Source organism: Theobroma cacao, chromosome 3 (assembly GCF_053813885.1).
Source record: "Theobroma cacao isolate CCN51 chromosome 3, ASM5381388v1, whole genome shotgun sequence".
Lineage (NCBI taxonomy): Eukaryota > Viridiplantae > Streptophyta > Magnoliopsida > Malvales > Malvaceae > Theobroma > Theobroma cacao.
The window spans coordinates 41,749,350-41,803,488 of record NC_142641.1 but is presented as its reverse complement, the minus strand read 5'-3'; the positions used below and the strand labels follow the sequence as shown (position 1 = coordinate 41,803,488).

The window sequence follows — 54,139 nt, the reverse complement described above, 5'->3', positions numbered from 1 at the left end:
TTAAGACCAGAAGTTAATTCAGCGTTCCTTTGAAGCACGCATCCCTTTTTGACAAATTGGAATGGAAAGTGCAAAAGAAAAAAATGCAAATCTCATATCATATCATATCAGAAGCAGGGATACTTAAAGAATCCATATGCATGTAATATTTTGGTGTGGTTGGTTTGGAATCTCATTCCTATTGTCTCAAACAAAGCATGTGGCTTTACCATTCCTTCATTCGGTCCAAATTCAATTCTTTTCTAAATATATTCCCAACAAGGTGTTGTGTGTTTTCAAGCTCCGGAATACTTTCTACGACTCCTATGATTCATCAAATCTGGAAAGCCAGTTAGTGGTGGCTTTTCTCGCCTTCAATTCCGGGAGGATTTTCCTTTCCTTTCCTTTCCTTTCAAGGATCAATGATTGTGCTCTGCTGGAAATTCTAGAATTGCCGCCACCCTTTCTTTTTTTTCTTTTTTGACTCCATTCATTAAACAGCTAACCTCTTTAGGTATTTGTGCATGAATTGAAAGCCCATTTCATGGTTCCATTCATTTAATCTTTTCCTTCTCTCCATTTATCATGCAATTAATTAATAGACAAATCAGAAATTATTACTTGGCACAATCAAATTGGATTCCTAATCAATCTAACCTCATCACTTGGGTAAATTCGCATCATGTTGCTCGAAATCAAGATAATAACCTAATAGGTTATACTTACTTGTCAAACTCAGCTAATTCTTCGAATTAAAAAAGAAAAGAAGAAAAGAAGAGAGTTATTTAATTTACTTGTTCTGAAATTTAAGTTTATTCCTAGGGTTGTGTTGAAGCAACGTTTAAATTAAACTTGGTTTCTTGTTCTTGGTTTTCCTTCCATCAGATGTTTCAGTGACAGATGTTCCTAACAAAAGGACAAAAAATTAACCCTAGTATTATAAATTCAACTAGGTACGGGATGTCTGCTAGAACTGCAAGTTGATCCTTACCTTAGGGAACTAAATCAGGGGATCGCTTAGCTTTGAAAAAGCTTGTAATTGAATGGTCTGCCTACTTTGGTTTGGACCCTTCTTCTACTTTCAGATTGAACAATATCTTTTAGCCTTTACAGTCAAGCTTATGTTTTCTGTTGAGTTCAGGATTTCCATTAGAAATATGCACATCGCATCCCCACTCTCAAAAGTGACCACAAATCACTAGTATTTGTTTTGATTTCCTTCTATTCTTTTTCAAGAATGGTGATATAAAAATATCACATTTATTATTAAGTACACACTGATATAGTAGAAGTCTCTCCATTTATTTTTAATTAGTTATAAATTGAAGTTTCATCTTAAAAATTCAATATGATAATATAATAGGCTTTATCTTTCCTGTTATTGTCCCTTTCTAAATTACCACATGATAAATTCATTTATTTTTATCCATAAAGTGGAGAATTAGAATGAGGTTAAAAATTTCTTAAATTGAAAATATCCTATAAAGATACTAAATATCTCTTTCACCTATTATGATTGATTTTAGATTAATTTTAAAAATTCAACACAGGGTTTGTTAGCATTAAAATAATATACCAAACTTAATAACCAAAGTAATCAACACCCAGTTGCATCCTGACGACAAATTCATTCAACAATAATGCTGGCTACCAAAATCTGCAATATGTAACATCTACCTCTGTCAAGCATGATGATGCTGGATCGAGGGAAATGATGAAAAATGGCTCATAATACCAGAAAATATATGACAGCAGAACCCAACATTCCTTCCAGGTTCCGACTTCATTGTCCAATACTCACCACCTCAATCGGCTGTTTGGTTCAAGGGAATCAGAATGTACCTTGTAATCGTGTTTGAGTACTTTAATTTTTGGATTCGGGTGTGAAAATCCAACACGGATTATTGCATCTCTGTTGCCAAATGCCATCCTTGTTTGGGGCAAAGTGCCAGATTCCGAGTTCGTGGGGACATTGCACCAAATTCACTGCCAAAAAAAAAAAAAACCCTTATCTACAGTGGGTTTCGGACAATCTGAGCCTTATATTTTATTAAGAAATGACGAACCGACCAAACCAAATATAATGAAATGATTTGATTTGATAGCACATGGGTTAGGACTTAGGCGTAGTGAAAATAAGACACTTTAACTTTTTCATTTTTTGTCTTGTTGCTATCTATAATACAAGTAAAATGGCAAACTCACACTGTTAAAGTCAATGAAATACAAAAATAAATTAGAGAAAGTGATACGACATTTCGTACCCTCTATTCGAATAGATTATGTCTCACCTATATGTACCCATAATTTTTAACAAGTGATGACCAAAGTTAAACCTAATAGTATCTGCTACTAGTCTGATGTGAGTTAAACTACCGTCCATGGTGCCCATCTCAGTGTGGAATGCAATCATTCCACAAATTCCGTTTCAAAATTGTATTTGAAATCCACAGATTCTGGGAATCCCATTTTCTCATGTTTTCGCAGTTATTCAGCATCCCCTACCATGTCTCAAAACGTTCCTTGTTCAACAATGACATTAAACGTGTTTCGAAAGAAAAACATGAAAATCACCGAATCAAGAGAAATCCGTACAAATAATATTATACTGTTGGACAGAATTAATTAATTTTTATTGAAGAATTAAAAGATAAAAATAATAATAAAAAATATATATTTTTTAAAAATATATATGTAATATATACAAGATTTTAAAAATTTTGAAAACGCGGTAATTACACAATGCTCCGCCCAGTAAGTCGAAGAAAAGGACGCACCCACAGCCACACGGTCAGCAGCAGAAATTTTTTCAATATTTTCAACCATTGTTCACCAGATATGACACTCTAGGTCAGCAGGGAATGGCATTGTGCAAGGCTGGAGTTTTACGGTATAAGCTTCAACTAATTATTGCCATAGACTATATGATTCAACATAAATTTTATTAGAAAGTTTCATTTGATTTGGATATTCGTTATTTACTTTTAAACTTTTAAAAAATATATCATTATAGCAAATTTGACTTAAAGCTTGATATTTCTAAAATGTGTTATTAAAAATATATTTAATAAAATATTTTTTATGATTTTTTATAGTATTTTTATAAATTTGACTGCATTTTATAATTTTTTAACAGTGTTATAAATAAGATGTAATCTATTAAACACGTGAGTATTTGACTTATTGGATGATGTATAATCTCTTATTTAAAAAGTAAAGTTTCAATCTTTTCTTTTTCCAATTATAAACAAAAAATGTAATTTATTAAAAATTATCTATATTAGTGAAAATTACATTATATATTTTTATATTATTATTAAATATGAAAATAAGTGCAATTAAAAGTGAAACTAATTCACCGGCTCACTTTTTATTGTTTAATTGCTTGACTTTGGCTATTAGGTTCAATTTCAAAATATAAAGCAAACTTGTATCCATTCCCTTTCCTCTTTCTCTTTATATTGATTTGGTTCCCACCTAGCACACAGGCAAGCACAAGCTTTTAAAGTTATTGCCTGTAGAGAGAGCTTTCGAAAAATGTCTGCATTGTTGTTCAAAGAGTAAATGCAAAAATAAATGCATTCTTCTGAATTGAATTAAAGATTTGCAGTTCCTTCCTCCGAGGTACATTCAATTCCTCGCAATTGCATTTGATAAAAGGAAAAAAAAGCACTGAATATTGATTAACTTCCAACTCCCACAACTCCCTGCAAATGTTTCATTGCATTTTCTATTAACCCAGAAGGATAAATCAAGGATGCGAACACATTTTTGTGGCAGCAAGGGAGGTGCAGAAGATTATCCACATGCGTGACCTCGGAGGCAATGCTCTTTTCCTTATCACCAATGTCGGTGCATTTTGGGCATGAAAAATTGTAATGGTCAAAACCAAATTAGCAGAGGCCTCGAATGAAAAATAAAAATGTAAAAAGGTTGGACATCCGAAGGGCTCTTTTCACCAAAAATGGTAGCAAGCACGTCAACGCGCAAGGAAATGCAAGAAACATCACTTCCAAAAACGGCAAAAGCATGTGGAGGAAGGAACAAAGGACACCAAAGAATGAAGTAAATCTCTCAAACAAGAGTTCCGAATGTCCCCTCGTTTACACCAACCTCAAAAAACACTAATGTTGATGTCCGAAACGCCTCAATGAAAAGGTGTGCAGCATGCATGCTTTATGTCGCAGCAAAACTTGCTCACAAGTAAAAAAGAACAAACTTCACTACAACTCAACAGAGCTAGACATGTAAGTCTAGAGAAGGGACCCTGGGTCTTGGGAGACAACATAGTAAAAAACCCAGAACTTCATTCAGGTTCAAATTTATAACAAGCTATATACATTGAAGACATACTACAAGATTTTAACACAAAAAGGCTATTTTCAGTTGACAGGAGCTCAACAATGTTCATCAGTGGAAAAATCATGAAAAATCACCCGACCCGCTAACCCGTTAAGCTCCTCCTGCTTCATTTAGATCACCTCCCAAACTATTAACTATACTAAACACTACTGAGAGCAAAATAGAACAATATTTTTACAGAGCTTGGTGCTACCGGGAGCCTTAAAATGTCCCAGAGGCCTGCAGCCATTTTCAAACAATGAAACTCCGGTCCTATTTATCTCCGATCAAGCTCTATCCCAATTGCTTACACAGATCAAGCTCTGCTATATACTCTCTACCTTGCATCTCCAAATTTGGATGTTAGGGCTATCCTGAGCTGCTCCTGTGTGTAAAACCGGCTCCCCATCTTCACAGTGGCTTGCTGGATCATCAGGTCATTGACCACCGACACACTAGCGTGATGCACATCCAGGTCTAACTCCTTCAAGGCAGCCATTAACCTTGCTGCTGGATGGTTCTTTTTATTGCATTGGATTCGAATCATTGCGTCCCATCCAATGATCTTCACATCAATTTCCAATTCTACCAATTTATTGCCAAGGTGGTTCGACATCTTGAGATCTTGATCAGGTGCTGGTGGCGCAGAACGAGAATCTTTACTTGACAATTCTTTCTTCATCGCCTCTAGTTCTTTCTGCAACTCCTCTTTCTCCGAATCTGCATTCTGTAGCTTCGTCCTAAGCTCGTTAATATATGAAATTGCGTCACCGAGGAGTGACGCTTTATCCATCTTCGATACATTAGGAACCACAGCTCGCAGAGCATAAAACCTCTGGTTAAGCTTCTCTCTTCTTTGACGCTCTGCTTCAACATGATTCAAAGGCTCTTCTCTTCCATTAGCCGGTTTTCTTCCTCGTTTCCGCGGCCTCTTCTCAGGTTCCACAACTCTGCTACTATCAGCTTCCTTAACAACAGAAGCTTCAAGATCAGAGTGATCAGAATCCCCAGCACCACCACTTGATTTCACCACACCAGATGAAGGCAAAATTACACCAGAAGTAAACGAAAGCATCCCCTCTTCATTACTCCCTCTCGAAGTAGGCGACCTCTTCTTCTTATTCTCCTCCACCCCAATCTGAGAATTCCCAGAAAACAAATTCCCATTCCCACTCCTCTTACTCTCACCAAAATTCAATATCTCCCCGGATTCTGGCTTCAATAAATGAGAAGAAGAATTACCGTTCCTCACACTGCTACTCCCATCAAAACCATAATCGGAGAAATTCAAGCAGAAACTGTGCCCCTGCTGATGATTCTGCTGCTGCTGATGATTTCCAACATGAATCGAACTCGGATTCTCCGTTAAACTACTGGAACTCGGATTGTCACAGAACTGAATTGACTTCTGAATCTGCTGATTCTGATGGCTAGTATTATTGTTGTTGCTGTTGTTATTACTTTCCTTAAGTTCGATTCCGTTATTGGGATCGTTAATCCAAAGCGAAGACGGATCATTTTCGCCTTGATCAGCAGTATTATTACTCATAGACCAAGAACCAGCTTCAATTCCATTATTGAAATTAAACAAAACCCGAACCTTATTCATCAGATCCGAGCTTTGCGTGATAAGTTCCGTTGACCCCAATTCAACCACCCCATTTGCCGACGGTATACAAACCATGGTTTGCAAACCGAAAACCTGCCCTTGCCTTGCTCGCTCGCATATCGAAGTGGCTAACCGGTCCGATCCAGCAACCCAAACAGGACTCGAATTGAAAAAGGCCTGCCCCGGAAGGCCGCCGCCGTTAACGAAAGACTGCGTCATGGAAACTAAAAAGAACCACTCGGTGTCGGTAACTTCTTCGTCGACGGCATCGTCGGTGGGGGAAGTGGAGCCTGAAATCAAAGAGTTGAGCTCCCTAAGCACTTTTTTACGGTGCTCTTGCTCCGCAGCTGTAGATGAAGAAGCTTTCAACTTCCCTTTCCCTTTATCTTCTTCACCTTTGTAATACCCATCGCCCCAGCCGAGTACGGCAGTGCCCGAGTAATCGTACGAGGACTGCCAAAAAATGGCGTAAGTCCAGTTCTCGCGGGCGCCTTCGATGAGGGCTTGCAGACGTTGCTGGAGAGTTTCTTGATTGAGCAGAGAAACCGAGGGCTGAGATTGGGCGAGCGATGACTTGGACGGGTCGGGTCCAGCGGCAGCTGCAGGTGCGGAAGTGGACCCAGAGGATTGCGGCGGTGGCCATAAAGCGGAAAGATCAGAACTCATAAAAGCTTCCATAACCGATGCGTTATCATCCGTCCAAAGATTTATCGCCGTCGCTAACCGGTAGTCCGTCATTCCATATGATTTCGCCAGATTTTGCCTTTTTTTCTTTTCTTTTTAAGGAATTTGTTTCTGTGGTTTGGAAGCAAAATGTGGAGACGGTGGAAAGGTGGGAACAGGGGCGGGGGATTATTTGCAGCGCATTTGGGTTTGGTTTGGAATTTATTTGGAGTGAATTTGAGCTGATTTTTTTTTTTTTTTAAGGATGGGTGGGGAAATAGAGGATTTAGAGAGTGGACAAAAAAAACGAGGGCGGTTTCTACGAAGGGGAGGGAGGAGCCGATTAAATCGGTAAAAAGCCGGCGTATGGAGCCGCTACTAGGGTTAAGCTAGCTCTATCGGCAGCTTTTAGGGTTAAGTTAGAGCACGTGGCGGCTTTTTGTTTGCTGGGATAGTAACATGCTTGACAGGGGTTTGAGAAGCAGCAATTTTGTGGAGCTAGTGGACTCTGGCTACTGTGTGACTCAGATGAGAGAAATGAGATAAGGTCAAATTTGTCAAAATCTAAACTTTTTTTTTTTTTCCTTGTTGGGACTGCCATACACACACTCAGTGGCATATAATTAATTTTATTTATGCCACATAATTCTTAATTTTTTAATAAAAATAATATTTTAAATTCTTTTCTTTATTTTACATGTTTATATATTATTTATAATTAATTTTAAAATATTTCATCGTATCTTATTATATAATATAATATAATATTTGATAGTCGATACTTAAAAAAAATTTCGATATGTGATATTTATTCTGATTTAATAACTATGAGTTTAATGTTTTTTTATTTGACAAGTGAGTGCTTTTTATATTGTTCTAAATTTTGCTTCAAAATATTAATAATAAGTAATAAATTCTATTCTATTATATTCAAGTAAAAGTTAATAATTTTTTTGAAAAAAATTTATCTTTTGATGCATTTATATGTTATTTTTCAACTGATTGCAATATGCAAAAGAAGTAACCTAATAAAAGTGACAATTAAAAATAGTCTAAAATTATCGCACTCAATAATAGATGAATTTTTATTTATGAATTTTGGAGTATATCTAATTGTATAGTTTTTTTATTTATAAAATAATAATTAATCCATTTTTTTAGATGAAAATTCATCTCCTTTAAAAAACCTAATTGACTTTTAACGAAGGTGATCTTCCATTATTTTAATGAGACGAAAGCTTTAGTTATGTTAATGGAAAATAAAGATGCAAATCCTATCAATAAAATCTCGTAACAAAAATTAAGGAATTGTTTGTATTGTAGCTTGATTTATGTACCAGAACAGATATATAATTAATAATTAAAATTATATATATATATATGCATGAGCTAAGGAATTTACTTGTTTTTTGCGACTTTGTTGGCTATGATAATGGAAGTAAACAGTATATTCGCGATTTTTAATGGTTTTCCTGATTTGCTCATTCGCAAGTAGATTAATTTTGGGAAGAAATTGTCAACCTATAATATAAAAAAAAAGTATTATGTATTTTAAAAAAATCATTTTGAACCGTCTCAAAATAGAAAGATGGATAACAAGAAAAGTAATATTTTTTGGAAAAAAAAAAAAGGAGTGGCTTTCTGCATTATTATTTTTTCCTCATCAGTTTTGATTTCTTTCCCTTTGTAAACACTCTTGGTATGCTTTTCAATATGTCCTTCTTCTATGTTTAACAATTTGTGAAGGAAAAGAATTTGAAGGCACGGCACCATTGTTTTCTTTTATTTTTTTAATATATGTATATATATATATTAGAGTTTTTTCATTATATTTGATTCAAAAATATTTCCACCAGAAAAAATGACATCAAACAAAATTAATCTGTATTCTTTTTTTTTTCTTTTCAAATAAGATGTCAAAAGATTTGAGTCAAAAAACATTGAGAATTAACCCCTTCCGTTTGTCAAATATGGACCACCACCTGGTGTTCTCATTATGCTTGGAGAGATTTGTATTATAATTTTTTTAAAAAAATTAATATAAAATATATTAAAATCAATTTTTTTATTTTTGTTTTCAATTAAAAAAATGAAGAAAGTAATATTGAATGTACACTTGCCCTAAAAAGAATTCAAGTAATTGACTGATTACTGGTTTGAGTGGCGGCTTCTAATTGTCAAATATATGGTTCAATAGGTACAGAAATATTCTATCTGAGTGGGCTCTCAATTTGTACATTTTTATAACCAATAATTTATTCACAAGTTCCTTTTTTAAGGAAGTTTACGTGTATAATAAAAACATAAAATTACACCATTAAACAGGATAGTTTTACTATAATAATAATAATAATCATAATAATAATAATAATAATGTTAACCATATTTCTTTCATAGGGATTTATCCAAATAGCATCTTTTATTACAGCCTACAGGATAGGCCTTCCTATGAAGTAATGAGTTTTTTCGTTCCCATTGTAAGAAGAAAGGAAGTTTGGCTTATTAAATAAAAATATTTTAATTAAAAAAATTAAAATGTTTTATAATCAGTGGTCAAAGGATTCTTGTTGTTATTATTATTATTTACACATAAAGAAAGTTTAAATGAGGAAAAATGAATAAAATTTTAAAATTTTAACTGATATAAAAAAATGGATGATGAATTAATAATTGTTAGAGAAATCCCATAAAAATATGTAAATATATATTCTCAAAGACTAATATTGTCTATTCATAAAATAAGGCTTGCCTCTCTAGTCCTTTTCTTTTCTTAGTTCTTAATAACATGCAATTATATAAAATTATATTGATTATTAAAAAAAAGAAGAAGATATTTTAACATTAGTTTAAAACTAGTGGCCATAGTTTATTCTAGAAGACTAGAACATCAATCTCTTACTATACGCCCATTTTTTTTGTTTTTTACGAAAAAAAAATTTATATCTTATAATAATAGTTATATGTATTGTTATTGAATCATAAAATGTCACTTTATAAATATGAAAAGATAAAATAATTATAAATATATTTTTAAGAATTATTAATTTTTAAATTTATTTATTAACTGTGTAATATTTTATTTATTAATAATATACAAAATTCATATATCGACTATGGTCTATATATTAAATATATATACCCATATAAAAATTAGTAAATATAATTGTTTATTTGAAAAAAATTGTGGCGTGGTACGTTCTATTTGCCTAACATTTTAATTTTGGCTGACAAACAGTTATAAAATATGGACCAGAAAGAGCCGCCGATGTGGTCCAATCAAATTCCAAGGTCATCTTAAACATGCTAACAGTCCGTAATGAAATCAAATCCTCCTCCTACGCTTTGGCACCTGATAAAGTTCATCGCCTTTGGCTTCTTCCATGAAAGAGCAGCCGATGTCAAAAAACACGCCCAAAATATCGGCGGCACTTCCCCAATTAATCGCCACTAATCCACACCCATATTTTGACTTCAGTTAAAGAGTTTTTTTTGGTGATCTTTTTATTCTAAATTTGGATATTTACTACTTCGTGGCAAATTCATGATAAGGACAAACTTAAAGAAATAATGATAATAAAGCAAGGGACGCGTTGGGGTTTGGAGATGAAATCTTGGCCGTTGATTAACTCTCCCGTGTTCCTCCATTTAAAAAATAAATAAAATATTCTATTTCATTCCCCATCATCTCCATATTTTTTAATTAAAAAGCAAAAAAAAAGATTAATTATTGAGGCACGTTTTGCTTGTTGCTTTGTGGGTGAAATTAGCTTTTTGTAATTAATAATTTCTGTTGAGGGTCACGTTTGTAAACCACTGTCCCATGTGAAAATACCACCATCAATCTAATCATTGTTTTGTTGCAAACTTTCGAACTATTATTGGCAATTACATCCAAAACCTACAAAACACTTCAACTAGTTTTCAATTAAGTCCCTCAAGTCCAATATGCATTATAGCCAAAATATAGATCCCATCAAAGAACAACGCTCTTTTGCTTATTAGTTTTATGGAAGTGAACACTTATCATTAATAGGTTACTCCTGGAATGATGATTATTTTGAACCATTTATGAATCAAACAATAATTTGTATAATTTTGAGTAAAATGAAATATCATTTATAATTTCTATAATTTTTTTTCAAAAAACCAACACAATTAGGTTAGTCAAATTGTAAAATTAATCTTTTATAGAAGTTAAAAGTATGAAAATAATCGTTTTATCCATAGCTTGGAAATTAATAAAATATCAAAAAAATAGTATTTCTTCTTCTTTTTAAGTTTTAAAAGAGGAAAATGTATCTCAAATTCAGTCATTACCGCATTGGAATTAAGATTACAGGCAAATATAAGAAGATAACAGGCAAGTTTGTACAAATACAAAAAGAATGGGGGAAGAAACTAGAATAACATGTAAGCTAAGGGCCATTCGAAAATCAGTTCTGGTGAGTTCTGATGAAAAGTCAAAACCAATCATTCATGCCACTCTTAAGAATTCCAGAAATCATGAATTGACAAGACCATTGCATCTTCCCAGGGTTTAAGCACCTTTTTCATGCCTTCCATGGCTCCTCACTCTGCAGTATCTCAGACGCTCAAATTAGCACCATGACTTCCATCTCTTATTCCTTTTTTTACCATGCTAATCACCTTAATTTGACTGTTAACTGATCTAATGAGATTCTCTGTTACTTTATTTTTATTTTACATAAGTATTAGACTTGACGGTTTTAAAGAGTTGAATTTATTTTTTCTAATAAAACAATAAAAGTAAAATTAAAATCAAGATAAATATAGTTTTTCATTTTTCTTCATTGCGTATCATGTTTTCTTTGATTAAGGTTAAGATTATCAAAATATTCAGTTAAATAAGTTGATATATTTTTGTTTGTCTTTAGTTATAAATAAATCAATCGCTAATATACATATGCATAGAAAGAATGATCTCGTTGAAGCCTATTACAAGAATATTGTCTTGACATGGTAATAAAATTTGTGATGACATTGTTTCTTTGTTTGGATGATGAGTACAATGAATAAAGTTGGATAATTATCAAGTACTTGTCCCTAACGCTTTAGCTCAATTTAAAATACGAGAAACAAAAAAAGATAAATAATAATGCACTCAAGTGATGCCGATTTGCCAACTGATCCATCCCTTTCCGACCTCTCTCCATACCGCATTAGCCTTCTTCTTTCCCTTTCTTTTTTTTTTTTTAAATAAATACTAAACATAAAATAAGCCAAAGAAAATGCCAAAAGGAAGTATTCGGAGTGAAAAATCAACCGATGCTTTTTTTTTTATATATAAATTAAATTTTAGTGGAGTGCCTCAAAGATTTGGTTATTCATTTGATGCCCTTCTCATGGAATCTTGTATTGGAGTTTTTTGTTTCTTAACTTCCAAAGTAAGATGGAGCCTATAAGTTGGTAAAGGTTTCATACCATCCAGCCACTTGCACAAACACACCCCCTCACATCCAAAAGAAAATTAACAATTCTTTTTTTGAGCCAAGTGAGAAAAAAAAGAAAGAAAGGCATACACACATTAAGACGAGGGAGGCAAAGCAAAATTGTGGAAGTGGATCCAAATCGTAGAGAGAAGAAAAGTAGGGTGAAAAATTATGTAAGAGGTCGAACATACTCTCTCCATTAGAAGAAATACTAATGATTACAGTTATGAAACATCAACCACTAAGTCTCTTGTCCGGACAATTTACTCGTTTAGACCTCCAATTTTCCTACTTGTCTAATCATTCCCTTTTCTTTGCTTTTCTTCCCTAATGTTGTCTTTGGAAATGTGAGAAAAATGAGAAATTAGGATGCTCTAACTTTTAATTGTTTCTCACAAGGATCTTATTAATTGATATTTTTTATAATTATATTATATATTAATAAAATATCAAATATAATATTTTTTAAATTCTTGATCTCTAGAGGGTCAGGCAGCCTTCGAAAGAAGTGTGGGCACCTAGCTAGCTAGACGTCCATCAATTCCAAGGAAAATGCAAATTGCGACCACTTTCTTCCAAGAGTCAGTCTTCGCAAATTAATAATTCCCACAAGTTTCACATGCGAGATTACTGAATAATATAGTACTAAACAAAAACTGTTACTCTTAAAAAAAAACCATTCAGAATAGATTTAGTGGATTATAAGGTAATCAAATCATATAATATTTGCTTATCCTCGATTCATGACTCAACAAAACTTTTTTATTCAAAACTTCTTGTTATCTAACAAGCTTAAACACTTTGGTTTTATTTTTTTCTTTAAGTTTTCACCGAAATCAAAATTGTAGAAAAACAGTCAAGTTGCATTAAAGAAAATGGGGTCCCTTTTTTTGGTTCCACTTAAAAATGATAGCTTACTATTTTCATGCTTTTGTAAAAATTAAAGTGCTGTAAGTCAAAAATCACATAAAATGAATGGATCCAACTCCTCTTCGTTACTTTTCAATTTATTATGTTTTAATATTTTTTTAAATTATAATCACTACTCTTAGTTATATTTTAATATTTTTTAAAATTATAATCACAACTTGTAAATATAACTTTTACTATTCATGAATAGATTTTACATGTATAAATATTGATTAAAAATGTATTTTTTCGGACCAAAAAAAAAGTAACAGCGGAGATCTTGATCTAACTTTAGGATAAATTATGTAATTATAAGTAGGTCGTCCTTTAAGTAGGTGTGATTAAACAAGATAATGACATTTCAATTATATAATATCATGGAAACAAAAGAAAAAGAGGATATCCTCTAGCATGATTTGTAATTATATTTGTAGTAGTTGATTGAGACAGCTAGTGGGCCGATTCAGCTAATGGATGGAAACATGAGATAATACAAAACCATGGGACCCTTGCTCTACTTCCTGTTTTTGAACAGGTAAAGAGAGAGAGAAATCTATTACAAAAAGTTGCCATATTTGCTGTGCGAACCATTTCTATTTTTGCATGGAGGCACTCATATTTTGACAGCCAAATTTTCCTAAACCTCTTGCTTACCACACAAACTATTCTTCATTGAATTATATGTAGATTTTCAATCAAATCAAATTAAATTAAATTAAATGTTTTCAATGAGCAACCTTTGTAATATATGTACACAAAGTTGCTGGACAATAAGTTTTCTCTTGATTGATGTATAAGCTTATTAATTGTCATATTTTTCCTAAATAAGAAAAGCATGTCTCAAATTATTTAGTTAATTTTAATGCAATGATTTAAAATTATATTAGAATGACGAAAATAAAAATAATTTTTATTTATGAAAATCAATTATTGAACACTTTTGAGTTAGAAAAAGTATTACGTTTAATTATTTCCGATAAAGACAAATCACTTAAAAAGGTCACGGTGGATTTATAATTAAATAGAATGATTAGTACTATTCTTATATCGAATAATTTAATTTCTAATTTCTAATTGATCTTAAAATTGGGCATTTTTACAATAAAGGAAAAAATGAAGGACCTAGGAGAAAAAGGGCTAATTTTTTTTTTTTAAGCAAACACTAAGTATTACTAGATTATTTTATATAATAAAAAACGAAGATAATAGGGTGGACGGTAGCTGCACGTGATTCATACTGGGAAGAACCGTGTCCACGCGTCCCGTATGACGTGTCAACAATTAGCTTTTAAGCCGCCGTGTCTGTCATTTTGGTACTGTTACTGAGAGCTTCCCCCATCTTCTTCCACTTTGGCGGCACTCCCATGCGCCTACAAAAGTTTATTTTCAAAACGTGCTTTACTGTTTATTGTTTATTGGTTATTGGTTACTTTCCTACGTCCTTCCATTTGGACTACCCTTTTCCTTCCTTTATCCTCGGCCTTTTCTGGCCAAGAAAAAACAGCTTCATTTTTATTTTTCTTCTTTAATGAAATCCCCCAATTTTTTTAACCAGGAAAATATTAAAATAAGAAGCATTTATTGTTACACGCACAAAAAATATTAATTTTCTTAAAAATTAAGAAAAAAAACAAATATTCAAAAACGGAAAAAGTAATAACTTTTTACATTTGATTTATTTAAAAGTAAGTTAATATAGTATTTGCCTGATACAGTTGTCAGTGCCCTTTGATTACGTGTTTAATTTTTGTTAAAATTGATAAAATTTGACTTTATTTTAAAATAAAATTGTTCCAATGAAAATTTAAGTAAACAAGCACCAAAGATTACAATCAAACTTGAATCTACGTTGAATGGCAGGCGTTGGACGACGAAGTTGGTTGTCGCCATTACTAGATATCTTCCAGGGCGTTGGCGCTCCACAATAAAAAAATATCTGTTTTATTTCCGGCGCTGGGTTCAATTTCATGTGACTTGTTTCGAAAAGAAAATTTCCCACGTGCTTGTTGCGAAATTCTCATACAAAATTCCTAAATAGAATATAGTGCCCTCTCTTTTTTTTTTTTTTTTGTCTTTTTGGGGTCATGAGACAAGAAAGGTATCAATCCTTACTCTATCATCTCCTTCAAGCCACTTGCTGATTAATTTGTGTAATGTCACTATACAATAATGTAACGTAATTATATATGCACCCATATGGTGATGAATGTATGATACAATACTAGGGTGGCCCAATCTCCTGGAAGAGTATCGGAAGATAATTTTTTTCCGATGAAATATTCTATTGAAAAAAATTCAATATACGGTTCCATCTTCTATGAGAATTTGGATTTTGATTTTATTGTCAAAATGTGAAAGACAATTTTTACTAGTATTTTGTAAAAGAGAAGTTTATATCATGATGGAAATGATGACTCCCAACAGGTAATTAAATAAAACCCAAGGTTTCTGTTCAACCTTAGTCCATCTAACTATCACCAAAAGATAAATAAAATGAGGAAAAACAATGACATGATAACTTGTAGGAGCATGATTAAAGCACCTTTTTTTTCCTCTTCTTTTTCTTTTCTACAAATAACTAATGATTTGATGCGCCTTGCGGTACAATAAATTTAGACAAGCTTTTACCCATTGTTCAATGACTTTCTTTATTTCTTTTTCTTATTTTAGTTGTCCAATTTACATGTTAAGTTCGAATTTAAGAAGAAAAATATGATACGATTCCACAAAGATTATTGACGAAACTGATAACTTTTGCTATATATATATATATATATATTTGAAATTGTAAATGTTTCAACTTTGAAGAATAGTTGAATATATACGTTGGCAAGAACTTTTTGACCCCTGTTAGTTGTTGAAAAAGGCAGAACCGAATCTGTTGACGAAAATACAAAATCAAAGAGATAATTAGGGGTCAAGAAATGGTCATGGCGAAAAGATGATCGTAGTTCATGCCACAAGTAGCACATGAATGATTTTCTTTGATACACGCCAATACCCCAAACCAAAAACAAGGAGACCGCTTTGCACAAATAAAGTGAAGGGGCCAACGTGTGGGCAAACGGTATTCTAATGCAAAATCAATCATTCAATTCACAACAAAAAGATTAATTAAGCATTTATTTCATACCTTGTTGAAATATATATTTTTTTTAATTTGCCACCTTCTCAATCGAAGTTTTAAACCTAAATCGTTAACAACCCTAAACGCGTGAGCAATTGCCTAGACAGACACCTCGAAACAAAAAAAAAAAAAAAAACTATATAGGCTTCCAAACAAACAGTTTTTGACTTCGAGAAAGACTGGAAAATTTGGAAAAGCAGAAGTTATCGTGAAAGCGAAGTATGTGAAGCAGCAGTGTTCATGTAGTTTATTATCTGGGAAAGACAAAACCCACGTGATTCACGCTGACACGTACACTTCTCTCGCACTTATCTCATTATCTTCATCTCTTCAAGAGCCAATGGTCATTGCGCGCTCCTGCTCAGGCACACGCTTCAAGCTTTTTTACTCATCAAGCTCCATTTCCCTTTTCCCAGCCATTGATAATGTACAACAATGGCAGATATGAGATAAATTTCGATTGAAAATAATGCGTGCATACATGTTTCCTGCCATGAGATATAGTTAATGGATTTGTTTTTTTACACAAAAAACAAAGTATTAGGTTCGAACTTGAAATTTTTATTTTAACCCCATCTCATATCTTGAGTTAATCTTAAATGACAAAGTTAGTGAAAGGTTGTAATAAAGAGTTCCACTTCTATTTCTAACTCTTTTTGTTTTCTCCAATCTTTGTAGTTAACAATCTTGTTGTGGCTTCATACTTTAGAATCTGTTGAGACTTGATAGTATGGTTAGGACACCTGAATAGAGTTGTCGTTGTCTATTCAAAATGCTAACAGGTTGGTGGGCAAGGCGGGGAATATAACATACTGTATATCTCCCGCCATGCTTACATAGTTATTAATATATATACTGCCTGTTTTCGAAAACTAAAAGAATTAGATTTTGCTAAGCTTATAGCTTTTTATCTGCTTATGTGCTGAATTTGTGCACTTATAACCAGGGGCGGAGCTAGCTGTTGGGGAGGTCAAAAATAAAAAAAAAATAAAAAATTAAAATTTTTTAAAATTAATATATTGAATTTAATAAATGATCAAAAGATTCATAATAGACAATAATTTTATATAATATATAAATAAAAAATAAAAAAAAACTTATAATAGTTATCTAAAAAAGTTGTGCTCGATGATGTTTTCTAGATTCAAATTCATCAATTATTGACTCTATATTAAAAAGACTAACAATATATTTCTCAATATAAATAATTAAATTATCTGCAAGAAACTCATCATCTATTTTCTTTCGAAATCTTATTTTCACAATTTTCATTACTGAAAAAGTTCTTTTTGTAGTTGCTGTAAAAATCGAAAAAGTCAAAATAAGACGAATTAATATATCAATCAAGTGATAATTTTTTGACTTTTCTATTTTTGTTAATTTATGGTATAATTTAAAAAGTGTCTTAATTTTACTAAATAATGGTGGGTGATCTCTGTCTTTGCTTATCCAAACTCACAAGCTCATAAATCTCTTTTGAAGAATAATGTGTGTTTTAATGATGAGTTACAAGAAAAGAGAAATAAAAATAAAAAAACACAAAATATAAGAAAAAAAGAAAAAGAAGTGTAAAGAAACTTAAATTAGAGTTAAAGTTAAGTAGGTTTGTGAGGTTGTTTGATTTTTTTATTTATATTAATTATTAAATAAAAATTTTATTTTGAGTGGGTTATTAATTATATATAATAAATAAAAAATTTTAAAAATTTGAGGGAAGTCATTGATAAAGTATATATAAAAAATAAATATTTTTAAAAACTTGGGGGGGGGCGTACCATTGTTGGCTTACCCTCCGCCCTGCTTATAACTCTTGCTTAATCTCTCGTCGTACTTATTTTGTAAATGTAAAATCTTTCTTACATTTAGTTTTCCTTAATGCAAAACGATGGATTTGATTTTGTCTTCCATGGAAAAGGAAACAGTATTATGAAAAGAAAGAGAATTGAAGTGAGGTGAAGTACCACCTGACTACTACGTGAATAACTCACAACTAACGTAGATAAATTAGCAAAAAAAAGAATAAAAATATATCACCCAAACCTTTTTCCATTTTCTTAAAACTTGCGGAACAACAGCTTCCTCTAAGAACCTAGTCTTTTACATACATTCATTGCACCTTTTAGAGAAGGGTCAGCATCTTCCATCTGTTCATCAAAACGGAAAAGCCAAGGGGTGGATTTATAACATGTTGCTTCTTTTCCCCAACGCCCTCCTCTCAAACCTACCGACAGGTGACAGATGGTGTGCACCTCCTCTGTGGTTCATGAATGTTCTGGCATTTTAAAAACGTGCAGCGCCTGCATGTACAAGTTAGATTTGCAGCCTTACATTTTCTTGCTGGCCCATTCAATTTTGTAGCTATAAATGTTATTTATAAGGGGTCACTGCTGTGAGAAAACGAAATTTATGTCATTTTGCTCGGCCCTTTCTCAAGGGTACTTTCCTCACAAAAATGGAAATAAAAAATCTCATATTTTAAGGGCCGCACCTTTGGGTTTTAACTTCCAAAGCAAATGTTGTCCCTCATAATGGAAAAGATTTCCCTGGAAGAAGAATTTCCCATGAAGTATATATGAAGGAAATTGATTATCTAATCTAATTCTACTTGTAACCAAAGTGATTGGTTTAGGTGTGACTTTAACTTGAGGTTCAATTCCTATCCTACTCTATGGCGTACTTACCTAGCTATACCCTTTTTTTTTTTCCATTAATTTATTTTCAAGTGGTGTTAACCCAAATCCCCTGTTTGTGTTTATGGTCGAAAGCCATGAACAAAAATGATTAATACTAATTACAAAACGTTTTCTTCACGGGAAAAACCTGTACTTGTAAACTGTAATACTGTGCCTACGACAAAACATGAAACTTTCCGGGAGGAAGAGGTCCCGTGCAACAGTTTTAATTAGTGACTTTTTCCAGGGGGGATTCACAATTTAGATACTAGTCCCCACATTCTTTCTATAGATAAAAAAAATAATAATAATAATGATGTTCTTCAAATTTCTTTGGACGATCATTGTGTTGCACTTTAATGCATACTTTGTCTTCTCCTTTTCTTTTGGGTGGACATATGCTTGCCAGCTATATTTCATATTTAAGTTAAAACAGTGATAGGACTTGGGGAACGAAAAATCTATGAATAAAAACTTTCATAACTAATGAGATTGGGTCCATTAGTACCGGTATCATCGCACTCTAAAAAAATTTGTTAATTCTTGCTTTTTAATAATATTGAAGATGATTAATTGTTTAATTTCAAGTTATATGAGGCTAAGAGAAGAAAGGGTTCTCAATCCATCATTTACCTTTGAATCTGAAAGTTCTTTACTCACGAGAAATATGCTATAGAGATTGGTTAGGTAACGTTCTTCATTGTAAAAAATATAATAATTGAATGCATGCATATAAACCTAATTTCAGTATCAGTCACAGTTTTCTGTCAAAATGCATGAAATATAATCATTTCTTACTTTGAAACTTTTTTTGGACTAATCCCAACTCCTAAAAGATTTACATCGTTTGACTTTTATTCTTTATAATCCCACTAATCGTAATCATAATGTTAATTTAAATTTCCCTGTTTTTACCTTTCCCTAGATCTCTTAATTAACATCCTAGGTGCTTGCATTATTCTCTTTATTTTACACTTACTAATCATCAAATCCATTGTAGAAGTACTTTCCTTTTTGTAAAAGAGTTAAATTATGTTTTGAATTTCATGGGAAGAAGAAAAAGAAAAACAATTACTTGTTTTACAATTTCATCCGGCTTCATTGCTTATGCAGAAGATTTGTCTCTGACTTGGGCTGCAGTCCTTTTGAGTGTGGCTGAATCTTTGGGCTTTTCCTATTGTTCGGTAAAGAGGGAGAACTAAGTCCTCTTTTCATTGGGTTAGCCCATAACATATGAAAACACCCAAAAATTAAGAATCCAAGCCTGGAAAACAACTCAATTTGACTTAAATATTAAAAAAGTATTCATTTACTCAACCAAATTTTTATTTTTTTATTATACTCAAGTAAATACTTATCTTTTGATTTCTACTCCCACAAGTTTTTAAGGTGACGTTTGGTATTTTAGTAACTTTATAATATAATATGATTACAGGTAATATAATTGTAAATAATATGATTGCAAACAATGTGATTGTAGGGAAAATAACATTGTAATGTTTAGTATGTAAACAAAATAATGATTAAAATGTAGAAAAGATATCATTGTAGTGTTTAGTTTACAAGTACTTAATTTTGAATGTAATGTTAATTTTTAGAATTATCCCTATTTATTAAAACACAAGTTTAATATATTTGTATTTTTTTATTGTTAATTTTTATATAATATCATTTTTTAAATATACTTTTAATGTAATATGTTTTATTTTTATTTCTTATTATAATCTTATATATTTTATTTTTATTTTTAATATAATTTTTTATATTATATATTTTATTTTAATTTTTTTCTTCAAAAGATAATATAAATTTTATTAATAAACACCATAACAACTAAGAATCATAAAAAGACATATTCAAAATCTATATATATAATTATAATATTACAAAAATTTTTAACAAAGTAACAAAATTAAAGGGTAAAAATGTTTTTAATGACATTGCAGAGTATAATACAATCTGATTGTATTGGTTTTAAACTGCAATCACATTAATGGATGTAATGTAATTGCATTATAATCTTACATTGTAGTAATTTATTACAAAATAAATAGTAACAAAAAATTAAGAGTAAAATACTCCAATCTCCTAAGTTTTAGTATAAATTTCAAATTAGTTTATTAGTTTTCGAAATAGATACTCCACCTTAAAAATGCAAATACTGTTAACAGATATTAAAAAAAATGCTCTTTTTTTATTAATTTTAAAAATTATTACTATATTTAAAAAATTTAAAAAAGAAGAAGCACAAATTGGTACTCCTTTCTTACTCTTATAGCATGTTTGGTTGGGGGAATGGCTAAGCCATTCCCCTTTTATTCCTTTGTTTGGTTGAAAAATGATCAAAGGAATAGCCATTCCTATGGAATGGCTATTCTTTAAAATCCTTCAAAACCAAGGAATAGCTAATACCACCCTCCCCCATGGTATTAGCTATTCCATGGTTGAAGAATAAATTCAAAAATTAATAAAGACAAAAATATCACTTACAAGTTTAAAAATTTACAACTTTATTAGTATAAAATATTATTTTTCTCTCTCCCCTCTTTCTCTCACTTGATTCCAACTTTTAATAAAATATTAATATTAAATTATAAATAAAATATTAATATTTAAATTATAAATTATTAATAAAATAAATTATAAATTATTCCTATTTAAAAACAAAATAAATTAAAAATAAATAAACATAATATCATTTAAATTAGATAAACAATATTAATAATTAAATCATCAATTATTAATATTTAAATAAATTGCCAATTATTAATATTTAAAAAATAAAATAAAAATTTAATGATAATAAAATTTAAATTAAATAAAATATTAATATTTAAATTATCTATTATTAATATTTTAAATAAATAATCAATTATTAATTTTTAAAAATAAAATAAAATAAAATAATTGATCATCATAATATTTAAATTAAATAAAATATTAATATTTTAAAATATAAATAAATATTAATATTGAAATTATCAATTATTAATATTTTAAATAAATTATCAATTATTAATATTTTAAAACTAAAATAAAATAAAATTTAATCATAATAATATTTAAATTAAATAAATGTTAATATTTAAATGATTAATTATTAATATTTTAATTAAATTATAGATTATTAATATTTAAAAAATCTAATAAAAATAAAATGTCACATAAATAATAAAGGGTGTTTTTGTCTTTTTATTTTCTATTTATTTCTTATTCCAAAATTATTGTTACCAACCAAACACTACAATAAGTCATAATAATTATTCATGTTTTATTCCCTTTGTCATACCAAACTAAATAATAACTATTATATTCTATTCTCACCTCATTCTATTCCCACATAATAACTATTCTATTCCATTCCTATCTATTGCGCCAACCAAACGTACCATTACTCATATCTTATCTTAGATAAAGTTACATAATTCAGGGGGTGATACCATTTCCAGGGCAAAGAGCCTCCCAGCTTTCCTAACTAATCAATCTGTTTTGGGCTGATACAGTTGGTTCTGAAAGATGGATTTACACAATATTTTAACTGCACGTTTGATACAGGGAATAGCTTAGCTATTCCTTGTTTATTCCCATGGTTTTGCTCTACCTCTATTTGGTACAATAATGCCACAAGGAATAGCTATTATCTAATAATAGCTATTATTTAAAATGGGGTAAAACTCAGGCATAACTACACTCAAGCTTCCCCATGGGTTTTGCTATCTCATGATTGAGGGAATAGCTTTAAAATGTGATAAGACTAAAATACCCCTTATAACTTAAAAATATTACAATCCTATACCTATAAATGCTTTTTTTCTTATCATTTTCCCTTATTTTTTCTCTCTATCTTCACGTTATTTCCTCTCTCATTCTCTCTCTAACTTGCAATCAACACCAGAGACGACGTTGGTGGCGACGGCAGCAACGACGGTGGTTTCACTACCGAATATGGTCGAAAAGCATCGATTTAGTAATTTTCGACAAGATTCAACCGAGATCTAGTTAGATCTGGCATTCAACAGCCAAATCTGGTCGCGAGAAGCATCGAATCTGGTGCTTCCCGACCAGATCCCAAGGTTGGATCTGGCACTCCACGGCCAGATCCAGCTGAGGGGGAAGTGCCAATCTTGTGCCATAGTGGCCAGATCCTGCCACTTGGTGCGCCAGATCAACGTTTTATTATATCGGTCGCATTTCTGGCAATCAGCCAATGAAAAAAAAAGAAAAAAGAAAAAAATAGAATAATAAAAAAAATTATTTGTAAAATTTAAAATATTAATATTTTACATATAAATTAAACATTATTAATATTAATATGATTAAAATATTAAAATATTAATATTTTAAAACTATTAATGTTTTATTTATTAAATTATTAATATATTAAATTTTAATGAATATAAATTAAAAATTATTAATAATTTAATCATAATAATATTAAATTATAAATAAATATTAATAATTAAATTATACTAAAATATTGATATTTAAATGATTAATTATTAATATTTTAATTAATTATAATTTATTAATATTTTAATTAATTATAAATTATTAAAATTTAAAATATAAAATAAAAATAAATAATTATATAAAATAAAGAGTATTTTTATATTTTTATATTTTTATATTTTCTTATTTCAAAGTTATTATTATCAATCAAATACTGTAATAAGTCATAATAATTATTCTTACTTTATTCTATTCATCATATCAAACTACGTAATATTTATTCTGTTATATCCTCGTCTCATTCTATTCTCACATAATAACTATTTTATTATATTTTTATCCATTTCGCGAACCAAATGTGTCCTAAATAATTTAGATGAGTTAGATCAAGCTTTTTAAAGTCCAAAATTCCTCCAAAATATTGCCACAAGCCCACTTGACTCTAAACTATGTTTTATTTTACTAATTGGGCCTTTACAAACTAAAACCCTTTAAGAGCACTAATATAAAGTCTGAATCATATCAATAAAGTTTCAACAAGGAAACGTTTATTTTGATGGTGTTGTTTTATTCTCCATATTTCTTCTTCTTTTTTCCATTTTGGGAATGGGTTTGGTTGGTGATTTTTTTTTGTACCATCATCGTATTGATATCATGATGATCTTCAATGAAAAAAAACCAAGAGTTAGAGTTTTCCTTTTAATCAAATGAAAAGTTTTCAACTCGATAACTTTAAAAAATTATTTAATATCGATCATGTTTTATCCACATATACAAATAGATACGAGCTAGGTGTAAAGGAAAAGAAAAAAATATTAACTGAAAATCTCAAAAAATTTAAAATGCCAAAAGTCGTTAGGTAATAGCTTGAAAAAGATGCAAAATCAAATTGTAAACAAAAAAAAAAAAACTCTTAATGAAAAATAGAAATTGGTTGAGCCATCCCCAAAAAATTGAGGTTGACGAAATGTGTACTTAGTTAGTTAAGCTTTTAACATCCAAATCCAATTGATGGTTGGTAATAACCGCCACTTGGCCGCCACCACCAAACTACATGGAGGAGGGCTCTCCGCTGCCCCCTTCCCGCCGCCTCACCACCGCATCACCCTACCGTCCTTCCTTCATCCAAGGCATTTATGCACAAAAATAAAATACCAAGGGTACAATCGTCATTTCACAAATCATTCCATCATAAAAGGATGCCCCTCTTCGCCTTGAGTTTTTTCAAATTTTTTCTTTAATTTCTTAAGGAAAAAAAAGGGGAAAAAAACAAATCTCGTTTCATTTGCTTATATTCCTGCCTCCCGTTCTAGGCTGAGGAGGTGTTCGATATTGATCCCACACCTCTTCAGATTAACCCTTTCTTCCTTCTTCTAAAAAACAAAAACAAAAACAGAAAAAAATCCTAAAATTCAAAAAAGAAAAAAAGAAGAAGAAAGGGATCGATGGCGTCGTCCGATAGCCTGAGCGACAAGAACGCTGTTTTCAGAAAGCTGAAAGCAAAATCAGAAAACAAGGTCTGTGTTTCTTTTTAATTTTTAATATCTTTTTTTTATTTTAGATCTGATTCAGATCTGGAAAATTATGTCACTGGATTTTCGATTTGGCTTATTTGTATTGTTTTTATTGTTGCAGATGTGTTTTGATTGTAATGCGAAGAATCCGACATGGGCGTCGGTGACGTACGGGATCTTTCTCTGCATCGATTGCTCAGCCGTTCATCGGAGTCTCGGTGTCCACATCAGCTTTGTCAGGTATTATTAGTTTTTAATACGTTTTTGTTTAATATTGTCTGTTTTACAATGGTCGATGCGTTTTAAGTTTTGTGCATCTTGAATGCTACAAAAAAAATTTGGAATTTTTTTGTAGATTATATAGCGGGAACAAATAGGCTTTTTTTTACGATTTCGATTTATATCTGGTGTGGAAATTTATAAAGTTTAATATAAGAAAGGTTTGATTAAGCAGATTATGTTCTATTGTTTGGGATCTCCTGATATTTGACTAAAGAAATGAATGAGAGTGAGAATATTCGGTTCCTTATATGCTTTATACAAACGCTTGAATTATGATTTTCTATATTCTCCCTAAGAAGTGTAGATTTTGTTTCCGAAGTTGCCTCCTCTCTCTTTGGTTCCATTGTTTGAGGGAATTCCCTTGATAGGATAGCTATGGTTTGCATTGGACTCAAATCCTAATATGAATTATCCTTCTTTGGGCTTTTGTTATGTATGAGGTTAAACTTGTTTTCTGATGTATTTTGCAAATGAGATAGATGCTTCTGTGTTAGTTTTTGTTCTTCCTTTGATATAAATTTTGGAACTACTTAGACAGGTTCCTTTTTTTATCGTTTTGAAAGAGGAAACTCTTTTTGTTGAGATTAATCTGCTATCATGCTTATCCTGCATGTAATTTTTTGTGGGTAAACAATGTAGCATGCACATTACGTTGATATACTCTATTTTCTGGTTATTACGGTTGTTGGTGCTCATGTTTAAGCCGAATTTGAAGCTACAGAATCACTTAACTATTTTCTCAAGAGGTCCTTCTGGCTAAGAAAGCAAAGAGTATTTTAGATATTTGGTGTTTACTGTGAAACATGCTCATTAGTGAGGACTTGAGCTAGAATATCACAATACCTTCACAATTGAATAGGATATTTTAGCAATTGACTGATAATATTCTCGAGTCTTTGTGTTTCTCTTGTCTTATTCTGAAGGACATGTATAATTTTATGCAGGTCTACAAATTTAGACTCATGGTCTCTTGAGCAATTGAGAATGATGGTCTTTGGAGGAAATAACCGTGCACAGGTTTTCTTTAAGCAGCATGGATGGACTGATGGAGGCAAAATTGAGGCCAAATATACTTCAAGAGCTGCTGATTTATATAGGCAAATACTATCAAAAGAAGTCGCGAAAAGTATGGCTGAAGAGGCAGGTTTGCCTTCATCCCCTGTTGCTTCTCAGTCATCACAAACATCTAATGGGCTTCTTGATAGCAAGACTGATGAGGCTCCTAAAGAAAATTCTTTAGGCAGGCAAGAAACACCTGAAGTTTCTGCTACACCAAAAGCTTCTCATTCAGTGGTTACCAGCACTGTCAAGAAGCCTCTTGGTGCTAAGAAAACTGGGAAAACTGGGGGGCTTGGTGCCCGAAAGCTTACTACAAAGGTATTGTTGCCGACCCTTGTGAACTATGTAATTACAGCAGAATGATCATAAGGACATCTTGATTAGAATTATTATTTGATTGTTGGAGTTATTTTAAATACCTTTCCTCTTGACAATGTAGTTCTTTTCAATTGCAGCCAAGTGAAAATCTCTATGACCAGAAGCCTGAAGAACCTGTTGTCCCTGTTGCTTCCTCAACTAATAATACTGCACCTGTTGGCTCATCTTTTCCATCTCGTTTTGAGTATGTAGAAAATGTTCAATCTACTGAGTTGAATTCTGGTGGCCCACAAGTGCTTAGCCATGTTGCTCCACCAAAGTCATCAAACTTCTTTGCGGATTTTGGAATGGATAGTGGGTTTCAGAAGAAATCAAGCTCAAATTCCTCAAAAGTGCAAGTAAGATGACCTCTATTGATGACCAAGAACTTAAATATTTTGTGTATTAATAGCTGATTGCTTTGATGGGATTATTTCCTTTTGGTTGTTGAACTTTTTTCTCTTCTCCATGATTCTTCATATACATGCTTGTTGTTTGTCAAATCATGTACTGCTATAAATTGCAAACTTCATAATGAGGATGTCCGGCATAAAGAGACTGAACTCAGTATGTTATTCTGGCGATAGGCTTTTAGCTCAAGTGAAGTCTCATGTTTAGTCGAAAACCAAATTTTACATAGCATTTAAATTTGCAAGGTGTGTTTATGGACTCTTTACTTTATTCTAACATAACATTATAAGACACCTTGAAGCTACTTTGATGTGACACTTGTACCCACCAAATCGCTATGGACTTTAAAATGAAAATGGTTCCATATTGGACATGTGCATGTAATGTGTGTGTGAGAATTTGATGGGAAGGAAGTTTTGTATGGTTTTTTGCTGGCATCTGCTTCTGCCTTTTCATTTTGTTTCTTAGTGCTTCATTTTGATCTCAGATTCAGGAAACTGATGAAGCCAGGAGAAAGTTCTCAAATGCAAAATCTATTTCATCGGCCCAATTTTTTGGTGATCCGGCCCGATCAGCAGACGCTGATGCCCAAGTTTCTTTGCAGAAATTCTCAGTATGTGCAGTAGCTATTCCTTTCTTGGAAGATACTATCTTTTTAAAACGCTCATAAGTCTTTATTATTTATCAGCAATATATAGTACCATCTTATAATATCTTTTTCCTTTCTTATTGACATTTGGTTGACAGTCTGCTCTGAACGGAGAAGTTTCTTAGAAGAACTATATCTCTTTTTTCAATTTAAATTTTAGTGTAATAGCAACACTTATTTCTGGTCAGGTAGCAAAAGAAAACACTAACTTTGGTAATCTGCTATCATAAATCATCTTTAACTGAAATTTGTAGGTATAATTGGAAAGAGTTGGAAATCTATTTGTTGGTTCAAGGGCTGTGAGAGCGGTAATAACTGCAACTTCATGCTTGAAATTTGGTATTGTGAGATCAATAGCCATCTTGTTTTTTGCAGGGTTCAACAGCCATCTCCAGTGCTGATCTATTTGGTCACGGTGAAGATAATTCTCTTGACCTTGCTGCTAGTGACCTCATCAACCGACTCTCTTTCCAGGTTTGCTTTGTGCATCGCATCTTTTGTGTCACCTGAAATTTTGTTAGTGGATATGACATTTGGATGATTTATCTTACAATGATTTTTCCTCATTTTCTTTATCATTTTAAGTCGACTTATTTCTTATTGATACGGATATGTATATATAATCACAATATCACTTTCAGGCACAACAGGATATCTCTAACCTTAAGAACATAGCGGGAGAGACTGGAAAGAAACTCAGCTCCTTGGCATCCACTCTTATTACCGATCTCCAGGACAGAATCCTCTAATTTAGTGTTCTGGCCTTAAAAAATATATGTCGGAGTCTGTTACATTACCAGCCAAAATCTTGTGTAGTGAATGTAAAGCCATTATTACATCATAAAAATTCTTTCACAGGACAAATAATATTTGAAAAACCTCCAGGCTGGTTTTCTTACTTTGTAGCACAGGTGCTGTTTTGGGATATGATGGTATGTACTATTAGTCTTTTCTTTCATTTAGTAATCGTATCTTATGACGATTAAACCAAGCAAGGTTTAATGCTGTGTATTAAGAGAGGTAAAGAGTTGAATTTGTGAAGTACATTTCTGTTTAAATTCTGTCTTTATGGAACTATTAATTAAGAAATTTTGATAACCTGCTTCGTGCTTGTTAAGCTACCGTGGTTATGTAATGCCCTTCTTCGCATCCTTTCCTCTATTGGGTTACAAATTTTGACATGTAGAGGGAAACAGAGTTGTAGTTAGTGTATCTTGACGCTCCAGGCTGATAAGTCACTTTGCAGAGTTGGAGTTCTTGCCCAAACTGCCTATTGGTTTTGTAGTTTGTAACTTATTTTGCTTGACATCGGGAATTTGATGTAGCTGTGTTTGTTTCCCATTTAAATTTGTAAGAGATATGAGATGAATTTTAAACTTATAAATAAAGACTTACATGTCCCAAAATGATCACAGTATAAAAAGTGGGAGAGGAAAAACGCAAGACGGATTGTTCAAAAATGATGGCATGCTATCACTTGATAAGCAATAATATAATCTCTAAATAAAATTGCACAGATCTTGATCAATATAAATCATCCCATCTTTGATTCAAAATGTCTTCAACTTCAAACCAGTTGCAGTAATAAAAGGTCATGAAGTAAACAGGATAAATCAAAATTCGCCATGGAGTCGTATACTCAGCATAGCCAAGACACAGAACCACCTCCATTTGATGTCAAAAAGCTACATTGCTACAATAAGATACACAACGGTTGATCTATCTACCGTTTCCGCTGCCGCTTCAAGTTCTCCGAAGGAAATTTTAGAGGAACAGGAAGGGTAGTGAATATTGAGTTGTTCTCACGTACAAGTTTGCACCCCAAATTCTCAAAATGAGGTCTCAAACCTATTGAACTCATTCTTAGATCCTTCGCTATATCTGATGGGTCAGTTCGGAATCCATCAGCATGTAAAGTGAGCACCAAGACGTAACTAATCAGAAGGTTAATTTGGTCACGGGAAGGTTTTCTCAACCCTGGATCAGTAAACATGGTGAAAAACCTCTGGCGTATAATGCTTGGGATCTTATGGCCCTTTGCAGAAGCAACACGATCCATGGAGAACTGATCGTTGAACTTCACAAGCTGAGTGATAAATGAAAAAACACACGAGAGTTTCCTCTTCTCTGTCTCATCCTGCAATTAGAGGCATCATTAACATAAATTATCAGGCTTCCAACCAAGGACCAGAGAGAGAGAGAGAGAGAGAGAGATGTTACAGAAGCCTATATTTCTTATGCCTTTTCAACAAGTATAACTTTCCTTAACAGAAACTTTTCAGGCAAAAACATCATTAGTCTTTCTCACACCCTTACCTGAATGCCTTCCAATTTATTAATTCTGTTGCAAACAAAAGTTGGATAAGCATTGCTTGCTACTTCTGCTCCCACCTCCAAAAGCCCATAAATATCTCCAAGAAATTCCCAGTCTCCCTTGAGAATAATCTTGTCCAATGGGTAAGCTTCTACGGGTGTAGTAGCAGAAGAGTCATGAGGAGGGATATTACGAGCAACAAGGGCACTGGTATTTCCCAGAGCCTCCTTGTTAAAGGCAACTTGCTCAATCTTCTTGTCTAAAGATTTTTGTGATTCAGGATCAACTTCCTTCTTCAAATTATTAAGATCCTTCCTCTGCATATTATACAAAATTATATATTGTCATTACCACTTGAGCAGAAATATAAAAATGACAATCAAACACCTATGAACTGATAATTCCAAGGAACATAAAAAAATCAACTTCAAAATCTCAGGGAGAAGAAAGGGCCAAACCTTCTTTCTATCCTTCTTTGTTCCATAGAGTGCAGTAAGCTCCCCCATTTTGTCCTCCTTGTCTTCTGTAGTGAGTTCACTCTTAACTGAACTTGAAACATCCTTATTAGCAGTCTCTGAGCTTCTAACTCTTGGTTCCAATCTAAATATCTAGGATTAAATCATGCACGCCAACGGATTAACTAAAACCACAATATACATCTCATTTAATATCAACACAACAACGGTTTCCATTATTTCCCCTAGCACCCCTTTTTTCCTCTTTCAATAACATAAGGATGGATAAATAAATTAGCTAAAAACTAGCTCAGAAAAATGAACTCCATTATACAACTAAAAATCCAATAGTTATGCCAATAAAAAACTACAAAAGTTTTCAAGGTCGCTGCTTTTCTGTAAATCCTTAACAATCAAAAGCTGAGAAAGTAAATCAACTCATGTCTCCATTTTCGTTCATTATCAAACAACACGATAACAACATCTATCAACATAAAGCAAAACATCACCAACAGCTGTGCAAATAAATTAGTTAAAGCAATCAGAAAGTTTTTCAAATTCAGGACCTTTCCTCTTTACAACAATAAAAAAAATGATAATTGTAACAAACTATTGCAAAAAAAAAAAAAGGTTACCTTAACACATACAAAGAGTTACCTTATTAGAAGCAATAGGAATAATCTTGAGAGTCCTGGTCTCCCTATCAAGAACACCAAGTGAGTACCTGCAAACTTGTGCAGCAGCTGCCTCACCACTGTAATTGGAGCCCACAAAATCCACATTAGACCCACTTGGGCTAACCACAACTTGCAGCCTATTAGTCTTCCTTTGAGCCATGTTTCTATAAACCTTGACCCTTGGTTGGTTGCTTTTGTTGTCGGGTCCTTCTTCTTCTTCTTCCTCCTCTTCCTCCCCTTGTCGGGTTTGTGGATCGGTTTTGCAAGGATTGTAGCCAGACGGGAAATAGGCGACTAAAGGTGGAATCTTGTTTGGTTGGTCTTGGAAAAGTTGGATTTTGACTTGGAAATTCTCCTTTTTTGCTCCAAGGTTTTGTGACATCGGTTCTATTGGTTGTTGGAGCTTCCCCTCTCTGTTTCTCTTCTTGGACTTCTTGCTTCTCGATTTCGTCGATGGTGGTTCTTGTTCTTCCATGGTAATAACAAAACCCTGTTTCGAAATCGAACTACAAGAAAATCAAGAGTATTTTGCTTGCTTAGCAACCGAGAGAGAAACAGAGTTCGGCCGCAGAGTGAAAACAAAGGGATAAAAAAAATCAGTAACACTTTAATGGCTATTTGATTTTCGCTTTCTGAGGGGTTGGATTTCAGTTTTTGGGCTTCAAGCCCAAACTTCATTGGACTTACAAGGAAAGCCTAAATGAATTAAATATTTGGCCCAAAAAAAGATGAAGTTAGACCAAACCGACAAAGCAAACGAAACCCAGGAAAGAAGGAGGGTTTGACCGAAACGTGTAACCAAACGGTCCTATTTAGTGATCTCTTCACATTCTACAGTAGTCGGTCTATTTTCAAATGGTTAAAAAATAAAGACTGCATCGCAGTCAATGAATGAAATCCCTCGCTCTCTCTCGAAAAAGCCAAAAAAATGGCGGCTTAGTTTTCCCTCCCTTTTCAAAAATCTCCCCGTACAAAAAGGTTTAACAAAAACCCCATTTTCAGTTTCCCTCCTTCGTATTCCCTCTTCGATTTCTTCTTTTTTTTTTCTTTTCAAAAATTGATTTCCTTGTCCTACAAGATTGAGGATTCCTATTGAAGGTATACAAATCTCAATCTCCTCAAGAACATTTTCCTTTTCTGGTCTCAAAACCCACTGCAAAGTTTTACCGGCTTTCAATGGAAACCCGAACTTTTTGTTCTAAAACCCTAAGGTCAGATGCTCCATCTCCTTCGGAATCTTTTCTTTCTCAAGAGAATCTTGATGGGTTATCTCCAGTTTTGCCTTCAATGGCAGATTCTTTATCTGGGTCTTCACCGGTTTCGCAGATGGCCCTTGATTCTCTTGATATCCAAACCTTAATTGAAGATGTGATCGACGAAGGAACCGTAGCCAATCCTCGTTTGTCTGAGTCACTATCAACTAATGATGTGTTTTCATTAACTTCTCCACCGCCTTCCCCTTCTTCTACTGATTCTGAGCCTTCTCAGCCTCTAGCTTTGGTCCCTTATGATCCTCAGAAACCTGTAAATTATCAAGAAAAGGAAGAAGATCCTTGCAGATGGGATTTTAGTAATTGTAGTTCTTCTTACAAGGGGAGGAATATGGCTTCTGATCAGTTCTACAGTCGCAGAGAAAACGAATTCAGAGACCCTGGATATGGATATTCCGCATGGGCCCCATGGTCGTCAAGGCCCTTGTCTCCCCCTAAAGAAGCTTCTCGAAATGGAAGGGAACCAACTGGTGTGGTATGTGCTTTTTTTAGAGTTTATTTGCATTTTCTTTTTTAAAAAAATCGTAATTGAATAGTTCAATTGTTGAATTGGTTTTTGTAGGGTGCAGGGCTGGAAAATTTGGGTAACACATGTTTTATCAATGCTGTGTTGCAATGTTTTACTCACACTGTTCCATTTGTTTTGGGTCTTCGATCTTTGAATCATGAGAAGCCTTGTGCTCGTACGACTCTTGCTTAAACTTCTGTTTGTTAATTTCCTTATGGGGTTATCTAACTATTTTGGTATATTGGAATTGTCAGGTAGTGTTGAGAGTTTTTGTTTACTTTGTGCTCTTCACGATCACATTGAGCTTTCATTGAATTCATCAGGAGGAATCGTGTCGCCTTCCAAAATTTTTGACAATTTGAACTGTATCCTTTTTTCTAATTATTATCTCCAAATTTCTTTGTTTATGTATCATTAGCTTGGTTATTTTATGAATTAAGTTTAGCTACAGTTCTGGATGCTGAAATTATCCATAGGTTTTGATTTTGCATTGAATGTTAGTACATTCAACATGATATAGTTTGTTTTTTTTCTTTAATTTTTATAATTTGATGAAAGTGCCATATTTGCTATTCATTTGCTTGGAAAGGTGTATTTGAAGCATAGAGAGGTGACTTATTGAAAAAAGAGAAGAGGAGAGAAGTGTGTTCTTAATTGTGATTCTTGACTCATATGAAATCCAGATATCTCATCTTTTCTTTATAGATATGAACAGGAAGATGCTCATGAATTCCTGCAATGCTTGTTAGATAGGCTTGGTAGCTGTTGCTCAGACTCAAAGCCCAAGAACAATTGTTTGTCCTCTTCAGATGACTGCCTAGTTAAGAAGGTTTTTGGTGGTCGTCTTGTTAGCCAGGTATGAATGATGCAACTTGATCTCATTTAGCCATTTCTATAGAAGTGTTTTCTTCTGCCCTCCAAAGTTTGTGTGTAATCTTTTTTTCTTTTTTAGGATAAATTAGAATGTAGTCTTTTATTGACTATTCCTTACATTGATGGTTTCAGCTATGTTGTTGCAATTGTGGTTACATTTCTTACTCTTATGAGCCTTTGAATGACCTGAGTTTGGAGATTGAAAATGTGGACACCCTTCCAAGTGCTTTAGAGTCTTTCACCAAGGTGGAAAAAATTGAGGATCAGGGGGCAAAGTTTAGGTGTGAGAATTGTAAAGAAGAGGTGGCAGTAGAAAAACAGCTTATGCTGGACCAGGCCCCTTCAGTTGCAACATTCCACTTGAAGAGATTTAAGACTGAAAGTGGATATGTTGAGAAGATTGACAAGCATGTGTTCTTCCCGCTGGAGTTGGATTTGCAGCCTTACACTATTGTCAATCAGAGTAGTAATGTGAGTAACACCTTTTATGACTGGACCTATAAGATCTCTTGTCAAATGAAATAATAATAGCCTGGTTTGAAGTACTTTTACGTTTATTATTCTTATGAGTGAGCATATATGATCTTTTGGATTTGTGAGCATTCCATAGACGGATAAAATTGATGTCTAATTAGTTATTTGCTTTAGAAACTTGTCTCATTTGTTCTTTTTTTGCAATAGGAGGAACTGAAGTATCAACTATATGCAGTTGTGAAGCATTCTGGATTTACACCTACTTCTGGACATTATGTTTCCTACATTCGGTCCTCTCCAAATACATGGCATAAGTTGAATGATTCAAGGGTAATGATTGACAAATTTGTTCTATATATAACTTAATTTCTATTTTTTTTTTTCTGAAGACAGACCATGATTGTGAACTAGTTGCAATATACATTTCTTGATGAATTTTTTCTTGCTTATTAAGGATATTTTAGAGAGGGTTTGATTTCCCCAATGTTTTAGAAATTTCACTTGTTCTTCAAGCTGTTTCAATCTGATAAATGTTGAAATCGTAAAATTTTCCCAGTGTCAAATTTAAATGGCCTGATAGGTTATACTTTATGGATTTCATGAATTCCATATTATTTATATGATTACTTGCAGACTAGCATTTTGATGGAGCTTCACTGAGTAGTGCACAATGGTCATGTTTTTTATCTCTTGTAGGTTACTAGAGTTGAAGAAGAAGTTGTGCTTTCTCAGGAAGCCTACATTTTGTTCTATGCTAGGCAGGGTATACCTTGGTTTTCAACTGCAATAGAAGTACAAAAGCCTTGTGCTGACCCCGGTATATCTGATTCTTCACCAAAGTCTGTTCTAGATAACATGGAAATGGAATGTCCCTCTGATCCCCATGTAAAAAGCAGAGCTGATTGTGGTGCCAATGAATCTAAGGATATTCCTGCTAGAACGTCAACTCAGTTCTCTGGTGAAACACAACATGAAGTTGAGGCTGATAACCTACATGTTGCTGTTGAGGGGATTTCTGGATCGCCTCCTAATGAATCAGAATTTCATGTATCAAAGTCCATTGATTTCATAGATGATAATCCTATGACCAGTGCTTCTATGCCACCAGGGCCAAGTAGTTGTTCTGATGGATTTGATAAAAATATATCTAATGTGTCTCATCATGGGGAAAACAACTGCAATCAGGGTGTTGATGAAGTTCCAAATAATAATAGTCTCCCCTTGATGCCATCCAGATCTCTACGTCTAGATAAGTGTCAGAGGGACTCTTCAGGTAACGGAATTCGTTCCTATTAAATTGTTCACTTGATATGCTTTTTCCTAGGATAACATGATGACTAGATGGTTACTTTTTCAGAATGTGTTCCGCGTGCTCATTTGAAAGATGAGAATCGTGGCATTCATCGAAGAGCAGTCAACAGGACTGCTGTGGATCAAGGAAGAACTGAAGCAATGAGATATGCCAAAAGGATGCCTACTGCACGAGGTGCAAAATTTATGGCTCTGCTGGCTCCACAAACTGTAGGTAAAATGAAGAAAAAAGCAGGATCATCTCCTTGCAAAAGGGTCAGCCCTCGCTGTAGAAACAACCATAGTCTTATGCACCCTGTTCCTGTCTCACGCTGAACAGTTTCTGACCATTTCTGCTTAACCTAATTGGTCGGTTCTAGACCATCAGAGAGCTAATACCTTTTATGCACAATATTACAAAGGAGAGAAAAGGATTGATCTTCTGCTGGTTTTCTTCTCATGTCAGAGAAAATGTAAAGTTTAGGATTTTGTTTGGGAAGTAAATATCTTATGGTTTTTTTTTATATGGTAATTTTTTTTGGTAATAAGTTAAAATGTAGTGTTTTATTTATTATTTGCTTTCTTATTAAATAAAATAAAAGGTTATAAGCTTCCCTTTAGCACTAACTATGGTTAACATGGTGAGCTCCTTTTCATTGTATTTTAGCATTGAAATTGACAACAATTCTAACTTAATCAGATAAGTTAACTAGGAGTTTCAGCAGGATGTTTCATGGGGTTGATACCATGAATTTTCTTCATTGGCATGATGGAAAAACTTAGGATACTTTTCCTGGTGTTTACAACCTCCCTTTAACTCCTTCAAACGATAAATTCTAGAGCCTGGAATCTAAAACCTAGACAACATTTTCTCTATTCTCTAAGAATCATGTTGGAGTCTTGGTTATTGTTGAAAAACAACCTAGATTGTGTCAAAAGTACTAAGTAAAACTCCTTGGTTCTGCCCATGGCTTTGATCTTTTCAGTCCTGACAACTCAAAGGGACATGATATAAAAGGATGACAAGGGCTATTCACAATTCCCTTCCCTCGATCTTTTCTTCATCGCTTTTTTGAAGCATTCGTTAGTACGTGGCAGCAAAAATTAGAACTCTTTGGGAATTAATCGCAGATATGGTTCTCTTTGTCAGATCTAGAGGAAAACGTAATTACCCATCGCTGCCAACGTTTATGGGAAAGAAGAAGGGTTCAAAACTGGCAAATGAACTTAGTTCACCTGGGTCAGCAAACGTTCCTAAGCATGCTGTGATAGTCATGGATGGCCTCAAGGAATTCACCACGGAGCTGTTGGAATGGGTGCTTGAAAACATCATAGCTTCCGGTCACATAGTCACCCTCCTTGGTTTCATGCCCTGGTTGAACATCCCTTGTAAGTAACTTTCTTTTTGACAGGAAAGTAATTTAGACCAACAAATCAAACCTATTTAGCTGGTGCTTTTGCTGGCTGCAGTGTTTTCGAAGACCTGGCAAGATGTTTGGATGCTGGAGTTCGAGCACTTGTCTCTTATAAAAGAGAAGAACGAGTGGAAGAATGATGCCAAATATCTAAAGCTCCAAGCAGTGCTGGACCTTTGCAGAAAACATGGGGTATTGAATTTTGAACTCTACTGGCTCCTGTAAGAATACAGGACTGTCCATTTGCCAATATGGTGTATGCTTTACAATAACTGCATTCAACATTTACCTGCAGGTGGTGCCTCAGAAAGAGATCGTAATGGGGTATCCCCTCCCATTGCTCGTTGTCGAAAGAATTATAAGCCTTCGTGCAACATGGGTTGTTTTCGACAGGTGACTTTTGAAGATAGAAACCATGTTTTTAATTTGTTTGCAGCTAGATGTTTCTTGTTTTGATCCATACCAGATTATCGATTTCTGATATGCAGTAACCGGGAACTGAGAAAGAACAGGGAATTCTTTGCTGAAAAAATACCCTGCAATATGGTAATGATGAGTGAGGAAGGGGACATGGACATGATCAAAGGGCGTCCCATGATTGATAGTGGAGAGCACACTCCTAGTGATCAATCTCCAGGCTCGTTGGCTCCTACTCCGCTGGTGATTTATTCTGAACCTTTGAAACGAATTCTGGAGGAGAAGGAGCTAGATATAGACGATGATGATTAGTTCTTCCTCGAGTCACTGATGATATAACCTGAGCAAAGATATATGGTACAACTCCGCGTAGGATGTAAACGTGACAAGGCTATGGCCTATGGCTTTGTTTTTTCAGCCAACCAGAGTTATACTTACCCCGCCCCCTTCCAAACTAGTTTATTTTCCCCTTTTCTCTGAACATTTTCTTCTGCAATAATATGATCGTGCTTTTGAATATGAGGTCCGTAACTCCTGTATTAGCAATATTGTAAGCAGAGTTGTACCTGTTAACCGGCTCCAAAATCCAAAGTTTTGATCGATCAGATGGCTTTATATCGAGAATGATTCATTGGATTCATGGAATTTAACAACACGGCTAACATATATCTACAGCCAACTCCATCTAATATAAGAAAATGAACTCTGCTGAGCATTGAAAATCCTTGAATTGGCTTAAAAAATTAAGGTAACCAATGAATAAGCATCGGGTCCTCTATCATGGTGTTGCCAGGACCTGTTCTTTCCATTTCCTTCCAAGAACAGCGTCACAATTTGAGTGATTCTAATCAGTTTTGACTGTAAAAAGATTGCATTGTTATTCCATATTTGCTTAACGTTGAGACTGTGATACTGTACAGTCGCCTGGTGCATGCAGGTCGACAGTTGCTGGGTGGAACTGATTACCAGATCAAAAGACAGGGATTGCTTGTTGCTTAGTTTCATTATTCTCTTTAGTGCCTTGGGCATACCTTTGGCATATGTGCAGTTGATTATGCTCTGGGAAGAGTAAGCTGAACGTCTGATTTTTTATGAGAAACAGTCTTAAGCTTTACTACGTATCATTGACATGCTTTGTTGATGGTTTACATCAAGAAATTCATGTCCAACATTCTTCAGATGATCGATAACAATCACTGGTCCAACATAAAACATTTTACCATTTACATCACAGTGGCTAGCTTAGATTATATGGCAGATTCTTCACTATTTACTCTGAAAGTGAATGGAGATAGACAAAATACAACTTCTACAATCCGGTTAGCTTCTAGTATTTCAAGTTTTTATCGCGAAGATTTTGAGTTGAATTTTCCCATGACAAAGTGGGAGGAAAAGGACAAAAAAAAAAGAAGAAAAGTTGAAAAAGAATTTATTGAACAGCACCCATTTCTATCGCTTAAGGAGATGATAGAGAGACAAGTCAATGACAATCTTATTCCACTTGAAAGCAGAGGATTGCACTGGATGATTGGGAAATTGAGGGGATTGCACTGAAGCAAGGGACCAGGCTATGGAAAAGCGAATGAATGCTTTCAGCAGTACGATTCTCTTCTCACATCTGCTTCGCTTTAGATGAACCACTGGCAATGCAAAAGCATTTGGTGTCATCTTGGGTTAAGGGCTGCGTATGTAATATGTTTGCTTGCTTGTTCTCTTAACTAACTAGTATTCTGAAACTGCATTGGTTATATCACTATTGGCTAAAATCCTCAAGACTTTCAGAGGAGCCAAATCCACCATTTTTATATGGTTAGAAATGTGTAAACAGAGCTAAATTAGAGGCAGGCAATGAAGACCATGAGTCTCACCATGACTGCAGATTTATTAATATTAAGAATGCATAGTAATTAGCAATGGATACAACAGAGGTAAGTACATGTTATTCCTCTTAGCCTACTTGAGTTTACTACTAAGATACATTCGTTGTAGATGGTGGGATATAAAGGCATTTTTAAGGAGCATAGCCACCATGACCACCACCAGCACCCCCTCCACTCCCACCACCTCCTCCATACCCACCGCCATGTTCACCACCACCACCATAACCTCCGCCGCCACCAGAGCCACCTCCACCACCATAACCAGCCCCACTACCATAACCACCCCCAGAACCTCCACCACTACCGTATCCCCCACCATGAGCTCCTCCAGCACCGTAACCCGTCCCACCTCCCCCACCACCGCCAGCAAAACCACCTCCAGCGCCTCCACCACCACCATATCCACCTCCGTGAGCTCCACCCGCTCCATAACCTGCTCCACCTCCTGCACCACTACCATGGCCCCCTCCATAGCCACCTGCATGTTCTCCACCAGGTCCATAGCCACCACCACCAATAGCACCATGTTCTTCTCCTCCACCATATCCGCCACCACTACCTCCACCATGGCCACCTCCATATCCAGCGCCATGTTCTCCACCAGCACCATAGCCAGAACCACCTCCTTCACCACCACCAGTTCCATAACCAGCACCATGCTCACCTCCAATGCCATAGCCCGTACCACCACCACCACCACCTCCGTGCCCACCAGCAGCACCATATCCAGCACCAGAACCTTCTCCATAACCGCTACCACTTCCACTTCCACTTCCATATCCCGCACCATGCTCACCTCCAGCACCATATGCAGAACCGCCACCATTACCCCCACCTCCTCCACCGCCATGTCCACCTGCACCTCCATAGCCGGATCCGCCACCTTCACCACCACCACTTCCGTATCCTATGCCATGCTCTCCTTCACCAGCATAGCCAGCTCCACCACCACTACCACCACCGCCACCACCACCATGTCCACCGATGCCTCCATAACCACCACCGCCACCCTCTCCGCTGCCTGTGCCACTTCCGTAGCCGCCACCACCACCATGCTCGCCTACAGCTCCATACCCTCCACCACTACCTCCACCTGAACCTCCTCCGCCCCCATAACCCTCGGCACCACCAGCACCATAACCTGAACCGCCACCATGACTTGCACCATAGCCACCTTGTGGAATTTGGCCAACTATTTCATCAAAGGTGAGGAGGGCTCTAGCGGCGGAACATATGCCGACTCCTAATAACAAAAAGAAAACAGCGCCAAGAACTTTGTGGGTGCCCATGGGAATGATTTTCGACTCCCACAACGACCTTGGCTCTGAATGCGAGAGAAGATGGGTATTTATAGGAAGAAACAGAGTTCTGTTTGCGTAGAAAGTGGCTGAGGCACATGTAAAAGAGTAAGTCGAGACCCCACAGTGTAGCAATACAGGAACACCAGCCAAGCACACCATCACCCACGCTAGTAGCCTCACTCTCACCAGCTAGTGTGCTTGTCTGTCCTCCATCTCTAACACTCTAACCAAACTCGTCGGATATCCATACATCGTCATTCATGAGATAAAAAGTTTAAACCTAAAACCTAACTTTCTCTTATCTTCTATATTTTCCAGAGAGGTAGTCCCGACTGATCTCCAACAGCTTCCTTTTATAAATCTGTATTCAACTATCGGAAACTAGAATTTATGAATTAAAATGTATGATCGCTCTCTGCTGACAAAATGTTTACAAGTTAATGCTCATTTTTCAGCCTCTGAATCATCATGCAATCTCCATTAATGGGTTTAATTACTTCATTTTATAGTTTCTTCCTAATTAACTTGAAGGAGAAAAAGGAAAGGAATTGCGGAACACCCAAAAAAAGGGGATTCGAAGTTTTCAATCGTCCTACACCCACTAGATCTGCAATGATGACAACAGCTGATCCACTCCAGAATAGATAAAACCAGTACCTTTGACCCCATAAAAGATATTGGAGTTACGAGTTAACCCTTTTGGCCCCCCATAGCCATAGACACCAATGTGTAAGTTGTAAGACTTTATGCAAAACATTAAAGAAAAGAAAAGAAAAATTCAGATATATTCTACCATTTTAAAGCAGTGCTCATTCATCCTTTGTATTGGATACATCTTCTAAAATCCTCCCATTATATAGCAATATCAGTATATAGAAAAGAACAAAAATCTTCTGACTTCACTTGGTGTCTTATTTGATATCTTCTTTTATAATTTTCGTCAAAGTGTTCTATTTTATATTATCAAATGAAAAAATAATTTCAAAAATTTTAAATTTAAATATTAGACCATGAGTCCTAAATTCTAACATTAGAAACATATAATTTAACTATAAAAGTAACATTAATATAAAAAATTTACTTAATAAGTAACATAAAATTATAAAAAATTGACCAAAGTAGACATTAAATAGAGCAGGAATTTTTGTTTTAGAAAATGAGGTTGTGTTCCACGTGCATAGTCACACCCACAATAATCATCTGCCCTGCTCCAGCCCGGTTTCTCATGGATTCCCCACTGATCCACTCGTGCCGGCCCATTGGAAATTCAGAGAAGCGGGCCAGTGGGAAATTCATCAGAGTGTATTTGCACACCATGCCGCATTGCCTGGTTCCGCCTGCACCCAAAGGTGTAGGCTCGTGGAGGAGCTGGGAGATGTCAAGCGGGTTTTATTTGCTACTGTGATGCTCCTTGCCCAATGTCTAATGTATGTTCCATTTCATGGAGTCAAAGACAAAGAAATTGTTCTGCACTCTATATATGATGGTAAGACAAGGGAAGACAACATTTTCCACATCTAGAGACAAATATTGGTGCATTGTAAAGGGAAAAGACCAGGCATTCCCTGCTTGTAAATATGGGAAACAGAGGAATTAAGCATTGGGATGATCAACAATTCCTTTCCCCTTGCATCTGCCTGTTGTCTGTAGACTATAGTCGCTTTAAGGATTGGATTATTGGAGTAAGCCCAAAGCTGAACAATACTGAAAAACTGCATTTTGTGTACGTTGTAGCCTTCAAATTATCCAGTAATCCATTTCTGCTTGATTAATATATGTTAATGCATATAAAATTTTGATTGCTAATATGAATACCAAACATACTTAGTGGACGTTTAAAATCACTAGGAAAATATGAATTCATGTAAATATCATATGATACAAACTCCTAAGTTCATCCATTTGGTTTCCAAAGTTTCCTGCAATACCTTTAACTTGGAGCATTTTCTTACCCAAATTAGCCTTACTGTTGTTAATAGTACTAGTCTTAGTATAGTGTAAAAGTGGTAAGGGGGCATGCTTTTGGAAATATATATTTTCTACATAATAGTTTATGAAATTAAATTTGAAATTGTGTAAATATGCATTTAAAATTAAATAAGTTCCAAACTCACTTCAAATATTTTTTAAAAAAGAGCAAAACAAATTAAAAAACAAACACTGAAGATCATGATGGTTCTTTTCCAAAAGGAAAAAAAATTAAGAATATAAAAATAAAAAGTGGAATTACTAAGTTACATAAAAACTCAATATAATTTAAACACTTAAAGGGAGTGATAAAAAGCTAAATTGAGTGTGCAGCTAAGAAGCTATTTCTGGATACCCAGATTGGTTCGGAGTAGTGTGGGTATCAAATATAAGTTCAGTATTTTTCTTTAAAATTGCTTATCCTCACACAGTGGCCTAATTTTCCAAAGTCCAAACCTTCCTAAAAGAAATAGCAATAAGATTGAGATCATTATGGTATTTATTTATATACCCATATCATGCATATACAGAGCAATTTCCTTAATAATTTGAATGCGTAAAAAGAAAATATTAAAGGGATTTTGTCATATAAAGTCTAGCAATAGCCGTATCTGCCATCAAATTCTTCTAACTAGCCAAAAATGTACATTAATCATCATGAAGATTGAAGCGTTTCTTTTCCTTTCTCCTGCTCTTGTTTAGTTGAAGTAGATTAAAATTTTAATTAAAATTAGCATCACAAATAATGATGCCTCTTTCTATCTTTTCCATTCCATGGAATCAAAGACAAAGATATTGTTGCATCACTAGAAGAAAACATTCTGCACTTTATATTTGATGGCAGCAGAAGGGCAGGCAAAATCGATAGTACATATTTTCCACATTGAGAGACAAAAATTGGTGTCATGGTGACATAAATTGCACTGTAAAGGGACCAGGCCTGACATTCCCGGCCCTGCTTGTAAATATGGGAAACAGCGAGGAACAGAAACAGAGGGTGTAAGGATCGACATATCCTTTCCTCTTAGGTCTGCCTGTTGTCTATAGACTATAGTAGCTTTTAAGGATCGGATCATCGGAGCTAGCCAAAAGCTGAACAATATTGAAAAACCGCAGTTATTTTGTGTACGTTTATACTACTATAGCCATGTATAATTCAAGTTATCCCAGTTATTCCATGCAGATATCATTAAGATCATGTATAATTCAAGTCATCCCATGCAGATATCATTAAGATCATGCTCACCTTCAAATTTGTCAGTAATTTATTTGTATTAGATTAATAGATATCAATATATATAAAATTTGGGCTGCTAAAATGCATAAGAACCATATACTTGGTATATAACTGAAATGACTAGGAAAAGATGAATTCATATGAGTTTCATATGATACAAACTTCTTAAACCATCCATTCGGCTTCCGAAGTTTGCTGCAATACCTTTAACTATGAGCATTTTCTTACCCAAATTGCTTTTATTTTTGTTAATAATAGTAGTAAGAAAATTCATACTCTTAGGATATTGTAACAGTAACAAGGTACTTTCAAGGGTAATAGCCATCACCATAGCCACCACCCTTGCCACCCCCACTACCATTTCCATAGCCTCCGCCATGTGCACCTCCCGCACCATATCCACCACCACCTCCACCACCAGAGCCGCCACCATGACCACTTGCACCACCACCAGAACCTCCTCCGACTCCTTCTCCACTACCATATCCACCTCCATGTGCCCCTCCAGCGCCATATCCTTCTCCACCACCTCCACTCCCACCACCACCACCACCACCACCACCTCCTGAACCAACACCACCAGCACCATACCCAGAGCCAGCTCCTTCTCCACCTCCACTTCCATAACCAGAAGCTCCACCTGCACTACCTCCACCACCACCATTACCACCACCACCGCCACCACCACCACCATGTCCACCAGCTCCTCCATACCCAGCACCACTACCAGCTCCACCTCCTTCACCACCTCCGCTTCCATAGCCAGAAGCTCCACCCGCATTACCTCCACCGCCACCATTGCCACCACCACCTCCATGTCCACCCGCTCCTCCATTCCCAACACCACTGCCAGCTCCACCTCCGCTTCCGTATCCAGAAGCTCCACCTACACTACCTCCGCCACCACCATTGCCACCACCACCTCCGCCATACCCAGCACCATTACCAGCTCCACCTCCTTCGCCACCTCCACTACCATATCCAAAAGCTCCACCTGCACTACCTCCACCGCCACCATTGCCACCACCACCCCCATGTCCACCGGCTCCGCCAAACCCAGCACCACTACCAGCTCCACCTCCTTCGCCACCTCCACTACCATATCCAGAAGCTCCACCCGCACTACCTCCACCGCCACCATTGCCACCACCACCTCCATGTCCACTAGCTCCTCCATATCCAGCACCACTACCAGCTCCACCTCCTTCGCCACCTCCACTACCATATCCAGGAGCTCCACCCGCACTACCTCCACCACCGCCATTGCCACCACCACCTCCATGTCCACCAACTCCTCCATAACCAGCACCACTACCTTCTCCGCTACCACCACCACTACCACCTCCATATCCAATAGCTCCTCCTACATCTGCATAGGCACTACCACTGCCACCTCCTGAACCGCCTCCACCTCCTCCAATGAGGCTAGCACCATGTACAGAAACGGTGCCACCACCATGTCCAACACCTGGAAGGTGAGAAGCTACTTCATCAAAAGTGAGGAGAGCTCTAGTGGCGGAACAGATACCTACACCTAATAACAAAAATAAAACTACACCAAATAGCGTCTTGATAGCCATTGGAATGTTTCGAATCCCACGACCTTGGCTCAGAATGCAAGTGAAGGTGAGTATATATAGGGATTATGTTGGAGCCCGAAAACCTAATGCGCGTTTGCTGCATTGAGAGGGTTAGGAAATAGCACATGCGAAAGGGTAGTGTGGGTGCCCCACAAGATGGTCCAGTCGGCAGTAAGACACAAGTTTAAACTCACACTAGTAGACCCACTAGTGTGCTTTTGCTGGCGCCAACATTTATTTGAACTTAGCAGTCATTCCCACAACTTGTTGTAAATAATAAAGCCTACAAATACAATCTTCTTTATCCTTTTCAGTTTTGATGGATATACGAGTCAGACCAATGGCTAGTATGGTTAAGCAGATTGATATACATATAACTAAATTATAAGCAACTCACAACAACTTGTTTGTTTAGTTAACATGAGCCATCTAATGAACTTGACAATAATATTATTTATCTCATTATCTGCCGATAGGTTCTCCTATAATGCATCATATTCTAAGCATAATTTTATTGCTTCAATCATTGAAAAGGGAACAGCTGATTCAACAGTGCGATGATTGGGGTTTAAATGAATACATAACGTTATAAGGATGTTAGAATGAACATTAGTAATATAAATATTTACTAGTGAAGATGTGATGCATGAGAGGATAGGCAATTGAATTGATTCCATAGTGGTGGGATAAGATTTTATGACAAGAAAACCATGACAGGTTGATAGTAATTGCTCAACAGATTTACTAAATAAGGAAACAGTTTTAAAAAAAGGTTCCATTTGCTATTAAATATTACTTTTGCGTACTGTTCTAATTGGTTGATGAGAGATGAAGAAAGAATTATGCTGCGAATGTTTTAAATAAATGAAACTAATCTAGTTAGTGCGGAAAAAATAGTGCCACCATTTTGAGTGTATGGGCTTGAAAACCTGTTAAATTCTTGAGGATTTTATCATGGAAATTTGATTCTAACTTTGTATCCTTTACAATCTTGATAAAGTTCATTGCTATTTGTAAATCACCATATGTCCAGTGCCAAGTCCTTTCAGAAGCCTGCAACCATTTTCATTAGATCATTGAAGTAAAGAGGCGATCACTGATCAAAGAGAAATGATGGCAAAAACAGAGTAATCAATGCTTTGTCACTGCTCGGGATACAAGAAGAAACCTCCATATATACCATCATATTTTAGGGGAGTGAAGTGAAGAAATAGCCTCCATCGGTAACACATACCATTTCTGAAGTGAAGGGAGTCCCCTGTTTCCATCATCTAATTAATAACTTTTGAATGATAACTTAGTTCTAGAATCCGATTGAATATGGGCAAGCTGACAATGACCACCTTCCAAATTGGCCTATCCTGTTTTAAAATCCTATTTAGAGTAAGCACCACTTCGAGAATAGCCACCCAATTATCTCAATTATTGAAGCTAATTTTTTTTTTTTTTGGGGGGGGGGGGGTGGCGGGGGGGAAGGCGGTGGTGGGGGGGAAGAGAATTTTAGCAAAGTCAGTACAATTACGACCTTTCAATTTGCATACCAGTCACTAGTTCATCTCTCCATGTGAAATTTGGTGCTCTCCAACCAAGCACTGAAAGGAAGAGGTACTTGCTACATTAGTAGGTGTAGAAATACCTTAATTAGCATTGTGGATGTGATGTTATTATCCACCATATTAAGCAAATCTTTATCAGGATTCGTCTTAATAGCCAATAAGAAGAAAATAACTTTCCGTACCCTTAACAAAAAGAATGAGAAAAGAATAGCCACCATTACCAATTAGTGCAGGCAGAAGTCTGTTCACTTGCCTTATCTATTACTTTCACATAGGATCCAAGGTCAAGCTTGTGTACAACTGGCAATGTCTATTAATATGGAATTGGAGTACTTTTTTATTTTTTTATTTTTTTGGTATTGCCCGAGGCAGGAATATTCATAACAAGTAAATACAGTTTGCAAAGATGCAAATCCTGCTTGAGTCAGGGCTGCTATGAATCCGTAATGTATGAGTCTACTATATATTGCCTGTAATCAACCCTTCACACTAAACTAAACCTATGCAGGTGAAATGGACTGCAATTAATTTGTATGCCAACTGGAAATTAATGTTAGTAGGAAATTAGTGTGAGATAAATGAGTCTGGCCTTGACAAATGTCGTAGTTTTTAGAAATGGAGGAAATGAAATATTAAGTTATTAACATTTTGATCGAGAGCCAAAACACATGCAAAATCAGATAAGGGCAGAACTTGCGATAGGACCAGACCGGTGAAAATGTTTATTTGGCAATGTCTTTGTTTACAGACTTTCCACTGGTTGATTCTAAATTATACGATTCCATAACCATTTTCAGGTTTCTGCCCCACCATATCGAAAACTGACAGCATTCTGTGATTCAATAAGCGGAATGAGTTAAACTACGAGGAAGCCATTAATGTTATCTCGTTTTCAGGTCTGAAACCCTTTCCTTCATTTCAAAGACATCAGACTCTGTATCTCCAACAAAACAAGCTACTCCTCCCTTTACAAAAGCGCATGCATGAGAGAGTAGTGGGAAATCACATGCAAGAGCACCTCCCCTTCTCATCCCTCCATTGGTGGGGTCACTCCATCTCATTTTGCTTGGCTAGTGGGATCCCTTTCTCTTCCGCGCCATTGCGAGATTGATACCAAACATTCTCCTCACTACATCATCTCTGACGTCTTTAACAATACCAAGATCGAACTTGTTCTCTTTCTGAGACAATGTTCATCCATCGTTTTTACTTGGCAAAAAGATATCTTCTTTGTTTTTGACTTATAAACAGGTTCATCTCTTTCACTTTTTTATGTTCTTTTTAGTCTTATTGGTCCGTTCCTTGACCTTTTCTGGGGAGATTACCCTTTAGAATCCCAGGACTTGATTCAAAGTTCAAACCCAACATTGTGAAATGTGGATACAGCCCCTTAGAGAGAGAGAGTCATGTGAGCTGCTGGGGCAAAGCTAATCATGTCTAAATTAAGATGTGAACTCTAGACAAATTCCCACCCCCACCTGCACCTTGCATTGGTTGAAATGATTGCCAGTGGGAGCATTCGGAAAACCAAGAACTGCGATAGTTGGGTACAATTGGACCATTTTAAATTCGTTTTCTCTATGTGGATCCTATATATCACTAATAGAAAAACCAGCTCTGCGCCATCTAACCTCTCTCCTTCTCAATTTTTTTTGTTTGTTCTTTCTGTCTGTCTGCATCTCTCTATCCGATGAAACACATGTTTTAAGTTGTTTGTTAGTTTAATCAATGTGATATACTGATACATGCAGCCGGAAGTTTTTTCATTTTAAATATAAAACTCTTGTTGGACGATGTGGTTTCTTGCCTTTTAAACCGATTCATTATCCACATATTGGCAAACAATTACCATGTGAGATTATTTATCTCTTTAATTTCATTTTAAAAAATGTGGAGAGCCGAAAGTAGAGGGAAAATGGGGTCTAGTGCTAGTTAGGCTTGGAAGACCAGATCAGATACTGTCTGTCAGGCCTGATCAACTTTCAAGATTGGCTCATGTTCGATATTTTCTAGCCTACATCAGCATCAAACAAGCAAATGTGGGTTTCGTCCTAGCCTTCTGATTCTGATATTTGGCTTTAACCGTGGATTGCCCAATGCTATTTCCTATCTTTTCACTTTTTACATATCCTCAAATTTCAAGCTGGTTTTGTTTCATTAGCTAGGACTAGGAGAAACAGGATTTGGAAAATGGTGACTTCGTGAAAACAAATTGGGTAGTTCTCCGAGATACACAAAGATATTACTAGTAATCATCTGATTGTGTTAGCGGAGATGGCAATGGAGATGCAAACTCAATCCTGCAGCAAAACCTAGAGAAACTAGAAAAAGGAGATCCAAGATTGAAGGGTTTGATTCAAGCAAGAAGTTAATCATTGAAGTGCAAATTGATCTTCAAAAGAGAAAATAAAATGCCAAAAGAGCAGTTCACAATACTGCTTCAGAACTAACTGTAACTTGTAAGAATACAATTATTTAATTTATCTCCAATCTAAAATAAATAAATAAAAAGCCAATTATTCATTAATGGTAACAAAGGATGTAATATCATGAATAATGCTACTTTCCTGAGGCCTAATGTCTCTGCTCACATACCCTTTTCCCTCTTTCTCTCCGAACTCGTTCAAACCCACCTTCCCTCTCCGCTCCCACAACCTCTCTCCGAAATCCCTATGCGCGAAATACGCCTCTGCAGCCACCGAAACGCCACCTTTCTCTTCTTCATACACTTGAATAGGCAGCCTCTCGTAGTGTCCGATGCTGGTGCCTTCCAGTTCATCCAGTCGGGCTAGTCCCCGAGTCGACACGGAGTACAACTCGCCCTTAACTCGATGGCCATGCCCAGGAAGGTTGATGAGGTAAGGGATACCGTATGGGCCTATAACAAGTGGGTGGGGTTGGTGGGTCACATGGGCACCTAAAAACACGGCGTCTTTTTGGCGGATAAGGTCTTCAATTAGATAGTGATTTCCATGGCCTTGTTTCAAAGTTCCGTAGGTGAAGATCAGGGCTTGTTTGGCTTCAGCCATGGCCAGAGAGACAGAGAAACAGAGAATGAGAGGGTTGATGGGGAAAAGCCAGAAACAATGATCAAAGAATCTGGAGTGTTTCTTTGGTTTTCTTTCTAAACGTTATTTCCTTGTTCGGAATGCGAACCATTGGTTTGTGAGGGCGAACAATCTGGGCCAAGCCCTAGGTTTAAATGGAATGTAATAATCTTTGATATTACCCCAATTTGAGCTTCAAATTAGGACCCATTCAGGGAAAGCAGTCCAGAACCGAAAGCAACGCCCGCACCAACTTTTTGTTGTATGAGGCCACAACGTTAGAACCTGAAACTAGGGAAGTTAGTACCAGAGAAAAAAAATTTCATCTCAGCTTTGGGGAGTTTTGGACAACTACGGGGTCCCTCTTGATATCTAGATAATATAAAATAATCCAGCATAATTTTACTCCACTTTTTTCGTGTCTCCATGAAAACACTCGAAAACCTTTTCTTCTGCAGCCAAAACAAATGACTGTTCATATCAGAATCGCACTGTGGTGGTGGTGACTGGGGACCACATGGAAGTCCAATTGGGCCACTGGCAAAAGATTTTGGCAATTGGAGGTTTGAGTTCTTTTCTGTTTGATTTGATGGCTGAACAGCTTCAATCTGTGCTAGCACTTTATTGATTGGAGGTCAGCTCCACTCCAAAAAAACTTGGATGTATGATGGGACGTTGGGAGGAGGTTTCCGTGCGGGTTTGAAGGGTTTTGGGCCTATTTTTGGATAGACAAGGCCGAATAGGTTTTTCTTGGGTGGGGCCTAAAGATTTTTTGGGCACCAAATGCAAATACAGTCCAACAAAAGCAAAACAAAACAACCGGGGGGCCAATACAGGCTATGTTCGCCTGGCTGGGGTGAAAATTTTTTAAAACGTTATTTCCCCCAAAATCTTTTCACTAAATACTGGGTTTCCCATGCATATTTTAAAGCACCAACATGAAATTCATGGAGGGCGCCCGATCTTATCCATGTCACTTCGTAATGGCATTTGGTCCTTAAGTCATAACCAAAATCTTAAGTAGCAGTTGTTTGGACTTGGGACCCCAAAAATTAAAACTAAAACAACAGGAGACACAGTCATTTTGACCAAAGATGGTCTCGATTTTCGTTGCAAAGCGCGTTATCCAACTTCTAGACAAAGGAAAGCCACACTTAACTGGACGAGTAGCTTCTTGACACGTTCGTGATCAATACCTCTGGTTCCACCTGACAGGCACTCCTTCCCCCACTTGTTAAGAAAATAAAATGAAAAAATAGGCGTTCGTGTGCATATGTCTGTCGCTATTTGAAATGGCACAGGTCCCTAACATGCGTTAAAGAAAAAGAAAAGGAAAAGGAAAGAGATTTAGATGTCTGATTTGAGACCTCCAATGAAAGGAGAGCAGTTGTAGCTTTTTTGTTTTTCTCCATAGTGCCGAACCAAATACCAAAACGACACTTACACCTTCAATGTGGGGCATCTACCCACATGACTTGCCTTAACCCCCATGTTCCGATCCTCCAAGGAGAAGAAGATGATGGGTTCTCTACTCTTTGCTTTACACACATTTGCTTTGAACTGAACACCTCACATATTTTACGAGATTTTTATGGAGTTGATGGCTATCCTAACTCATTCATTTCTTTCACTAGTTTTCCTTGTGTTAACTTTTCCCTTTCATTTTGACTTCAAACAATTACTAACATTCATGCATATATATTGCAAGGAATATATGATGCAAAAATCGTGTTGAAGAAGGGTTGATAGATGCATGATCTGATGAGGGGAGATTAACAACAGGGAGAGGAAGAAAGATTGGTAGGGCTAGAAAAGGAGATAGTTGTACTCTTTTTCTCTGGATAATGGGGCGTGGGCTCTCTCTCGGACTGGGGGTCTTGGACAATGGACAACTTCATTTGAGATCGATCATTGATCAGAGGGTACGTACAAACTACAAAGTGAGAGATGGATGCATCAGTGGTTGTGCAAAAAGGCGTGTTCTCGTGTACTCTCCCTGCCTGTACATTGTACCCCGACAAATATCCCCTCCCTGGCATTGGTTTTTGTGTAATTCCCTTCATTCACCACGCTTGCTTGCTTGCATCTCACGTTCTCATAAAATCTCAAGAGAAGCGTCCGATAACCGCAAACCTCTAAAGAACATGGTGGGGTAACAATAATGCACGATTCAGTTTCACCTCTTGTGGCTGAGGAAACACAATGGTCAATGGTTGGTTTTTCAAGTTACTAGAGATTTACCCTCCAAGATTCTGCCGATATTTAGAAAATTAGCTTCATTCAGGGCATCTAATGTACATGGAAGTTGGAACCCCACGATATAATTAAAAATGTGCAAATCATTATTTCTATTTTTAATAATAATTGAATTAGAATATAACTTTAGACGAAATAGATGACAAAATTGTTTAAAATCCATATAGTAAGTATTATAACAGTCATCCTAACAAAGAGATATTTTATTAAAAAACACAAAGCTTTTGAATTTCAAGGTCAATAAGAACTGAAACGCACTTTCAGAACCAGATTCGGTGCCCTCGTGACTCGAGTTGGGAGATTGATAGCTGAAAACTGTGGCAATTTGTTACTTTTAATTCTCTCTGTCTTCCATAAGAATTTTGAGCTTATAGTAGCTACAAGATGTTTGAAAAACTCAAGACGGTGACTAATAGGAATTGATAGTTGGCATGCAGTCAAAGAAAATACTTTTATACAGGGCTGACTAATTCACGTTCAAATTAAGCTGTTTGTCTTCGTCGAACTCCCCTTAAATCTACTTTGGGCATCCCTTCGCTGAATGCAAATGCGGACTATTCTCAATACAATGTGCGTTCTCAACTGACAACTTTTTCTTTTTTTAAATGGTTGCTTTTTTTACTGTCTTTACAATGGATGATTCTTAGTCTAGTTGACAATGGGAACAAAAATTGTCTGTCCTCTCTTTCTGTTCGGGATTAAAGATAAGATAATATTAGATAACCTGTTATTTACATTAAACACATTAAACAAGCACGTCGCAAAAATTTATATACGAAGCAAGGAAGGAGCAGAGATGAGCGTAGACGATTTTTGTTTTGGTAATAGGATATGCTCTCATGGTATTGATCAGTCTCAAATCTTGAAATTTATAAGTTAATTGTGTCAAGTGCAAGTTCACTTACAAACAAGGCTCCTGGATTAAATAAAAAAAAAAACCCAAAATATAACAAGAATACCTGACACTAAAGAAATAATACTAAGATCTTGTGAAAATAGAAATAAAAAAATATAGTTGTTGAATTGTTTGATATGATGAAAGTTGATAACCGAGTCGAAGTAAGTAAAAGATTTATGCAAGATTGAATCCTAAATTATTAGGTTAAATAGATTTTGATTGTTAAATTGAAGTAAGTTTAGATAGTAAATTAAGATTGTATTTGAATATTTGATTTATTAATTTATATATATTTTCTTACTTGGAAAGTAATGTTTAATTTTTTTTTTAATTAAAAAAAAATATATATATATAGTAAGTTGGGGGCAAATTAACAATCATAACACGTGGATGATGTATTCTTAATAATGTTATCGACGTTGGAGAATTGAGGTAGATGATCTTGACTGTACAGGGAGTGAGTGAGTCTAGCTTCCCTCGTGAGGATGCGGAGGACTAACTCAACCTGAGAGGGTGGTCGGGACGCAGCTTGTCTCCAAAGCCTTTTCAGCATTTGTCCTGCTCTGTTTGGCAGTTTGTCAAAAGCAATTGCTGCCACCATTGCAATTTGGATATATGATACTGTCGAACACCCTTTTCCAGTTTTCTGGCCTTTTGGGTTGAATAATATCCATGACCTTAAGTCCCCACGTGTCAGAAACCCAAGAATCAAGATTCTCTTCACACGCCCAACTTTCCACCCCTCCTTATGCTTCTCCATCCAGCCATCTTTCTTGCCTGCCTCTGCGAGACTTTAAAGACCATTATTATTTACATACTTTAACATGCTTTTGCAGTTCATACACAGCCTTAGTTTTCTGTCAGTCCATACTTTGGACTTTGGCGCATCAAATTCTTTGTTTCTCTGTTGCTTTCAATATAATTAGTTGCCTTCCCCACAGCACCACCCCCCACCCCAAAAAAAAAAAAAACTTGCAAACATAAAGTGGCAATCATGCTCTATAGATGATAGATGACTGACTGTCAACTGCCTAAAATGAATGCAGGAAAGCAGGGGTACTAAAAAAAGTTTGTTTTATTTGCACACCCAACCAAAATGAATTAATCACGACATGTAAAGGGAAAATATTTCAAAAGAGAAGGTTGAAAAGTTGTTTTGGGTATTTTTCTCATCTTAGTATAACAAATTGATTAGTGTGGCCAACGTGAAAATTCTTTCACCAAACGAAGGGGCTGCTTGTTGCCTTTAGA

General features: G+C 35.3%; 8 protein-coding genes across 8 annotated transcripts; 3 read left to right on the top strand and 5 right to left on the bottom strand.

Annotated features, from left to right (window-relative positions):
• Nucleotides 1–4,339: 4,339 nt before the first annotated feature.
• Nucleotides 4,340–6,851, bottom strand: LOC18606039 (transcription factor MYC2-like). Its single transcript, XM_018117980.2, has one exon. It carries the CDS (start codon nt 6,665–6,667, stop codon nt 4,658–4,660), a length of 2,010 nt encoding a protein of 669 aa, XP_017973469.2. The 5' UTR covers nt 6,668–6,851; the 3' UTR covers nt 4,340–4,657.
• Nucleotides 6,852–24,509: 17,658 nt separating this feature from the next.
• On the top strand, nt 24,510–28,569 carry AGD9 (ARF-GAP domain 9). The gene is made up of 7 exons (XM_007039429.3): nt 24,510–24,716; nt 24,835–24,953; nt 25,940–26,372; nt 26,510–26,770; nt 27,310–27,435; nt 27,847–27,945; nt 28,113–28,569. Exons 1-7 carry the CDS (start codon nt 24,645–24,647, stop codon nt 28,218–28,220), a joined length of 1,218 nt encoding a protein of 405 aa, XP_007039491.3. The 5' UTR covers nt 24,510–24,644; the 3' UTR covers nt 28,221–28,569.
• Nucleotides 28,570–28,991: 422 nt separating this feature from the next.
• LOC18606036 (DNA binding / DNA-directed RNA polymerase) lies at nt 28,992–31,495 on the bottom strand. The gene is made up of 4 exons (XM_007039428.3): nt 30,898–31,495; nt 30,244–30,393; nt 29,788–30,102; nt 28,992–29,608 (listed from the first exon to the last, which is right to left on the bottom strand). The coding sequence occupies exons 1-4, from the start codon at nt 31,390–31,392 to the stop codon at nt 29,195–29,197; spliced, it is 1,374 nt and encodes a 457-aa protein (XP_007039490.3). The 5' UTR covers nt 31,393–31,495; the 3' UTR covers nt 28,992–29,194.
• A 289-nt stretch (nt 31,496–31,784) lies between these two features.
• Nucleotides 31,785–35,905, top strand: UBP21 (ubiquitin-specific protease 21). Its single transcript, XM_007039427.3, has 8 exons — nt 31,785–32,663; nt 32,751–32,871; nt 32,951–33,061; nt 33,380–33,552; nt 33,702–34,040; nt 34,251–34,373; nt 34,740–35,316; nt 35,401–35,905. The coding sequence occupies exons 1-8, from the start codon at nt 32,094–32,096 to the stop codon at nt 35,667–35,669; spliced, it is 2,283 nt and encodes a 760-aa protein (XP_007039489.3). The 5' UTR covers nt 31,785–32,093; the 3' UTR covers nt 35,670–35,905.
• Nucleotides 35,906–36,393: 488 nt separating this feature from the next.
• LOC18606034 (uncharacterized) lies at nt 36,394–37,669 on the top strand. Its single transcript, XM_007039426.3, has 4 exons — nt 36,394–36,722; nt 36,804–36,940; nt 37,044–37,141; nt 37,237–37,669. The coding sequence occupies exons 1-4, from the start codon at nt 36,467–36,469 to the stop codon at nt 37,475–37,477; spliced, it is 732 nt and encodes a 243-aa protein (XP_007039488.3). The 5' UTR covers nt 36,394–36,466; the 3' UTR covers nt 37,478–37,669.
• Nucleotides 37,670–38,992: 1,323 nt separating this feature from the next.
• On the bottom strand, nt 38,993–40,379 carry LOC18606033 (uncharacterized). Its single transcript, XM_007039425.3, has one exon. It carries the CDS (start codon nt 40,332–40,334, stop codon nt 39,177–39,179), a length of 1,158 nt encoding a protein of 385 aa, XP_007039487.3. The 5' UTR covers nt 40,335–40,379; the 3' UTR covers nt 38,993–39,176.
• A 3,254-nt stretch (nt 40,380–43,633) lies between these two features.
• LOC18606032 (uncharacterized) lies at nt 43,634–45,177 on the bottom strand. Its single transcript, XM_018117275.2, has one exon. The coding sequence runs from the start codon at nt 45,129–45,131 to the stop codon at nt 43,860–43,862; it is 1,272 nt and encodes a 423-aa protein (XP_017972764.2). The 5' UTR covers nt 45,132–45,177; the 3' UTR covers nt 43,634–43,859.
• A 3,922-nt stretch (nt 45,178–49,099) lies between these two features.
• LOC18606031 (AIG2-like (avirulence induced gene) family protein) lies at nt 49,100–50,091 on the bottom strand. The gene has a single exon (XM_007039422.3). The coding sequence runs from the start codon at nt 49,714–49,716 to the stop codon at nt 49,204–49,206; it is 513 nt and encodes a 170-aa protein (XP_007039484.3). The 5' UTR covers nt 49,717–50,091; the 3' UTR covers nt 49,100–49,203.
• Nucleotides 50,092–54,139: the final 4,048 nt, after the last annotated feature.

Bases quoted from the DNA above. Each gene is read 5' to 3' on its own strand.
- LOC18606039 (XM_018117980.2), bottom strand. From the start codon at position 6,667: ATGACGGACTACCGGTTAGCGACGGCGATAAATCTTTGGACGGATGAT.
- AGD9 (XM_007039429.3), top strand. From the start codon at position 24,645: ATGGCGTCGTCCGATAGCCTGAGCGACAAGAACGCTGTTTTCAGAAAG. The intron at 27,436-27,846 runs GTATGTGCAGTA...TGTTTTTTGCAG, and splicing joins TTTCTTTGCAGAAATTCTCA to GGTTCAACAGCCATCTCCAG. The intron at 27,946-28,112 runs GTTTGCTTTGTG...TATCACTTTCAG, and splicing joins TCAACCGACTCTCTTTCCAG to GCACAACAGGATATCTCTAA.
- LOC18606036 (XM_007039428.3), bottom strand. From the start codon at position 31,392: ATGGAAGAACAAGAACCACCATCGACGAAATCGAGAAGCAAGAAGTCC. The intron at 30,103-30,243 runs GTTTGGCCCTTT...TATAATATGCAG, and splicing joins CAAAGAAGGATAGAAAGAAG to AGGAAGGATCTTAATAATTT. The intron at 29,609-29,787 runs GTAAGGGTGTGA...CTCTAATTGCAG, and splicing joins ATAAATTGGAAGGCATTCAG to GATGAGACAGAGAAGAGGAA.
- UBP21 (XM_007039427.3), top strand. From the start codon at position 32,094: ATGGAAACCCGAACTTTTTGTTCTAAAACCCTAAGGTCAGATGCTCCA. The intron at 33,062-33,379 runs GTATCCTTTTTT...TATGAAATCCAG, and splicing joins AATTTTTGACAATTTGAACT to ATATCTCATCTTTTCTTTAT. The intron at 34,041-34,250 runs GTGAGTAACACC...TTTTTGCAATAG, and splicing joins TTGTCAATCAGAGTAGTAAT to GAGGAACTGAAGTATCAACT.
- LOC18606034 (XM_007039426.3), top strand. From the start codon at position 36,467: ATGGTTCTCTTTGTCAGATCTAGAGGAAAACGTAATTACCCATCGCTG. The intron at 36,723-36,803 runs GTAAGTAACTTT...TGCTGGCTGCAG, and splicing joins GCCCTGGTTGAACATCCCTT to TGTTTTCGAAGACCTGGCAA. The intron at 37,142-37,236 runs GTGACTTTTGAA...TCTGATATGCAG, and splicing joins ACATGGGTTGTTTTCGACAG to TAACCGGGAACTGAGAAAGA.
- LOC18606033 (XM_007039425.3), bottom strand. From the start codon at position 40,334: ATGGGCACCCACAAAGTTCTTGGCGCTGTTTTCTTTTTGTTATTAGGA.
- LOC18606032 (XM_018117275.2), bottom strand. From the start codon at position 45,131: ATGGCTATCAAGACGCTATTTGGTGTAGTTTTATTTTTGTTATTAGGT.
- LOC18606031 (XM_007039422.3), bottom strand. From the start codon at position 49,716: ATGGCTGAAGCCAAACAAGCCCTGATCTTCACCTACGGAACTTTGAAA.